At 42.0% G+C, this 70,578-nt stretch overlaps 4 protein-coding genes and 1 long non-coding RNA gene across 6 annotated transcripts; 4 read left to right on the top strand and 1 right to left on the bottom strand.

Moving 5' to 3' along the window:
- The first annotated feature begins 12,406 nt into the window (after positions 1–12,406).
- On the top strand, positions 12,407–13,411 carry LOC101170597 (C-C motif chemokine 19). Its single transcript, XM_004072803.4, has 3 exons — positions 12,407–12,552; positions 12,753–12,867; positions 12,949–13,411. The coding sequence occupies exons 1-3, from the start codon at positions 12,492–12,494 to the stop codon at positions 13,055–13,057; spliced, it is 285 nt and encodes a 94-aa protein (XP_004072851.1). The 5' UTR covers positions 12,407–12,491; the 3' UTR covers positions 13,058–13,411.
- Positions 13,412–21,042: 7,631 nt separating this feature from the next.
- Positions 21,043–24,241, top strand: LOC101160820 (C-C motif chemokine 3). The gene is made up of 4 exons (XM_011479655.3): positions 21,043–21,153; positions 22,350–22,467; positions 22,545–22,659; positions 23,176–24,241. The coding sequence occupies exons 1-4, from the start codon at positions 21,099–21,101 to the stop codon at positions 23,206–23,208; spliced, it is 321 nt and encodes a 106-aa protein (XP_011477957.1). The 5' UTR covers positions 21,043–21,098; the 3' UTR covers positions 23,209–24,241.
- Positions 24,242–26,476: 2,235 nt separating this feature from the next.
- Positions 26,477–31,800, top strand: LOC111947932 (serine/threonine-protein kinase pim-2-like). 2 transcript variants are annotated; one of them, XM_023958784.1, is made up of 10 exons: positions 26,477–26,567; positions 27,069–27,320; positions 27,426–27,520; positions 27,705–27,752; positions 27,860–28,078; positions 28,321–28,501; positions 28,574–28,744; positions 28,830–29,410; positions 30,156–30,819; positions 30,895–31,800. In XM_023958784.1, exons 1-8 carry the CDS (start codon positions 26,510–26,512, stop codon positions 28,919–28,921), a joined length of 1,116 nt encoding a protein of 371 aa, XP_023814552.1. In that variant the 5' UTR covers positions 26,477–26,509; the 3' UTR covers positions 28,922–29,410; positions 30,156–30,819; positions 30,895–31,800. The 2 variants fall into 2 exon arrangements, with proteins under 2 accessions (XP_023814552.1, XP_023814551.1); XM_023958783.1 differs by having other exon boundaries at positions 26,520–27,320.
- On the bottom strand, positions 27,941–36,078 carry LOC111947933. The gene is made up of 3 exons (XR_002873897.1): positions 35,774–36,078; positions 32,765–32,906; positions 27,941–28,036 (listed from the first exon to the last, which is right to left on the bottom strand). It is a non-coding gene; the product is annotated as an uncharacterized LOC111947933 (long non-coding RNA).
- A 171-nt stretch (positions 36,079–36,249) lies between these two features.
- On the top strand, positions 36,250–68,009 carry megf9 (multiple EGF like domains 9). The gene is made up of 6 exons (XM_023958782.1): positions 36,250–36,884; positions 37,861–38,065; positions 53,426–53,565; positions 59,395–59,544; positions 64,248–64,517; positions 66,002–68,009. Exons 1-6 carry the CDS (start codon positions 36,401–36,403, stop codon positions 66,487–66,489), a joined length of 1,737 nt encoding a protein of 578 aa, XP_023814550.1. The 5' UTR covers positions 36,250–36,400; the 3' UTR covers positions 66,490–68,009.
- Positions 68,010–70,578: the final 2,569 nt, after the last annotated feature.

Here is a 70,578-nt window from a genome sequence, read left to right as displayed (position 1 = left end):
CAGAGAATATTCCAAAAAACACAACAGGTTAGAAAAGTAGGAGAAAATATGTTCCATATGAAATAACATCATTTTATCATCTGTAAAAACCTAAACAGTTGTACTTACTAAAAGCAATTCCTCCTAATGGACTGTTTCCCATTTGAAAAGTTTTTACCATTAAAATGAATATGAGATTTTATTAGATTCTCTGGTTTTATTACGATCAGAATAAAATCTGTATTGAAATGAAGGGATTACGGTTAATCTGTTGATCAGAAAACCTTTTTAGCTTGCAAGCAAAGTAGTATTTCATTTATTAACTGTAAATTAATAAATGTTTAATTAATAATTAAATAATTAATACGGCAAAAAAAGAAGCAGTCTGTGACAGCTCTGTTTTTCCTTCAGTTCACTTTTCTCCATTATATTAATATCACATAAGAGATCATCAGTCCTGCCCTTCAATAAAGATTACATGAACTTTCAGAATACAATTGATTTATTTGGACAACTAAAGCTTACTAAAAATATGTTATTTTTGGTTAAAATCACATCACCTTCTCTGTGTTTCAATGCCAGCATTGCTGTTTCGCCCCAGGGGGCAGCTGGAATTTAGAGAAAGCGTTTGCATTTTGTGTGGGCAGGACAAACCGCAGCATCTTCAGGCAGAGATTTGTGTCAAACCTCAGATTCACGCCTCAAGCCATCCAACAAAAGGTGGTTCTTCAAATCCTGAATTTCTACAACAAGTACATATTAAGAGGAAACTGAGAAGGGTTATTAACTTACTGATGTTTCTGTTTCTTGGTAAATGAAACATAAATTCTTTTTAAGTGCTTCTAAATGAGAACTGTCAGGTTTTCAGCAGAACTGTCTTTTGGTCCGTTACACCTTTGGAAACTATCTACGCATTTAAGCCCACAAGCTAAATCTTTTCTGTAGGCGTTAGGCTTGGCTGAGGGAAACACTTTGTTTGAGATAACAATAAAAACTGTTGCTCAACAGTTAAGTGAAGACGGTTTGTGACACACCTGGAAATCTCCCTTGTATTTCCAGTGTGGTTTGGTCCAGGTCCCCTGTTTTTGTCTGAAAGGTTTCTCAATGCTCAAAAAATGTTACACTAGCATTTTCTCAGGGAGCCTTAGATCTTCAAGTACTGAAGAGACAAACGGAGACATTTTTGGAGGAAATGTCAAAAAAACTAAAGAGTTTAAAGCTGAGCTACTTTCTCTTGATAATGGAGGCTGGGTAGCTCAGTTGGTAAGGTGAGAGGCTATCACGCAGGAATCCAGGGTTTGATTCCCAGAGGGGAATACACAATGGTACTGGGTCAATTACCATACCAATGGCGAACAATGAACACCACCCAGTGAGGGCCCTTAGGCAAGATCTTTAACACTACTGCCTAACAACTAAAGGCCCGTACACACCGGGACGAATTTCGCACGCGATTTTCGCCGACGTTTTACGCCTCGTGACTAAACAAAGGGCACCAATGAGAGTGTGCACACCGACGCGAAAAAACGCCACGCGTCAAAGCGTCAAAAAAAAAAAAACGCCTCGGGTTCGTTTTTTTTTTTCGACGCGTCGCGTCGAAATCTACTCGACCAATGAGAATGCCGCTTTTGCCCACGTGTCTGGAGCTTCTGAAGTTACAGTAAAACACAACTTGGGGGCGCTCAAACACAAAACTGTCTTGCTGAGCACACATACCAGCGAAGAAGATAGACGCCAAGTAGCGTCTACACTGCCGCGAAGAAATAATGACCGACATTCTAAAATATCCCCGAACCAAGCACCAGTTGGAGCTACTGGTGCTTGAAATATTCATGTTTTCTTTGTTTGATTCTGACAAGCGTGTAAATACTTGCTCTCTTTTTCTGAGTGAAAAGCGACTTTAAGAAGCGTAAAGTTGCGCAGCGCCACCTCGTGTACAGGAGTATTTCTGTTTACATTAAGCGCCATCTAACGTCAGGGAATGAAATTGCATGTTCGCTCGGCTCATCGTCAGCGAAAATCGCCTGGGTGTGAACACAAAAAACGTGGCGAAAAACGCTGGCGAATAACGCCTGGCGAATATTCGTCCCGGTGTGTACGGGCCTTTAGGCTGCAGCTTACCGCTCCCTCAGAGGATGGGTCAAATGCGGAGAAGAATTTCCCCAATGTGGGATCAATAAAGTATCAATTATAACTGCAGTGGTTAAAGTCCCACTCTGATCATCTCTTGATCTATTTTCAAAGTGTTCTTTAAATTATAATGATGCTGTTTTTAGCCAAAATCATAAAACCTGTGTCAATTTCCCTGGAGTGGGTCTTTAAAGAAAGAAGACTTTTGCATTTGTCACCTTTGTCTGCCCTGATGTTTTTAATCCATAATTGTCTTACGTTAGCGTGGTGGTGACATGGGGCTTTTCCCTTGCAACATGGGGGCTCCTCTGAGTTCTCTGTCCCCATCCTCATGTGCATCCTTCCTAATGATGGAGAGGATTTAAATCCGCTTCATGTCCACATCAACATTTTTCCATCCTTTGGTTTTACCTGGAATGGAATCCTTTCATTCTAATAAATGGAAGTGTTTTAGTTTTCCAAAGCTCAGACTTGCTTTCAGCTCTTTCATATACTGATTGAGTCGAGCCGACCTGCTGTGTCCTTATTGATCTTTGATGCTATCCAGCTGATCCGCCACAACTTTACATCAGCGATAAACTTCTTACATTGTTCTCTTGGAGTTGCCTCAGGGCCCAAAACCAGGTGAGCTTTGCTGCTTCACTGATGATGAATTTGAAAGAAGAAAAAAACGGATGGAGGAAATATTTTCTTTAGCTTCTTTATATTTTGTTAGGGCTGCACCAGGGCTTGGAGATTAGTGCTCCTGCCTCACAACAAGAGGGGTTTGGTTCAAATCCCAGTTGAGTCTTTTCTTTGTGGAGTTTTGTCTGATCTCTGTGCATGCATAGGTTTTCTCTGGGCACTTCCTCACACAGTCGATGACATTCTTTAAAGGTTAATTGAGGTGCATGTGTGTAGGGGTGTACCTCACCCTCCCTCAACAGTAGCTGGGACAGGCTCCATCAACACCACGGCCTGGAAAGGGGTTCACTGGGTTCAGAAAATGAGTGGCTGAACAGATTTCATTAGGAACAAAAAAAGTGAAACTGCTTTGATAGTTTGTTAAATCTCTTGTGTGGAAAACTGGTTGATGTTTTAACTAACATTGGTTGCTAAGTTACTGAATTGAGGAGAATTTTTATTTGCAAAAGGCTCCCAATGATTATGATCAGTATATTTCACTAAACGTTAACTTGACAATGACAAACGTGTCCTCCACACCTGTGCCTTATTGTGGCGAAATACAAACGTATCACAGTTGGCGGTTGGCATATTACACAAATCTCATTTCCAACTTGAATTTAAGTTAAAATCTCTATCTCTATCAAGCATGATCTTTTTCCCGGCTCAAAGGGGGGGGGAAAAACAGGCCAGACTTCACACAGTTGTTTTGGCTCTCTGGTCCATGAAGTGAAGATAAACAAAAGCAGACATTTCTGTCTAATCTCTGCAGTGGATGACCTCAAAACACGTCTGAACACGAAGCTTACAAGAAGTGTCCTGCACAAAAAAACAATGGAGCGGAAATTCCATACATAGTCCATGCAAACACAAACTTTAAAAGTAATTTGTTCCTAAAAATGTCTCTCCTTTTTACCGTTTACAGTTTGTTACATACGATTGTCTTTTATTATCATGTGAAAATACTTCATTTCTATCAACAGTTCATCGTCAGACTACAAAAGCATTTATTTGTGCGATGAGATTAGTTGTGCGGAAGACCTCCTGTGTGGTTTTGGTTCCTAAGACAACAAGTGACACTCTACTACTACAGACTAGCAGACTGAACCTCAGTCTGACAAAGACCACAGCCTTTCTGCTGTGTTTTTTTATCTCTCCAGCGGGTTCTATGAACCCCATCTGGCCGGCATCTCTAAGGGACAAGCTGGAAGATGCTGGAGTGAATGAACTCCTAGCTGCCTGGACAGCTGGCTAAAATCCCCAACAGGCCAGAAGATGTGACACCATGGAATTGTGCATCTGTGATGGGAGTTTCCAGCTCTGAAGCTCCTTGGGAATTTCTTCTCCCTTCCTCTTCTCACTCTACACATCAAACTTCACCTACAACACCAGCAGCTATCACCTCCAGAAGGTCTGGCTCAGCAATTGCTGGCTGAGAGGAATAAGGGTTGCTCAGTGCCAACTGTCCCGCCCACATCTCAGAATTAAATTTCCAATGAACTAAAAAAAAGCTTGGGTTACTCGTTCAATCCAATTCTTGGGTTTTCATTTTGGGATCATTTTTTGGTTGCTTTTTGGAGCAATGCTCATTTTTTCGGGTTATAGTGGTTTTATCTTAACTCAATTTGTGTGTTTTTTTCCTGAAGGACCTCTGGTGGCGCCCGCGGTGCAGCGCCCAAGGCAGCCAGTTCCTACCAAGAAGCGCATCGCCAACCGATTGTTGGTCACGTATCTCATCAAATTAAAAAGAAAAATGTTTACCTTGCAGTTTTGCTATATATGTCCATTAGAATACACCTCAAGAAACACATCCTCCAAGTGCAAAAAGTTTTTTTTTTCTATACAAGTGAGTTATTTAGAAATTGTTGTGTTTCCATTCGATTAATTTAGTATCATAAATCCAATTTGCGCAATCTCATAGTCAATGAAAACGCAGTAATCTTTTGTCAGTCTCGCTTAAAAGTCCCACGGCTTCTTACTATTACTTCCTCTGTTTTGTTCTTGTGCTCTCGTTCCTGTAAATGGGCTCCGGTAAGGACTGTCGTTGTTTAGAGATTATGTTTACTGGACGAATGTCGGTTTCTGTCAGCAGTTAGAGGTGAGTTTGCTCATGGATTAAGCCTTTCTTAAAGAAGACTAGAATGACTTTGAATGTTTTCAAATGCCTGTTTGTTTTGCTTCATGTCCTAAATCCTTACTCATTTTTCAACTAAAGAGCCAAGTCACATTGTTGCAGGTATAGATAGGACATGTGGGATTATCATAACATTACAGCTGTATTTACTCTCTTTTCTGTTGCAGCTTCACAGGTGCAGCAGCGCCAATCCAAATGAAAGAAATCTTTTCAAACATCAGCTTCATCTGTCCACCTAACAACAAAGTTCCTGTTGGATAAAATTTAACAAAACCCTATCAAAATGACTAAGTAAATACTGCTTCCTCACAGACTGAGACTTTAAAGGTTAGACTAAATCAAGATTGTGGTCAAGATCCCTGACGTTTTTCAGAGGATCTTTACTATCATGCTCTGAACCGGACACAGCAGCCATGCTAATGAGAAGCAAAGTGAGGACCAAGCTTTTTAGCAAGCGTCACATCTAAGCAAAGAAACTAAGAACTGCTGGTGAAAAGTTTCAACTTCAGTCAGTCTAGAAAGGACTTTTACAACCATTGATAAGGTTAGAATAAGAGGTTAGAAGGGGCTAGAGCAGGGGTCCCCAAACTGCGGCCCAGGGGCCGGACCCAGCCCGCCCATCCATTTGACCCGGCCCTCTGAACCTTACCAGAGAGAGGCCCCCCCCTTTGTTTTGCATTATCACATAGCGTGGCCACTCAATTGAGACTCATGGAATCATGGAAAACTGAGGCGAAGTGGCCCTTCCCAATGGAATCCATGGAATTGTTTCCTCACATCAATAAAGCTTGTTTCAATTGAAATGTGAGCCAAGTTAAAAATGTTGCTACTTCAACCTCACTTTGCCCCTGTCATAGAACTTGAACGTGAACCATGGACCCCCCCCCCCATCAGAACGGAAAAATGACAAAAAGGTTAGGTAAGGGAAACATTGATTCAGAATGCAGGTATTTAATCTAGGGAGTTGATCAGAGAGAACAAACAGTGGTCTCACTAGGCTAGCCTCCTGAAAGCCTCCAAAACTGGATTATCAGGAAAGAACACAAAAACCTTAATAGACTGCTCATATGAGTCATTTAAGAGATTCTGCTCTAATAACTGAAGTTGAACATGTATCTAATATTGTGCATGGACAACAGAAGCTTTATTTCTGTGAACAACCCACAGAGATTGATTTGGTCATTTATTTTATAAAGAAAAATACTGTTATTTTATATTTAACCAGAAAGGGGGATTTGTTTTTAATTGGTTTCATAAATAGTGTTATTATATACTGTATTTGATTGTTGTTCTTTCTTTTGGTAAAGAACCCAGAGAGGACTATTTGATATCATATTGGGTTATTAATATTTGGTTATGTGTGGCTTTCTGGGAAACAATGCATTTCTACATTTAGGCACCCCTGTGATCGTCACACTTTTTCTGTTTCAAACTGACCCAGGCCCCCAATCAGAAAATGGAAATGTCAAGTGGCCCTCACTGGAAAATGTTTGGGGACCCCTGGGCTAGAACTATAATCATTTGATGCTTTCAATTCCAACTGAAGAGAAAGACTGAAACATTTTTAACTGGAGGTTGACTTTTCCAGCTTAAAAAGAGTATTTGGGCTGTAGTTGGAGAGATTAACTTTTTTTACGTTAATCTAACTTAATTATTTAGTTTGGTGAAAATAAATCATTTTTTTGAGTTCATTCAACTTAAAAATAACACGTAGTTGTCTGACATAGTTATTTTACTTTCAATCAATTTGATTCAATTAAGTTGGTGTAACTTTGGTGTGAAGCTGTCAATGCGTCATGACGTTATAACGTAAGGCAGCGCAAGGAATTATGGGATACATTTTCTTTGCCCATCTGGGGAGATTAGGGTTTAAGTGTGCCTCCTTTTCTACCCATCCGTCCATCCATTTATCTACCTTCTGACGTACATCACATCATACGCATGTGCAGTGACGTATGCATCAGATGATGTTCAATTGGCCGTTCTGCATGTCAATCAAGTCAAGTATTTCTCGTGAGGATTTTGATTCGCTGATAGATTTTTTTCAGAAATGTATTTTTATTTTTTGGTTATTTATCTTATCCGGCCTGCGATCTACCCTCATGTACTTGCAGATCGACTACTCGATCTGGATTGACATAATGAGCACCTCTGGTCTGTCTGCTAGTCAGTCTTTTTTGACATGACTCTCTTCATATAATGTTCATATCATGCCACATGTCTGCCTGTATCCGGACCAGGGACAGGGATTGGGAACACCGGAGCATCCGGTAAAAAACCCACATTTGTGGACACGGACACACACTAAAAACAAATAATTCACTTTTTACTTTGACAGCAGTTTTTAAGCTAAATTTTTCCCAACTCATATACCCCTGGTATCTTTTTAAACCTATACTATTTTTTTACAAATTTTACAGTTGTTTTGTTTCCTTCTATCTAACTCTTGTTATCCATTAACATATAAGATACAAGAACATATAAGAAACATATAAGAAAGGCCAAACCTTGGAGATACTTTTTTTGTGGTTTTAAGCTTTTTTTAAATTCCTACAAGCTAACCCCTGTTATCGATACCCCCCCCCCTCCGCTTTTTCAGCAGTTTTAAGCTAATGTTTTTCCTACTATATTTTTCTAACTAACTAAATGGTAAATGGTGCATGCTTGTAAAGCGTTTTACAGACACAAACCGGTTTTCCATTCACACACACACTAGTGTTGAACCGCTGGCGCCAACCTTCCACCAGAGGCAAGGTGGGGTTCACTGTCTTGCCTAAGGACATCTCAACACATGGGAAGGACAGGGCGTGAATCGAACCTGCAATCTTCAGATCTACCGCTGCCCCACGGCCACCACTAACTAAAAAACCCTCCTTTTTTTTTGTTTAACTTTTTTTTTAAAATCCTACCGGTTAAACAACTACAGAACTACTCCTTCCTCCGACGGAAGAAGTTTCAGAACCTTCTAAAAACACCGCGCTTCTGTGATTTTATCAGGTGCTTTTGGAAGCTGGAGGCAATGTCATTGACCACGTCAGAGTTGAAGACAATGAAAAATGATGATGGACTTCAGCACATTGTTCTCAACATACAGCTTTGCTCTTTTGGCTCTTTCTTTGATGTGCTTTACACATGCATGGCGGCTTTTACAGATCGCGTCCTCATTCTGTTTGCAATTGCTTTAACATATGGAGGACTTCGTTTTTGTATTCTGGTTCGTAAATTGAGTAATGCAGAACCAGACTTTTCTTTCTTGGCTTCTGGGTCTTGGTCCACAGCACATGTGTCAAACTCAAGGCCCGGGGGCCAAATGTGACCCTCCATGTCATTTTATGTGGCGAGCATAAACGTTTTTAATTTCTTAAAATAAAAAATAAAAATTGGTGTTTATTTATTCATTACCAAGGGGAAATTAACTTAAACCATCGGATTGGACAACTATACATTAGGACTTAAACACTGTCCATATAACCTAACCTGACAGATTCAAATGTAAAATGATTTATGCTAGAGTAACAAGCAAACATGTTTTCTATGCAACTTTAATTAACACTTTAAAAAGTTATAATAAATAAATATTCAGTTATTCAACATTAAGGAGTAGTTACATTCATTTCTCATTACATTTAGTTATATGTATAAGTTGTATCTGCCCCTTTGAGGACAGCCACTATGCTGATTTGGCCCTCAGTGAAAATGAGTTCGACACCCCTGGTCCACAGCATAGGACTTTAATTTATCAGTCCATTTTTTCAGCTTTTAAGTGCACACCGCCAGTTTTGCAGCAGCAGCTCTTGAATTTGCAGCTTCAAGGAAAGCTACTGCATCCTGAAGGAGAGCTGTTGCTGTTCTCAATTGCTGCTGTTTTTTAGGCTCTGGACGTAGACTCTGATGTTGTCGGCGTACGTCTCTAACCTTTGAGACAATAATTTGATGCTTTGAGTGGTTGCCTTTAACGGATCTTTCAGGGCCACATTCAGTTGTGTTTCTGTGGTGCTTGTCTTTTTGTCCCGTGTCCTCAGTCATTTGATGCCAATTTCAATTCTCTGGACTTAGCTCATCTCTGAGCTCGTGCAGTTTCTCTTCCTTTCATTCTAGAAGGCTTCCCTGTCGCCAAATACCGGAGTATTTTGGTGTTTCCATTTGTAGCTGGTTGCATAGGGCGCCGCCATCTTTGTTTACATCCTGGTTCACGGCACTTCCAAGGGTCTTTTTCGCGCCGGCGCCATCATGGACTGAACGCATGCCGAGGCTAGCGTCTGAGGCCTTCTTGCTGTGTGTTGCTTCATGGTATATTTCATTATTTGCATGCCAAATGTCACAATCAGTATTTTTCCTCACGTTAACACAAACATTCCCACCAGAGTCCCTGATTCTTCTGCATATTGTTGGTGTCAAAAGAGCCAGTTTTTTGTGATACTCCTATTTCTGGTTTTGCCTACTTAACTTGAAACATGAAGCTGTAAAACTTAAGTCTGATTTTTGAATTTCAACATAAATATATTAGACTAATTTAGTGTGTAAAGGCATTTTCAGGAGTTATTCAGGCCTTTTTAGGTCACCTTTCCCATATTATTTTGTTTTGTCATGCCGATTTATCTTGTGGCATTAAACTTAAAAGTGTTATTCTTTTCTTGGACGGTGTGCTTTCAGCTGCAGCAGAATTTACTTTACTTAAAGACACTCTGCTTCTTCTGGATGCACCTCATTTAAAGTGAATCTACAGCCTTTCCCTTTGATGTGGTGCGCTATCAGATTGTGGGCGGCACGGCCGACCACAAGCCTGCAGCGACGTCTGAGTACGCGCTAACACAACATGAACTTTCATCAGCACAAAGAAAGCCATCAACAGATACAATTCCATTTTCCTGATCTGTGCCTGGAGCGATCCAAGTGAGGAAAAATGGCTGTGCCCATTTTCAGTTTTATGACTTTAAATATTTATCCTGTTATTTTATTGCAGTCAGAATCCAAACTGAAAGCAGCCAAACTGTAGGGACAAAACAGCAATGACTGCAGTCGGTGTTGTCGTGATGGTTCTGGTGTTCCAGTGGCATCGTGGAACCTCTGGGACTCGTTCCGGTCTTTCCTTCCTTCTGAGGGAAAACACATCAGCTAAAGCAGATCAAATAGTGAAACAAACCGTCTAAACTCAGAGAAATGACTGTTTATAATATTGTTGTACTTTTTTTGTCTTGAAGGAGAAATGTGTTTTTCTTCTAGGGCAGGGTCCCCAAATCCAGGCTTGGAGGGCCGGTGTCCTGCATGTTTTCCAACCAGCCTGCCACTGAAGCTCCTTATTGGCTAAACACACCTGATCCAGGTAATCTGCAGCAGATAAGGTAGGGTTGGATTTGGGGAGCCCTGCTCTAGGGTAAGCTCTTGCAAACTAAAAAGGAGCTTGGTCATTAATAAAGCCTTAATCGCATGCACCTGTAAGGGGGGCTGACCCATACAGGGTTTTTTTTGGGTTGTCCAGGCCGCAGAGAGGAACAGTTGTGTCTAAAGGGGAGCACAGGTGTGTGTTGCAGTTCTCTCATACGGCCACTTCAATGCATGTCACAAAAATGGATTGTACCATTGTCATTTAGGCGATAAGCACATCGCTCTTATGATATACTGACTCCATGCAAAGGCTGCAGGCATGAAGTGTGCATGTGATACTTAATGGGCCCCCTCATAGCAGCTCCATTTAAAGGGGACACCATCCATACATCACTGCCAAATCCTAGGCCCTGATTGGTCAACCTGGTTCAACTTTCATCGCGTGTTGAATGGCCACATGTTTTGTACGTAGATGGTTGTAAAAACTTGCGTGAATATGAGAGTTATGAATGCATAATCCTGAAACACGCTTTCATGCGTGTTTACATAGACTTTTCATTGAAAGTGGTCTCTTGAACACGCGTGGAAACGTAACTTTAGGAACGGGTCACCTCCACAGGTGGGCCAGCGTTAGAATCTAAGCATTCTGTTTACAAGAGAAGTTAGAATGATGCGAGCGATCGGCCAAAGAATCAGTGCAGCTTTTGGAGTTGTTTGAATTGAAATGTCAAACTGTGATCTGCACAGAAACAACCTAACCTAACTTCTGTCTCTCACAATTGTGTTATCCTTGGCAGAGCTTGAGGTTTTCTGGGTAAAGGTATGTCTGTAGTGTGTCCAAGGATGGCTCCCACGCCCCAGGATGATTATCTGATTCTGGGACACATGCTCGTGCACGCACAATCATCCAAATGGCAGCTTGTCACACTTCACTTACTCCAGTCATTCAGAAAAAAATCCCCTAATGTTCTGTCCCCACTTCAAAGTTCATCTGATTACAAAAAATGGGAGGAGCTTCATGAAACCAGAGTCAATGCAGATCAAGATTAGATTTTTCTGATTTCCCCGAATTTCTAAATTTAACATTTCTAATATGTCCCAAAATTTAAAATAGTGCTTCCATGTAGCTCATCAAATCTCATACTTTATTATAATTTTTTTTATGATTTCATTCAGATATTTGGCTCATTCCCAAAACACGATTTTGGGTCAAATAACAGAAACAAACAAACAAAAGAAAGATTTCGGCAACAGAGGTGTAAAAAAGCAGCAGACGGACTTAGAGGCAAAAAATTCACATTTTAAGAAAAAAACGTAACCTCTTTTTTCATAGTCACAGGGCCCCAGGTAATCGGAATTAACTACAGTGAAAATACCCACAAAAAGAAAAAAAATGCAGTAGATGAGAAATGAAAATTAGGATTACAGAGCAAATGTAAGCAAATCACACATAATGAAAATGGGGGAAAGTTCAGAGTATCCCCAGTTATTTGGATGATATTTTTAAAATAAATTCCAGATTGTTATAGCTTTCAAATTCGTTGAATTTTTGAGAGGTTCGCTTTTTCTAATTTCACAAATGAAATGAGCTAAAGAAGGTTTGATCAGGGCATTTTTACATTTATATATATGTAATTTGGCTAAAAGAAAAATTAACTTAGACCTCAGTTTAAAACAAAAAGACATCCTATCACAAAAATATTGTCTGATTCCTGGTGTTTGCATTCAAATTCCCTCATTAGGTTTCCATTTTGCAGAACACGAAACTCTGTTGTTACTTGTAATTATTAGATTGTGTAACTCAACCTGCAGCTTCTCAACAGCCCAAGGCAACACCTGCTGTTGCTCCTAATAAAGATGTGTCCATAATTATCTACAAGAGCGTGGTGTCAATCTCAGAGAACCAGATTGGAATCACATTATGGGTTTCCCCCAGCAGCATTCCCAGAATGGGAGCCTTCACATGCCCTTATTTGGTTTACCAACAGGAAACACTTTTCCTTCTCAGACCAACCTTGACAAAAAAAAAATCACATTTTTTTTGTCAGGAGAAATCGTGAGGGAGGAGCTGAGCTGGGGAAAAAAAAAATTGGCTCGTGCTCTTCTGTCAGCGCCCTCCCTCTTCCAGTCAGTGAAAACCCACTTTCACTTTCTGTGGAGCACCTGCATAAAAGCACCTGCAGCTCGGGTCCGAGTCACAGCAGCACCTTCGCTCCCCCTGAAGAGACTCGCTGAACACCTGATCATCACGGACGCAGACATGGCCTCTCGAGTTGCAGCTTTGATCTTGCTGGGTCTCCTCTGCGCTGGACTTGCAGCAGGTAACATTCACTTTCAGACTGCTCTTCCTGCAGAATTCTGCAGGATTGCACAGACTGTCCAGGCTGAGTCAGCTCCACCTGCAGCGTTCTTACATAAAATGTGGGGTTGCACCTGCAGATAGGTTATGTTTGAGTCTGAAACCGTGCTTTCTGTCTTGTGGTTTTTTTTTTTTCATCTGCTGTTTTCTGTTTTCCTGCAGCCCAAGTTCCAAAGGACTGCTGCTTATCAATCCGCCAGGAAAAGTTGAACCCTAAAAACATTGTGAGCTACTCCATCCAGGAGGAAGGGGACGGCTGCCAAATCAGTGCCTCCGTGTAAGTCAAAGCCCAAACTGGCTCATCATAAAATAACCCTCCAGGTTCTGTTATCTGATTGGTCTCAATCGAATTTTTCAGGTTTGTAAACAAACACGGCAAAAAGCTGTGTGTTGCTCACCCCAAAGATTTTCCTTGGGCGCAGAAGATCATGAACCTTGTGGACAAGAGGAAACCAGCATCCCAGTGAAAAGGTTAAGGCGGAGTCCACTTCTCACAGCTCGGCTGAGCGTCAAAGCGAGGATGCTCGACGGTTTCTCTGCTTCCCCACAGCTAGAGGAGCCAGGGGGAACCTTTTAAACATTTAAGCTAATCTCTGCATGTGTGTGTTTCGTTTCTGTGTTCTCTGTCCCGCAAATGGCTGAAAACCTGTTCCTTCGTGTTCATGGCGGCCGCGGAGCTGCTCACTGTGAAGACTGATGCAGAGAGCACGTCCTTGTTGTCATTCCTTGTTGTAACTGTTGTAAATGTTATAAAATGGTGCTGCTTTTTTACGAAATATGTTAGACTGGAAATGTCAAATAAACTTTATATGGATTTTGTACATTTTTGTCTTTTCTTTTCTTTTTAACCGAAAAAGGAAATCTGTCATTGGATTCCGGTAATGAAAAATGATGCTTTGAGTGTTCAGGTTCATTATAAAAAAAACTGTTCAAAACATAGTTTACTAAAAGAAAAGCAACAACAAAAAAGGCAAGACTGCTTATTAAAGTTCAAGAATGTTAATGAAACTAATAAAATGAAAACTTGAATAAAAATGTGGTCTTGTGAAGGGCTCACAGAAATATGACAATGGAAAATCAAACAACTACATTTATTATCCTAAAGAGAAAAACAAAAACAGAAAATGAATAAATGAAAATGGGATTCAAACCTTAAAATCAAATCAAAAGAAGCAGAGCTCGCAGGAGGACGTGACGTCTGGCCACGAAAAAACAGCTTTAAGTATCAATCCATTCACAGTTCTGTGCAGTAAGCTTTGTTTTCTTTGGCAAAGAGAGATAGAAGTCAATCAAACAAGCTTTACAACAGAAAGTAGGAGAAGGTTCACTTCACCCTGTTGACAGATAAAACGTGAAATGCAGTTTAAATGAAAATACTCTTAAACCTTGCCTTTAAATAAAAGTCATTGCACCACAACAATGAATATGTCTCGATCTGTTCAGCTCTGGACCTGGTGGATTCCACACAGGAGCAGAGTGATGCAACAACCAGGATCTTAGATTTTTATGGCAGGACTTTGACACCAACAACAGAAGCTTTAGATTAATACCAAACATAAAATATAATAAGTCATATTTAAAAAGCTGAAAATGAGCAACAGTTCTTTTTTAATCAAAGGTCGCAGCTGCAAATCTGACAGGACAATGTTCTCCTGGGCTCCTTCCAGTGAAGAGCCTATCCTGACCAGCTACAGCTTCTTTAAGGCCGTGTCACACAGACACTGCTTACATATGGTGCATATTGCACAAATAAAGGTTGGTCATACATGACTATACGTGGAAAAAGTGAGGAAAGTTGTGGAAGTCACGCAAAGAACACATAAATCAACGTAGAACATAAAGCGTGTTTGATTATCTTTAGTGATTTGTGCATCAATTACGTCATTTCAACGTGATATGTGCACCAAGTACGTGGTATAAAGGCTATAAATTGTTGGTTTGAAAAGTGCATTAGACATATGTGGAACGGTCGTGGAAAGCCACAAATTTGCATCTGCATCTTGCAAAAATCACGCACAACCGCAAAAGATTTATGTAAGAATGCGTGTAAACTACGTAGAATTGCGTAATTCTCAAACGAGGCAAAACTTCGGCCGAAACCCTCGACGTACATCTGCGCACAGCGATGAACGCAAGAAACACTCGTGAATTTTGTGTCATGAAGGACTGAAATTTAATAAGTAGACAATGTGCAGAAAGTATGTTGTGGCTGTGTGACACGGCCTTAAGAGATTTAGTGTTAGAACAGCTATAAAGCAAGTTATGTTCCTTTAGACAAAACGATTCTTTAAGGTCATTTCTGATAATCAACATCCTTTTGTGAGTCCAAGTTGAGCGAGCCCATGTGTGTGATGGTTTGGTAGAAATTTTTCATTTTAGCCTGTTTTTTAATAAACTCCTCATCCCTGCATTTGCTTTGAACACTTGCTTGTGATTTATAAAAAAAGACTATAAAAATTGTTGTGGTGCAATGACTAATTTAGTCTCTCTGTCTTTTAGCGCAGTGTTTTTCAACCAGTGTGCCGCGGCACACTAGTGTGCCGTGGGAGATGGTCAAGTGTGCCGTGGGAAATTGCCCTCATTCACTGATCTAAAAACATTTCTCCAGGAAATCAGCTCTTTGTTCATCCAAACAGGCCCTGATAAAAACAGAGTAGTTAGGAATATAAAAGATCTTAAAATACTTTTTTCTTTGTGTTTATTTAATTCTATTAAAGACATTTTGATAAGAATGACGGTACCGCGATTTAGCTGCAGCTATAACCGTGTAAGGAAAAGTCCCGCCTCTTTAACTGTCTCCGCCAATCATTCTTGAAGGCTTAATCACATGTTATCAGTCTGACCAATCAGAAGTGCTTAAAGTCTTCACTTCCTTGTTCTTAATTCTGCTGATAAAGTCGCTCAGTTCTAACAAAAATACCAGCTAAAGCTCGTCTTTAGCGGTGTAGCTTTCCACAGAGTCCGGTGTCAGACCGGAACAAAGTGAACAAAACAATGAAGCTCAGAGACGCTAGTCTTTCTGCCCTTTTTCGGCAGTTTTCACACTACATCTCCCATGATGCATTGGCTTAAAGGGACACCGCACAATGAGTCGTCCTTGTGAAACATTTGAAACCACAACAAACAAACAAACAGTTTCTAAATTTTTCTAATTTAACTTTTATTTCATCTCTTAGAAAAAAAACAGCCGCAACTTCTTGCTTTTTCTGCCACAATTATCACAAATCCACGTGAGATTGCGAGGGTAGGGGGGCTGTCGGTCAATGCAGACCATGAATTTCTGCTTCTTTTTTTTTGGATGCTGGTGTGCCGCGGGATTTTTGTGAAGGTTAAAGAGTGCCGTGGCTCAAAAAAAAAACTGTTTTAGCGGACATTCTGGGGTTCGCTGGTCTTTTCCTTTTTAGTCTTGCTGTCACACAGCGAGGACCTTGAACTGAGCCCGGAAGAACACCACGAGCCACCTGATTCTGTCTTATTTGTTTTTGTTTAATGCAACACTGAGGGATGATTTACAGCTGCAGTGTGAATCCCCGTTCGTGCAGTAACATGACATCATGGCAGGTTGCTGCACCTACCAGAGGAAACTAATAAAACATGTACGACTTAATGTTTCAAAGGTCTCACACATTTCTATTTCTCACTTTCTCTGAGTCCAAAAAAAACAAAAGAAACTTTCCCTGAACGTTTACAGAGAATTCCAAAGTCTATCCTGATTAGTTTCACACAGACAGAGGTGAGAGGTTGTGGGAGTAACCTGAACAGGAATCGGATTCTCCCGGTGTGTTCATGTCTCCAATGCAGCATCCAGGCAGGAACTTTGTTAACGATACACATTTAAATCTCATCATTTTGCAGTTGCTTCTATTCAAAGTGTGGTTCATGACAGAAGAAAGCTAAGCCAGACTCTCATTCTAGGTTGAGACGAAATCTAAGGGAAAAAGCGAGGAGGCAGCTGCACGTGCAGAGCTGGGTTGTTCGTCCCATTCCTGTGAATCAAAAAACTGAGAGTTTTGATCTGTGATCTACTGCTGTGTCCTGATTCAAAAGGAAGGATATGTGCAGAATCGTTTTGGATTATCTCCAAAAGCTTGAGTCTGCAGGCAGGTTAGCAGATCACTGGAGTGAGAGGTCGAGCAGAGAGATGACTGAACAGGGATGGAGCGGTTGAGTTTTGAATCATGTAGGCCTGCAGAAAGATGAAAACAGAGGGGTGTGATGCAGCTATAAAGCTGTAGCAGTAAGTGAAGCTCATTAAACCCGAGGAATAGTTTTACACAGAAGCTACTAACTTCACTTTATCTTCCGAGTCTAGCGTTTGGCATGAAGATCATAAACACAACTGTCTCGTCTTGGAGAAAGCCTTTGCTCTTTTGGAAAACCCCGGCTGTATGCAAGTTGTTGTCTGCAGTTATTTTTGACATTTTCAAGATAAGATAAACTCAGGAATCCTGAAAGGACGTTTTATGGAAAGAGTCTGAACTTACTGGAAAGACTTTGTGAGGAAACCGGGGCCTCATTGAGACCATCTGAACATTACTTTTGATTTCAGAATCAGCACTCACAGTTATTTTTGTACTGACTTTCAGATTTTAGTTTAAACCCATGGTCAAAGGTCCCGAATCACTTCCTTCTTCTTCTGTGAGTTATGGGGAGCAGCTGCAAACATCCTCACTTGTCCAGGATCTCAGCAACGGAGAACAGGAAGCTCCTTCAACTCGATTTGACCCTGACGGGTTCAAACCGGCCTCAGACTAAAGTTTTCTGTCTCCTGCGGCCTTCTGGGTGGTTTCCCACAGAGCAAATAGGGCTGTTGGGAATGGAGCTGAGCTCTGAGAAACTTTTTTACTATTGTTTGTGTAGAAATTTATCTGCAGCAAGAGATTTCCTTCACTTTTGTGGGATGTTTTGCACAAAAAAAAAAAAAATATATATATATATACATGTTTTTTTTAACAAAATGTTTGCCACTCAAAACAATGGAAAGTCCTGCAAACTGCGTCCTAATTTGTCTTTCATTTTGACTGTAAATAAGCTGCAGCCCTTTATTAAATATAGTTTCTTTGTCAGGATATAATTTCTGCAGAGCGGCAGGAATTCACCTCTGAGATGTGGACAGGACTGTTGGTACACAGTGAGCCTGCCCCTTTTCCCCATCATCTATCTGTTTACACTCTCCTGCTAGCTTTTTTGTAACTTTTTTAAAATGGCTATGCTCTTTTTCATACTGTATTTTTTCATCTGCTTCTGGGCCAAATTCAATAAAAAAATACTCAGAAATTAAATTTAGAGTTTCATTGTCTTTATATTTATCCTCCGACAAAGAGGACCATCTCAGGAAACAAAGCGACGCAGATCAAACCGTAACCGCACCTGCCAGTGGGATTAATCGGACACAGAAGAGTCAGAGTTGTGTGAACTCCACACGTGTTTGTTGTTGACAAAAGTTTGTGGGCTGCACATCATCATTATAGTTCATGAAATTATTTGATTCTATTCATCTTTAATCCCTGTTTGCATTTCATCAGAGTTTATAAGTCTGTCATCGGTAAAGATATTCCTGTTCTTCCAGTCATGCAGGCATCATGAAAAACACTTCCAGCAATTTCTGTTTCCACGGTCCTTTATTTGGGAGGCTGGCGTGACGCCAAACCCTCATCCTCAGGCGCCAAAATGCCATAAATCTTCACGCTTCAATGTTATTGTTGGATCAGGGAAAGTCCCAGAGAGAAAAAAGAAAGGCTAGAGAAGGCCCTTGGAATTAGAAGAAAATGAAACCATTAGAGCAGCGGAGATGTGAGACTTAACTGCTGTTAACGGGGTTTGAATGAAGGATTCTTACCTTTAAAGATCACAGATTCCAGGTCCTTCCTCATCACAGAAACAGAAGAGGAAGAAGCATTTGAAGAAATGTTGCTTTCTTTGAATGCCTGAGCTGTCTCATCTCCACTTTCAGAAAGAGGAAGTGCACCCAGAGGATGAGAGGCCCTCGCTGAGGAAACAGTCAAACTAAGAGTTTCATGTGGGGTTTTTTTCTCCTTCACAGAACATGTACAGAACAGAAAGTACCATTTGGCCAAACTTTATCTATCACTCTTCAGGTGATCTCATGGCTTTCTTTGAGGTTTTGCACCTTTTAAGGCCTTGGTCACAACTGCCCCCACGGCTGTCAGCAGGGAAACATTGGGCACACCTGTAGGGGGCAGCAGGTAGCCCATATCAAATATCAAGATCGTAGACCACTCCTGAAGCCTGTAAAGGTAAAAATGTTCATGCACATTTTTTTACGGGCATGGGTCGTAGCAAACATTTATATTACATGCAACAAGGAGCTGTCCACATGATAGACGCACACACATTAGACAATCAGAGTGCAGTTTGTGTGGGCATCCCACAGGCACCTGGACACCCTATGCCTGGCATTTGTGCACGGTCAGTAAGAAGCCAGTGCACGCACCTCACTAATGACAAGAGTGTGGCGTATGTGCACCATAGGACAGCATCACCCATACAGTACAGACCAAAGGTTTGGACACACCTTCTCATTCAAGTGAATGGAAAACTTTTGGGCGTACTGTACGTCAACTTCCATTAGCCTTATTAATGTTTCACGATACACTTACTAAAACACACAACAATGGTACATTCTATTTTCATGACGCCCCTTAACCCTTGTGCTATCTTAGATGACCCCCCCTTACATTGGCGCGTTCTCCCTTCCATGACAAAGGTGGATAAAGGTGGAAAGATTTCATGTGATCCATGGACACCAGTGAAGATCACAAATCATTGAAGAAAAAAGGTTCAGCGCACTGTCTAGTGGGTCTAGATGACCCAACTCCCAATGTTAAAGTGCCTAGGATAGCACAAGGGTTATGGCGGCCACACCAGCCTTCAAGATGCGGCCGCTCTTCTCTACCTCGACCCTCTACGGAGCCCACAACACCCTGCAACAAGAGTTTTGGTCGGCTTGGTAAATGTGCATGCCTCGTTTCTTGTGTCTGAATTTGACTTTTCATGTTACAGCACTCCTCGGGTCGTGCAGGTGCATGTGAGTAAGACTTTATCTTCATGTGTTTAATACATACTGTTATTTCGCTTTATTGACTAAACTTGCACCCTTAAATGTCCCGATTCTTTCGTAAGAATTTAATATTTGGCAAAATGGCAACATCTGGTAGAAATCCCCTTTAAATGCTGATATGTCAAGTACTTTTTTCCCCGCTGTGTACAGTGCGCGTGCACAAACAGATCTTTTGTGTACTGTGTACGTAGACAAACCTTACACATTTCATGCCGGGAACCCCTCTCTCCTGCCACCAGTTTCTATCCTCATCATCCTCAGCCTCCTTTGAGTGTTTCCTTCTAGTAACTACCTTGTGTTGGTGTTTTCTTGCAGATTTTCCTGCCGCTGCAGACTTTTATGACCCGAGTGTTTATGACCTTTACTGCACTTTCACGCAGCAGTTTGTACCGCAATGACTCAACAACTGATAAGAGTCTGCGATTGAAGAGAAATGACAGATTAATAATTAAATCTGAGCTGCAATTTATGCTGAAACAACGGGGAATTCTGAAGCTGGACGGGAACATTTATAGCCCCAGTGATGATGGGTGAACGAGAAAATTCACTTTCCCTATTCTCTAGTGTCTTCCACATTGTTATAATCCTGTGTAAATGATTGCTATTATTCATTTTTAAGTCCCTGACACGAAGCTCTAAGATGCAACCTATGTGTGCGTTTGATGCTTTAGAGGGCTAAAATTCTGGTTTGGATTTATCTTTTTTTTAACCTTTTACTTTTTGTTGTCTTGTGACCTCATGACCTCTGCAGGCAAAAAGATTCCCAGAAATCCAGCTAACTGTGGAAAAGCTAACTGAGATGTCCAGAAACAGAGTCTACCAGCTGCTGATTCTTTAACATGTGTGGGTTTGTTGTTTTAAAGAATAAATTGTTTTTTTTTCCTCCTTGTTTTGTTTCTGGGGTTAGTTTAAGTTCCTTGGTTGTACTCATCTTTAGGAGGGGAACGCTCCTCATCTTCAGTCGTGATCTCATTAAGCTTCTCCCAGACAGAAGCTCCTTTCAAAATAAAATAGAAGGTAAATTTTATGTCATCAGCTTCTTTCTATGAGGTTTCTCTTCAAAGAAACGGATTCCTGTCGCCACAGTTAGAGGGAAGGACATGTTTGAATGGCACACAGGTCTTCTTTGAACGATTGATCATCTCATCCTTTAAAAGGGACTTTGGGGTGATGGTTGAAGGTTCACTTGGTTCAGATTTGAGTAATTCTTTGTCTTCACTTCTTGGATTTTTATGAATGTTTATACATTTCTTGTTTTTGAGAAAGAGGAGGGGAAAGGCCAGAAAGGAAAGTGAAAGTGTGCTGCCCTCCTGCATCCATGCTATATAAAGAGTGACTCCCTCGGATAAAGCCACTTCCCTGCCTCTGCCCCAGACGGCTCCTCTTCAGGCAGACATCTGAGAACGCATCCTCCTCCTCCTCCTGACATGGCTGATGCCAAGATGCTCCTCTGCTGCCTCACCATCATCTGCTGCTGCTCAGGTGAGATTCTGCCGCTTCCGGAAACCTAATGTCATTTCTAAAACACTTTTCACCTTTGATATTTCCAAAAGAATTTCATACTTTTATAGAAAAACTCCTGGACATTTAGTCCCATCAGTTTATAGATTTGGTCTGCTTGTCAAAAGATAAACACAGCAGGGAGGTGGAGTCGCTTCTCCTCCTTCCCATGACAACACTGCAGTCCCATTTTCATCAGCAGTTCTCCTACTTTAGGATCAGTCTGGATCAGAAGGGACAAATCCTCCTCCTTTCAGGAATTAGCATTAAAACCCAGAGGTTTAGATATTGGGCGACATGAAAAAACATCATGGAGGTTTAGGGATGTTTAATCATGGGCGGTGTTTCCCAAAGTTAAATATGTGAACTTACCGGTCGGCATGTGTGTGGACTGATGCATCAGTGCCAATGAAACGGAAGGAAAACATCATCTAGGAGGAGCGTTTGGTCTTTCTCCTGCAGGCGGCAGCGCTCTCAGACGGGTGGAGCTATCAGACCAATGATCATCAGGAGAAATCAAGAGTTAAAGAAAAGATGACAGACGTCCAGATTCATGTTGTTCAGCTGGTTTTTACATGACAGGAGACTGGAAAGTACCTGAGTGTCACACCTAAAACACCTCAGCAGGATCTGAGAGGGAAACTCCAGCTCTTTGCTGCACCTTCCTGAGGACTGCCCACTCCTTACCTGCTTAAGGCTCACTAAAGGAGTCAGTTTACTTTATTAAGTTACTATAATCTGATTACCTGAATTGATCTCATGGAAGTTGTCTGTAACCGCGTAAAAAGTCCCTCTCTAGGAGGCTGACATGGTTTTGCTCCAGCAAGAAGACATCGGGGTGAAACGATTCATTCTAACAACAATTCAATCCATATCATAGTTTGTGGTTGCTGATGCGATTCCTGATCTAAAATTGATCCAGGACACGTTTAGCCTCCAATTCAATCAGCGTGACTCAGAAATAAATACCTATTATGTTCTAATAAATAAACCTACCGTGTCTCAGTATAAATTATATTTTCCAATAATCGATTTATTTCATTTTGAAATTATGTTATGATGCTATAGGTCGACTGGATGAACAACTTGCCTCAGACAGATCGATCTGGTTGGATCGTAGGAATCTGTGAGGTCAATGAATTGTTCCTCTCTGACCTACTTTTGTATGTCTTTTTCAGTGGCGATGGCGCAGATGCCCGTGGACTGCTGCCTGTCCGTCAAGAACCAAACCATAGATAAGATTGTTGTTGCAGATTATTATCCACAGGCCAAAGGCTGCGCTCTGGACGCCACCATGTGAGTTTGTCAGACAGCCGTGAGGGCCTTGCTGTTTCTTTCTGGGTCACAGCTGAACTGATCTGCTGTTCTTGCAGCTTGGTGACCAGAAGGAAAAAAACACTCTGCGTGCCTCATGATGAGCAGTGGGTCCAAGACGTGAAGAAACACGTGGATCGTTTGAAGAGACGCTGCAAGGAAAACGGCTATAAGGTACCCATCTGCAGCCTGCAGCAGCTCGCACTCAAACACACTCATCTGAAGCACAAACAGGTGGAGTCTTTTTTTAGTGGACGGTTCTTTTTTATATGATGACCCACAGTCTGGGTGTTCCTGTCAAGCTTTTCCACTTTTGGAAACTCCAACAGTGGAATTCGGATTAATGTAATAGCCATTCTAATCTGCTAAATGCAAATTGTAACCATTTAATCCATGTAATTCAGGTAAAATGAAACTAAACAAAACCTTCTGCAGGAAGTTAGGGGGGAAAAACACTGCAGAAACCCTGCTCCTACACTTCGGATCGAATAAACACTCATTCGTGTAAACAGCATTTAATTAATGAACCCATTTTTAGGCAATTTATGTTGAAAAATCATTTTAGCCTGCATTGACTGTTACCAAGTTCCCACACGTATTCTGGAGAACCAGATTTCAAGTCAGATTTCTTCAACTTCATCATCAAAGAGCTGGGAAGTTTTGACCGTGCCCGCGTTTGTGTGTCTGCAGGCCCGGCGCTGCTTTGGCCTGAAGCGGCAGTGAAGAACAGAGAGGGATTCAAACCTTCACCAAGCTGCTCCGACTCGTCCTGTTACTGAAGATGCTCTCTTGACTGGTCTTTGAATGTTTAAGCTTCATCTGAAACTGGAAGGATTTTTATTTTTGAGGCAGTGAAGAAAAGAAAAAAACTGTGAATCGATCATTTAGGTGAGGAGAACTGAAATGTGACTGCAGGGTTCAAGCTTTTCTAAATTTCTGTGACTTTTTGTGAACTATCTTTGATGTTTTGTTGGTTATTTAGCAGCAGAGACTCATCACAGTTCAAGACGCCGCAACAATAAGTCAGAAAGGAGTCAAAAATTCTTTACATTTGAAAATGTACCCTTTTTTTTGGAAAAAGAAAACAAATTCTCTTTAAATATGCAAATATAATCTGTCATACAATTGTCAGATTGTCTTATTTTAAGAAAAGAAATGCAGTCACTAAAACATGTTTTCTTAAAACTAAGCGTATTTTTCTACTGAAAAACTTTCTCAATGAAATACTTTTTCTTTCAAGACCGAAAAAATACTATTTTTGTTTTAAACAAGTCTTTTTACTCTCTGAAGATTCCGTTTTTGCAGTGGAGTCCCTTGGTCTTTTGATTCATGTTCAGTAGTTGGATGCTGTTGTCAGATTTAATTCTTCAGTTTTGAGATTCTACCATCCCAACCCCAAATCACATCCAGTTCTGGTCGCTGTTCCAGTCCATCCATGTAAACCCTTCTTCTTTGCTTACATTTTTCTCTGCTGCCATGTTTTCCATTTGTAATTTTAAGCTAATTTTTTTTAAATTGTGTAAAGTTATGTAACTGTTATGCTAATCTATTTTTTTGCTCCATCATATCAAATGTGATTCATAAAAGTTTATTCCTGATTGCTTTTGGACTCAAGTGTCTCGCATTTGTAACAGGATTCCATCACTTATAATGAAAATGTTTTGCATCTGTCAGGTTTCCTTAATAACATGTTTTCTCTAAAATGTGTCTGTATTGTCATTATTGGAGACTTATTAAAAATTACCACCACTATTAATGTATATCCTGTTATAATTATTTTCAGTCCAAAGCACGCAGGTTACAGTAAATATTTGTGACCCTCAAAGAAATTAACCCCTAAATCAACAGGTTTTGAGTTAGAAGGTAAACTTTCGACATGATGGACAGTTTTAGTTTAATTAGCTGCTGCTTTTAGTTTTTAGGGTTTTATGACTGCAGCTTGATGAATGTGAAACATAACCAGCAAAAGGCCCCAGCTTGGTCATTCCTTCTCACCTGATAAAACTGGCATTAACTTTCAGCACATAATGTTACTCACTGACACGCTCAGAGTTGTTCTCCTGGTGCCTGTCGTTGTGGTGGTGCTGGGGAGACGCGTGGAGAGCATGAAGCTCATGAGCTGTTAAACAGGACAGGAAGTGGACTTTGCAGCAGCGAGCTGAGCCTGTAGCATGTTTGAAGTGAAAATTAGGCAGACGGCGCCACCTGGGATGGAACTGAGACTAAAAAAAACCTGCATCCAAAAGCAGAATAAACCAGGCAAATCCAACCCTTGAGGACTGCACTCCTGCATGTGTTTTTCCAACACACTCTGCTCTGGCATGTTCTAATTGGCTGGACACACCTGATCCAGGTTAACAGTCATGAGAAGGGCTGGACCTCCAGCCTGAAGGCTCGGACTTACTCTGAGCTGACATTGTGCTCCACCACAGCACTAAATACAAAACTCTCCATATGATGGTTGATGATCCCTTTAAGAAACCACACAAAGAGAGGGAAGTCCTTTCCAACCAGTAGAAAATCATTAGTCAGAGATTTGAGATTTTTATCATCTTTATAATAAAAAAACTTAGAAGTGAAATGATTTAAAATGAATTCAGAATTGAAATCAAAATATTAATTTCACATCATCTATCCATCCATCCATCCATCCATCCATCCATCCATCCATCCTTTTTCAGAACCTGCTAAATCCCTTTTGGGGTCACAAGGTTGCTGGAGCCAATCCCAGATACTTTTGGATGAGGAGCTACATAAATTCACCAACCAGCTTGGACCACCTGGTGCTAAATCAGGAAGCAGAAATGCTTGAATGCAGTAGAGCTCAGCAGGATAACATCACTGATGATTATGAGCTACTCAAGAAAGGTAAACCTTTACCATCAACCAGTCACCTGCTCTGTCTTTCACCTGAATTTGACAAAGCACATCAAGTCATCGGAGTGGCGATTGGGGCGAGTGGATGGCCTCGTACCTGCAACTGTACATCCAATTGTACTCAATCCAAGTCATACTTTCACAAAACCGCTCATCCAAGAGTATGATGCTAAACTTTGTCACCTTGGACCTGAACGTGTGTTCTCTGAACTGAGACGTAGGGTTTGGATCCTTCCAGGACGAGAAACAGTAAAGCGTCATCAACATGGATGCCCTGACTGTTGCAGATGGAGATCAAAGCCAGCAGTGCAAAAAAATGTCTGACCTCCCACAACCTAACAGATTCAAATAAATCTGCACTAACCTGGGGAAACTGCATTCAGGCTTCAAATACATTTGCTAGAATTCTGTGTCTGGGTTTTGATAACAAGCCAGGCTTATGATTTATCCATCCATCCATCCATCCATCCATCCATCCATCCATCCATCCATCCATCCATCCATCTATCCATCCATCCAGTCTGTCGCAAGGCCGATTGATAAATGAATGAATAAAAAGCATCAACTTTTTAAAAATATAGATTTGAGCTGTTTATCATAATATAATAAAAGTGTGAACAATAACCATAATGTTCATTATTATATCATAATACCATTCATCACATTTATTCACATTTTCCAATCCTTTATCTCTGCTGTCACGAGGTCGATCAATAAGTTTGTCGATGAAAACAAATTGTAAAAGCATCAATATATTAATGCACTTTTTTTGCTGCTGGCATGTCCGTGTAAATCCACGCACTGACCTTCTGGTTTTTTTTTCTTTAGTTTTTTTTTTTCCTGTAATGTTTGCCTAAAAATGACAAAAAGTTTAGAGAAAGTTCACTCAGCATCAATGTGAAGAATTTGACACATTTTGAAAATCAACAGTTTTTATCCAAAACATTCTAAGATGCGTTGATTTGAATGTCAACACAGAGAGGAGACATGTAGTGATGTCACATAGGTTGCTTGGCAACGAAAACAGTTCATATAAAAAAACTGCAGTTGGAGATTCAGAATCACTTGCAACTTTGTGCGATTGAGTCTGGTTGTACGATTTAGAAGTTGTAAAGAAAGTTTTTATCATTGAACTACTAAGGAGAAGATGGAGAAAGAAATAAATATAAAGCATGACCCTGAGGCGGATATGAAACATCATCCGGGTTAGCAACAGTTTTGTAGAATGTTTTGCTGCAATATGTGGCGGTACTCTGAGAACGAAATCATTTTTATTTGTTTTCAGAGATGATTTCTTTAATCTGCAATTGTTCTGTTAAATTATCGATTCCAAAGATGTCTGACAGGGTTATTACTAAAACATTTACCAGTTATTACATTTTCTATACCAAGTTTTAATTTTCTTAAATTTGATCTATTAAAAATATTCCTATATTTTATATTAAAACAAGGTTAAGTTAATTTTCTTTCTAAGATATTCCTTGAGAAAATGTGATTTCCGTTGTATTTAAATGTACTTTGCTAACGTGAACAAAGTTCTGCAGAAACATGAGAGTTTGATGGGTCAAAAGTTGAAAATTAAGGTTTTTATCATCGAACTACTGAAGATGACGAAGATTCATGATCTAAAATGTTAGAAATATATTGTGAATTTCAAATGATATTTCCCTCTAACTGTGATTTTTGTTTGTTTTTGTTACTTGAAGATGAGGAAAAAAGAGTCCCGTCTAAAGAGGATGGCAGGACCAAAGCGCTGAAGAGAAAGGCCTGCTCTGATGATGATGATGGAGAAACCAAGAAGAGGAAGGTTGAACCATCTGAGCCTGCAGAGCCCATGAAGCCCACCAGATTAAAGACGATGAAGAATAAGAAAGACTTTCTGAAGAAACTGAGGAAGTTCATCGAAAAGAGAACTTCTCTCAGTCGAACCAACACCTCCTCGGTCAAGACCAGCGAAGGTCGGTTCTTTATTTTGATCAAATAGTAGTTTATTAGTAAAATCTGATTTTAGTTTTTAGAAAAAGTTCCTTCCATCACACCTGAACTAACATTTCTGTCTTCAGATGACTTTGAAGCTAAATACGAGCAGATGGAGCAGTTGGGTGAAGGAGGCTTTGGATGTGTTTTTGGCGGCTTCCGCAGATCAGACAACCTGCAGGTCAGTGTTTGTCATGCAGCTGCAGTGAACGAGCTTCAGGCTTTCATTGGAAAACACATTGAAAACATGGATGGTTTTGCTTCATCTGGTCCGTGTTAGTTGTTGAAGGTTTAATCTGAAATGTCTGAAATTGTCGTCTGTTTGACCTTCAGATTTTCTGACCACGTGTGTTTGTGTCTTGCAGGTGGCCATCAAACGCATCGGAAAAGGCTTCGGTCTAAATACAGAGGTGGTGAGTGGGAGTCATGCAGCGCTGCAGAAGTCATGATGAAGATCTCTGCTCTGAATGTGTTCCTTTGCAGTTCTCCTCTTCATCCTCTCTTTGTGGTGATTCCTCAGGATGAACACGGACAGTTAATCTGCACGGAGGTGGCCGTCATGCAGAAGCTGAAAGACCCACAGCTACAGTCTCCAGATAAAGCCTCCCCCGTGGTTCTGCTGGACTGGTACGATCTGAAGGAGGAGATCGTCCTTGTAATGGAGAGACCGATCCCAGCCACAGACATGAAAGTGTACCTGAAGAACAGAGGAGGCATAGCAGAGGAAGATGAAGTTAAGGTAGGCTTGTGTTCACATTCTCTATTTGTTCCAGATGTTCTCCTTCTACTCCTGAAGAAACTTCCTGAAGTTCTGATCTTTGACTGAAATCTGGCTGAACATGTTAGTTCACTGTTTGATGCAAACAGGCTGAGAAGTTTGCAAAGATTAGAACTAAGAGAAAAACAGACCCTGTCCTCCTGAGAAGCAGCTCTAGAAGTTGTCCCTCCTTTTCCTCATTGGGTTTTTGTAATGTGTTCCAGATCATCATGAAACAGCTGATCCAGACAGCTGTGGATCTTGAGGAGAGGCACATCTTCCATCGGGACATCAAAATTCAAAATGTCCTGATTGAGACGAGCTCCAGTGTCCCGCGTGCTCGCCTCATCGACTTTGGACTGAGCTGTTTCACCACGGAGACCTCCGTGTTCACAGACTTTGCAGGTAACAGATCAGCATCTGCCATAAAGGAAACCACTGAGGAGCATCACCTGACCTGAAGCTGCTGTTTTTCAGGCACATTGAGTATTGCTGCCCCAGAGTCTATGTTTGGCTCTGGCTACAGAGCAGAACCAACCACAGTGTGGCAGCTTGGAGTGGTTGGGTATGAGGCTTTACATGGAGTGGGCTTCAACACCAGGATGTTCGGGATGAATATGCTGAGGATCAGCAAAGACCTGTCCCCGGGTAAGAAAACTCTGTCCAGAAGTTCTTCCAGCTCTTGGATTACTGTAGCTCTCACCTTCATCAGTATTCATCCTCTTTTTTTCAGACTGCCAGTGTTTTCTGAAATCGTGTCTGAGGTCTTACCCTTCATTCCGGCCCAAGCTGAAGGAGCTGCTGCAGCATCCATGGCTGATATAATCTCACACACACACACACACACACACACACACACACACACACACACACACACACACACACACACACACACACACACACATGCATCCACAACATAACAGTAACATCTTAACAGAGCTTGACGATGTGAACAAAATATCAACTCTCTGTGTTTTTGTCATTTATTCCAGCAGCTCTGCCAGCAAACCTAAAGAAACATCTTCATCAGGAAACCAAACAAGAGAACTTCAAAAGAAGGCGGGGTCACATTTAGATGAGCTAAGAAATCCTCAGCACTACAAACCATCAGTTCCTTAACTCTCTGCTGTCTTTGATAATAATATTCTGGATCAATGAACTGTGTTGTTGTCATCTGTAGATTCCACTAGTGCTGCCACAAAACCACAAGAAGAAGAAAACGAATTAAAAAACAAAAACAAACCGCAAGACACATCTTCAGCTGGGGACCAAACCAAAGAGCATCATGAGAGGGCGGGGTCACATTTGGATGAGGTAAGAAATCTACGACACAACAAAACACAAAATGGTCCAAAGACCTAAACGGTTGGAGCATTTGGACAAAATTCCCTCCTTATTTATTAGTAAAATCTGATTTTATTTTTTAGATCAAGTAACAGAATATTTCTGTGTTTCTATGTCCAGATGAGTCTGAGGTACTTAAATGTAGTTACTTAAGTTACTTCTCTTCTTTAAGTTTTTATAATCATTTATTTTATTTGTGTTTGTTTATGTGTATTTAATTATTTAATTATTTTATTACATGTGTGGGGATTGGTGTTTTGTGTTCATGTTTGTTTTAATGTACAGCACCTTGAGCTGTTCTTTTTACATGGAAGGTGCTATAGAAATGAAATTAATTTGAATTTATGCAAAGACACAGAGACAAATCACTCCTTCTTACATTTTACTCCAAAAAACTTGATCCTGTAGCCTGATCTCTACCAGCATGCATACAGGCATTTTGTGCTGCATTGATGGCCTCCTCAGTGGATGTAGATTTATTTAATCCATTACAACTTTCAGTCCATCATGCAGATGATGTCTTATTCCTACAAAGCAAAATGAATGCACAACTCATAGATGTCAGCATTTTAAATGACATGCAAAGCCTAAAGTAGCCACTAACTTACAAAAACCTGATGAAGGAAAAACATTAGCAGACTTTATCATAAGGATAATAAACCAGAAGGAGGTGTCCAGTGCAAATTGATTGCAATCTGACTCTTTATCTCCACAGGAAAGCACATTAGTGAAACCAGGCGACTGGGTGTTCATCAAAGTCCTAAAGAGGAAGAACTGGACCAGCCCATCGTGGGAGGGACCATACCAAGTCCTTCTAACCACACCCACAGCTATCTGAACCCCCCAGCGGGATACATCTCAGTCACTGGACGTTGCAGCGTGCACCAAAGGCCTAAAGGAGGTTGTTGTGGTGAAGTCTGACTGCAAAGGGGTTCTGCCTTTTAGTGGCGGTTCGTCTCAATAGTCAGTGAAGAAACCAACAGAACCCAGCATCCATTAGAACTTGGGTCCTTGAAGTGACTCTGCAACCTAGCAGCATGGAAGGCCCACTGCTGGGAGACAGCAGCAGGTGGGTGCGGTGACTGTTGCATGTCTCCACGTCCCCCTAACTGTCCCAGCGATGGAAAACCAGGAGAAGGCGGTACCAACCTAGCCCACCAGTCATTGGACCTTCATGTAAAGACAAAATCACCTCAAGGATACCGCCCAAGATCACTCCTACAGTACCAAGCTCTGATGGCAACAGAAATGCACACAAGGTGTTGCTTCAAGCCAGGAAGATGCAGAGGATCGCTCCTGATGAATACGGACATGTCGCCATGGTGACCCCTAAAGGAATCAGCCTCAAGACAAAGAAGAGTTTATGTCATCAATACAGAGTAAGCAAAAGAAGCCCCATCCCAGATTTCAAGAACTTCTTGGAGTCGTTGAACAACATGTTTTCTGTCTTCCAGGTCCCCAGATGCTGGGGGGATTCCTTCTGCAGCTCCTTCAACCCCTCAGCTATCGGTGGAAGGGCCATCTCTCTTTGAATTGCCTTTCCCGAGGGTTCTTCCTAAACTGGCCTCACAGGGAGTTTTACCTCGTCTTCATTGAGAGCTTGGGTTGGGGGGCGGAGCGTGCACCAACCACACTGGGTTCTAATTACAATCGGGCAGCAGAAGTAAAGAGTACCCATCACATGTATTAATAGATCAATTTGGACTCCTTAAATTAGAAAATTAACTTTTATTTTATTTAACATATTTTACTAAATTAACAGATTATAAACAGTGGGTAATTCTAGTATTCTAATGCTAATTTCTGCACATATTTTGTTAATTTGTGGGCAAAAATTGTTCATTTGTACATACACAATTCCAATTTGTGCACACAAAATGCTAAATAATCGGCGCAAAATCCTACCTTTGTGCAGAAAGTACTAATTTGAGTACACAAAATTTTAATTTCTCTGAACAAAATACTAAATTGTATTTAAAAATGCTAATTTATAGGGAGAAAATCTAATTTATGAGCATAAAATACTAATTTGGGTGCACAAAATCTTATTTATGTGTCCACACTACTAATTTGTGTACACAAATTTTAATTTGTCCAAATAAAATACTAAATTGTGTTTACAAAATGCTCATTTATAGGGACAAAATCTAATTTATGAGCATTAAATACCAATGTTTTACCAATGTATTAAAAACACTAACTTGATGCCGCAAACTATTAATTTAAGGAAACCTAAAGTGTCTCTGAAAACTAAATGACGAGAACCAAACTAAATTGACGTAAAATCGTACATCTATGCTTCTGTTTTTTAACCATCAGGAATTTCTGTAGTAAATAAAAATGGGACTTTTTACTTCTTACTTGTGAGTCTGTCTCTTTCTGTCAGGTTTAATATTGTCATCTTGATCAAGAATAAAATACTTCCGCTCAGTAACAAATGATGGAACTGGCTGTGTATCTGTGATAGAAAAACATGAGTTTCAGCATTTTGAAAAGATGTCAAAGGTTTTGGTTCCATCAGCACAGATGGTTGGATTTTAGCTTTTATAGCTCCAACAAGCTGCATTTGTTACATTTAAAGCTAATTTTAGATAGAAAGACAGATATTGTTGTTGTTTTTATTTGTTAATAAATGGACAAATCCATTCTAGATTCAGAGGGAGCTGATGTAAAATATGATCAATGTGTCCTAGATCAGGTAAATGAACATTTCTATGCTGCTGCTTTTCATGGAGCTGCAGTCAAACATACACTAGTTTAGAACCATCACACCTCTGGAACAAGTGGGACTGACTTCACTTTAGTTGAATTCAGATAAAGTTGAGCATTTTTGGTTTGAATCTTCAACAAAAATGCTGTAAACTCAACACTTGAAATAATGTCAAACAAATAAAGAGAACCTAAAGAAAGGAGAGAGCAAAAAGACCTCCGACGAAGAAAAGTGGAACCCTAACTCCTAAAAGTTGTCCATCTACTCATCTGGGGAGTGGAACCAGCGACTACATGTAAACCACAGGTTATCGGATAAAAGAAATTATAAATATAAATTATACGTAATACATAGAAAAATATATTATTTATTATCGTTATTATTATTATTATTATTATTATTATTATTATATACAAATATACATGATCAAATAAATATCTTTGTCAAAAAGCTAAAAGAGAGAATTCAATAGATAGTAAAAAAATAAAAGTTGCTCATATGATGAAGAAAAAGTCAGATTTATTGGCAAAAAGTTGAGAAAAAGAAAATATTTCACTCTAAAATGAAGTAAGAAATCTACAGACTGAAAAATAACAAAAAAGAGGAAAGGAAACCCTGACAGGTCCTCAGCTCACTGCAGCACAGACTTGACAGCTGATGGCGCCCAATGAAAGCCCAGCAGGATGGATCAGAGATGGACTGCAGGCAGTGGTGAGGACTCCAACATCAGCTGATCCAGGGTGCAGCAGCTGGAACCTGGAGAGGAACAACTAAAGAGCCATGAGGGCATTCATCGAGTCACAAAACATCAATAAAACAAAGTGTGCATGCGTGTTCAGGCCTGTTTAGGCCGAGAACCGCCATTGCCGCAAAAAGAAGAGCAACTTCTAACAAGTAAACAATGAAATGCAAATTAAAAAAAAAGAAATGCAAATAAAAAAATAAACGCTGAAAATAATAACTGCCATCACAGCAAAAAAGAAAAGAAAGCGATGCGGAAAAAAAAGAAATGCAAACATAAAAAAAAGCGATGCATGTAGGAAAATGGCTGCACATGAAAGGAAAGCCACAATGGATGTGACGCCACAACAGATCAGGGGTCAGTTTCCTGAAAGTACACCAGACGTAGATTGGCTTTTGCTACACACACCACTGCGAAAAGAAGAAGGGATACAGGAGGATGAATTGGAACCTGAACGAGAAAGTGAAGTAAGTGAAAATTTTGGTGTAAAATGTTACTATGTACTCTGTGATCTGCTTAGATCACAGTTATGTTATCCCACAATAATTCCTCCTTTTATCTTGAAAGGGCTTGGGTGAACTCATTCCCTTTCTCCCTGCACTATACAGGTGATGAGGAGACTGACCTTCATCACCAGTCATCAAGGTTTAAAGCTGATGTCATCAGGCTAATGTCACAAAATAAAATCCCAGAGAACACTTGACCAAGAAAAAAATCATTCATTTATCCCAGAGAGCTTTTTCCTAAACATTTCAAAATAAAATACCTGATGTGTGCATGTAATCTGCTTTCAGTTTTTTCAAATCTCTTCTTTAATGCCATTAAAGAGTAATTTCATTACTTTTGATCATTTCAGCCTGAAAGTCATTTTAAAAGAACAGATTTGTTTATTCTAAAAGTAAAATGTTGAAACTAACGACTTGCTGATAAAAGGGTGACTTCTTTAAATCAATCATTTTTGGGCCTCATCATTATTATTAATGATATTTATAAAAACAGCTGGCTTTAACCTGTGAGTTTGTCAGGATGCAAACACACACACACACACACACACACACACACACACACACACACACACACACAGGAAAGATCTTGATTTAAAACTGAATTTTGAGTTTGTTTAAAAATCTTTTTTCATTTTTAAAGTGTTTTATGATCTGAAACGTTCGTGTGTGAGAGAATTGAAATAAATATAAGAGCAGACCTGAAAACAACTCTTTCCAGACATCAACGGTAATTTCTCGTGTGTCTTCATAAATAAACACCCATTTGGGGTTAAAATGTGGTCCTTCCAAAGGAGAAGAATTGACTGTGGATCCGAACGTAACACATGGCAGACTCCACCAGGGGGCGCCAAATCCCCGCCAGCTGAACCGGAGCTCAGAATCGCTTTTCATGGCATCATTTAGAGAGAGCTGCCAGACCCAGACCCAGAACCAGAACCAGAACCAGTCATGTATGACTTACATGTCACAGTAAAATGGAAGGGTGAGAAAGAATAAGCTGGACTGGAAGTAGCTTGCACAACATTTAACTTCTAGTGTGTTTCTGGACATCCCAGCCCTTACACTCACCTGGTTCATGGAGCCGTCTGGGTGCAGGAGTACCTTAACCACGCTCACCAAAATAAATGTATTAATTGCTACAAAGCATTTTTCTGTGGTGCAGCTCAATAAAAATAAATTCTGGCTCTGAAAATATATATATTTTTAGTCATGCTTTAAAAATTAATATGATCTCAAGAGTCTTAAACATAAAACCTTTATTGGTCCCACAAACTAATGTTTTCACACACCTAATTTTTCCTGTATTTTTAATATTTTTTTCTTTTAAGATGCTCATGTAAAAGATAATAAAACATCTTTGAACACAGATTTTCTTCAAAAACATTTAGGTTTTAAACTTTCCTTGGAAATTGAAGTTACTTTTTACAAAGTAACTAGTCAAACTGTCAAATGGGAATGACTAAATGTAATATCTGGCTTAGAAAATGCAAGAATGGAAACTAAATTGGAATAATGTGGTTTTGCTTTACATTAAAAAGAAAATCTAAATCTAAAAAAAACGGTCAATTTCAGTCTAACAGTGAAAAAGATGAAAATTCCCACTCCAGTCATCTTTTGATCTATTGTAAAAGTGTTCACAGAGGTCTTTTGATTATGATTATGCTGTTTATAGCCAGTTTTTTCTCAAAACTGTTGTTTTCTAGAACATAGTTTCTGCAGAGCGGCAGGAGTTCCTGAGAAATTCACCTCTGTTATGTCGACCGTTGACGTTGACCAACTCTGCCATTCTTTCCCTTCCTGTTGCTGAGTAAGGGGCTGTAAGCTGAGCTCCCACTAGCTTACAGCCCCTCTCACCCCCAACCGTCATTAGCGCAACAAAAAATATCAGAGCCATCCAGCCGTACAGTTCTGATCCAGATTCCAGGTCAGATGAGGTAAACAAAGACGTACATGGATCCATCTGTCTGCATGTATCAGAATGGAGCTTGTGACCCGACCAGCACATTTTCTGGGTAAGAAGAACGATCTTTATCAAACTGCCTTTTTTTGTCTGCTCCTGATTCACAATGATTTGAATAAAAAAAAACCTCAGAAATGCCGTTTTTATTTTTATTGTCTTTTTATTTGTCCATCATCAGAAAATGCGACCTAAAGATGTTAAAAACACAATTTTCATAAGTCTTAAATGGTGTAAACAATCAGACAAACTTTGCTCCATTTAATGCCTTAAGACAACAATTATTTATCACAACTCAGCATAAGTGTGAATAGATTCAGCAGCTAAATTGCTCCTATTCTAGATTTTATTTACAATTTGTAAACTGAATATAGACCAAAACAAACTAGTGTCACATTAAGCCAAAGACATATTTTACCTGAGGCCACTCCAGAACAAGAAAGAGTCTCCTGCTGCCACAGGTGAGGTTCTGCTGAGTCACGGTAAAGAGAGCACCTGTGGGTTTTTCAAAACCACTGAAGTCAAACATCAATGAGGAAAGAGGAAGCGGCTCAGGAACTGGAATCTGCACTGTTGGGCTTTACAAAGAATGTAAACAAAGCGTGAAAACAAGCCAGCACCTGCGTGACTAAACCTGCAGACACCTGAGCGCAGGTGAGCTCCTGCTAGCACCGGAAGAGCCCCCCAACGCGGGGAGCGCGCGGGCAGCGCGAAAAGCAGGAAATACAGGAGCAGAATTAAACCATCTGAAAACAGAATGAAGGTTAATTGTGGATGAACGCCAACACCCCATCATCTGAGATCTGCTACAGCCTCGGAGAAGGCCGTCTCATCGGCGGGCGCTCGTGCGCCGAGTGACGCGTAACGGCGGCTTCCATTGGCTGCCGCGCGTGTCAGTCACGGCGGATCGGGGGGGTGGCGGTGGAGGTGAAGTGTTGACAGCGGTTCAGAGGGCAACAACAGCAGCGGCTGCCGCGGATGTCCGCCTCCGTGCAGGGAGAGGCCGTGAGTCGGGCGTTCATGGAGAACTGAACCCGTCCTAACGATGCTCGTTTCTCCGGTACCGCGGTACCTCCTCTGCGTGGGCCTCTGTGTCGGATTGTGTGGAGCTGCACCCCGCATCATCAGTCCCGACGATGCGCCGCCGATCTCCACGGCGCCCCGATCAGACTCCGGAGCCCAGGAGAGCCTGCGCACCGACCAGCCCGGTTCCGATCCTGGGAGCAGGCTCTCGCCGGGATCTTTAAGCGGACTCACAGGGACGGCTTCGAGTCCGGACCCGAAATCAGCCATAACCAGCATCGTCGACCCCGAGGCCGGAATAATAATCCCAGCCTCGAAGGAGCGGAGGAGGGACGGACGGACCGGAGCGCGCCGGAGATCCGTGGAGGCTCAGGCGGCTCTGTTCAGCCCCTACAAGGCGCTGCAGACCGGAACCGGGCTGTCCATGGTCTCCGAGCGCACCGCGAACGACGCCTGGGCTGCGGACAACGGCGGGGCCCCCGTCACCGCGGCGCAGAGCAGCCAAGGTGAGTGCGCACCTGCGGGTCCGGAGGCCCCGCTGGTCCGGATCCCGATTCTGATGGATTTACAACCCGAGAATAAAAGATAGGCCGAACACGCACGCGCACCTGACGCTGGAGGCTCAGGCTTGACGCAGAGACCGAGGACGTGGGTTGGCAACAATGGACCCCCCCCTCACTCCAGGCTGCGCTTTTCTCAATAACATGAAGCCTAAAGCAGGAAGACCCTGCGTGCGTGAACGCGTGCGTTTACTGAGCGGGTTTGGACCGTAGGGGTGGGGTGGGGGGCAGATCATTTCATGAATGAACCACCCCACATGTGGATGCTGAGCTCAGACTGAGCCTCCTCATTGTCGGTCTCTGTCTGCAGCGACTCCTCACTTGTTCAGAAAACCAATGCGGGTCAAAAATGGGGGCGGGGCTTATGTCCCCTTTGATTCCTGATCACTCGCCTGTCCGACACAGGATCCAGCTTTTGTGTGTCCATTACGGTTTCTCTGTGTGGGACAGATGTGCGGCTGATGATCGGGGAGCTCCTCTGTGACCTCTGACCTTAGCCGCTTGCTCTCATCAGCACCTGAATCTGCTCCACAGGGGGCACGTGAACTGCTGCTCCACCACGAAGAGACCCCCCCCCCCCCCCCCCATCCATGTCGAGGTTGAGGAGGGGCAGAAAGAGGGGTTTGCCCCACAGAGGGCCTTCAGCTCCCCCTGCCTTGAGATCCGACTACAATCAGGAGGACGGTTCTAGGATCTACAGCAGGGGTGTCAAACTCAATTTGGTTTGGGGGCCACATTAAACCCGTCTGATCTCAAATGGGCCGGACCAGTAACACAAAAACAAACTAACCTGTGGTCCGCTTCTTATCCGTAGCTTTGTCATTTGCTTTGTTCACTTCTGCAAAAGACGTTGACAAAATATTTTTTCGGAGGGTCTTTCTCCTCATGTTCTGTCGTCTGTCCCATTGTTGTTCATTCACAGAGCGCACGTGTAACTGCAGCAACGGCAGCGAGGGCATCTCTGACCCGGAGGACTGCGACCCCAGCACGGGTCAATGTTCCTGCCTGAGCGTCGACACTGGCCTGCAGTGCGAGGACTGCGAAGAGGGCTTCTTCACCAACGGCACCAGCGGCTGCCTGGCCTGCAACTGCGACTCCATCGGTGCAGTGACTCACCTCTGTGACAGGTCAGACTCCCCCCCGCCCCATAGAGACGATTGCTTTGTCAATGCTGCAGAAGGCGGGTGAATGTCAGCTCTGGTCAGCCGGGTACATAGCAGACAGACCTCAGCAGTCATCGATCAGCTGATATGTAAGACGGCCTCATCGTCATGACTGCGGAGGTTTCTGGTTATCAGGGTGGGGGCTTTAAAGCAACATCATGTCTGCACAGCATCATTTCCAATCATCACTGACCTGTGTGACCTTTCACACGTGCGCACACTCTCATTACCCCTCACATCTTGTTTTTGAACCTCTCCATGTTCTCTTTCACTTACAGTCTCCGTCCATTCTCCTCAGGATTTGCTCTTGGAGGAATATTTGGACAATAACAGGACACCACACATTATTTTCCACAACATAAGGCGCACTTGAAAGCCTTATTTTGTTCAAAAATCAACAGTGGGCTTTATAATCTAGAGCGCCTTGGGTATGGATTTATTCTGGTTGTGCGATTTTGTTTTGTTGGTTGTTGATTATACGCTAACATGGCTAACATGTAGGTTTTTTTTTTAAGTGTTACTAACACGGTTGGGAGTTAGCATAGTCAAAGTAACGTGTATTTTAGTGTTATCAGTCTGGTTTTTTACATGTTGCAAAAAAGGATGGGAGTTACAGGTATTGTGAACACACTAATTCGGCTACCGTGTAGCGTGTTACAGACAAGGTCTAGAGTTTCTGTGAACGCAAAGATAAAGTCTGACTGATGGACTTTTCTCTGACTGTTTTGTCTCAATGAGCATCATAGTTTTTATGACATGAGCTCCAAAAGAGATCATTCGCCTTATAACCAGGTGTGCAAAAAACCCGGTATAGTTGACGGGCCGACGTCGTCTGCTGTCGCCTTTCAAGTATTTTAAAAAAACGTTGACAAAGTTGATGATGAAGGCACCTGATCACGCAGAATGTCCTGATTGTCAGCTGGCTTCTGTTCTTAGGGAATGCTTCCATCGGAAACAGCTCCAAATCATGATACTACCTCCACAGGCATCCCTCCACAGTGTTCAATGATTCTTGCTAAACTCAAACAGGCTTTTGTCAGTCAGCCTGGTCAATGAAAGGTTTTCTGGACCTTTTGGTTGAGTCTACTCAACATACAGTAGATGGAGGTTCTACTGCAAAGGTTTGGTTGTATGTGATTTAAGCTAACCTGACAACCATATATGAAAACCAATCCTGGAGGTCCATGAGGGTATCTTTCTGAACCAGAAACACATCAGTATATCTGAGAGGGAATGACAGTTTAGACTTCTGCAGCAAATGAAGCTCTTGTAGACACGACCTGTCGCTGAGTGACCTTTCGTGGCCTGTTACCGTGTCGTGGCATCCCCAGTGACGCTGGTGTTTGGGTTAGGGCGAGGTTTGTGTGTTATCACTGGATCTGCCCATCTGAGTTTAACTATAAGTGGCGCAAAACTGATTTGGTTTGCATCCTCTGCCACAAGTGGACTTATTTTGCTCAGGAAGGCGAGTGAGCGCGCCATGGAACCAGCTCTGGCTTCAGAGCCTCAGCGGCGTCTGCAGAGGCCGTGATCTAAACTACTCTGAACGCTTTTCACCGGGATTCTGTGAGAGTTGGTGAGTTTTTTCTCTCACGCTGACCTAGTTTCATTCTCTATATGCTAACCCTCCTTGGTTGTCATGGCAACTGCAGCGTGTGGATGAAAAGTGAAAAGTTTTGGCCTGAGCAGAGCAGCTCTGAGTTTTCTGCTCAGACTCAGAGTGATCTTGTTTGTTCTGATAGTAATCAGAGTGTTGCTGACAGTGTTTCTTAACCAAGATGCAAAAAAGATTCCAGCTTTCTTTCTGGAAGACAGACAAGCTGGCATGCGGCCCCTCCTCGAGTCGCGGCATGTGCGACCGACCACAGCGGCGTTGCGTGCACGTGTGTGCAGACGTTCAACAGGGTTGTTATTTCTGCCTGTTGTTAGCAGGTTGAGTCAGCGTTCAGATTGCTGCTCTCACTAACACACCAGCTTACATCAGACCTGGGAGCTTACATGACTCCTGGCAGAATCAGAGCTCTCATGGAAGCTGAGCGTGCCGATCAGATCAGGAGGCCTGCTCTGAACTTCAGCTGCTGTGAAGTTCAGCTGGATTTTGCAGAAGATGGAGACAGGAAGACTATCTCAGGTCTGTACTTTCCAACAGAAGTTTAAAAAGTCAGTCTCGTAATGTCTGAGGCTCTCCCGATTACTCTGCCAGCCAGCCCCCCCCCCCCTACTCAGGAGCTTATCATAGTAAGTTATAGAGATAATCAGCTTTTTGACCCCCCCCCCCCCCCCCCCGTCTGCTTCTTTAGATATCACTGCCATTAAGTAATGAGCTGTGAGGAAAATAGTCTGCTCTTTAAATCTCTGCTGCCAGAACAAAGCAGCAACAATGAGAATATGTGACTTCCTTTTTGTAGGAGTTACACATCCAGCAAACCCACTCAACAGAGGGTGGTGTCTGTGCACAGCAGGAACTTTCTATGCATGAGCACCGTGCACATTAACATTTAATCTGTTGTTTTTGATAAAAGGATTTTTTGTGATACATGAGAAAATATCCCACCCCAGCAAAGTCAAACTGAAAGAGCTATCCCCTCCTGCAAATTCCCAGTTAAAGAAGATGCTTGTTCCATTAAAAGAAGATTAAAAATTGGCCTTAAATTGTTAAATATGCCTATGCCTAGGCTGTGTTTCTACAGAAGAAGAGTCAACAGCTGCAGCTTTGTGTGATTGTGGAAAAATACCTGACTGAAATGAGCTGCTTACAATGTTTGGAGCTTGATTCTTAGTTCGTGAAAGCATTTGCAAAGATGTTTGTTGACAAAGTGCGTTGCACTTCTTTTTAAACACCAACAGCAACCTGCAGGGGATTGGTTAGCCTGTCAACAGTAGCAAATAAAACATGAGAATTAGATGGCAGTGTTTCCATGGGCTGGTCCCAAGTAGAAGCAGAAGGTTGGATGAGGAAGAACATCTGCTGTAAAAACTGAAGCCAAATCACATGTGTGAATTGCAGGGTGAATTGTGGCGGCGGCCCCTGAGGGAAGCAGCCATGCAGCAACAAACCGCTCATATTAATAGCAGAAAAAGTCTTGTTTTTACCCTTTTTTTTCAGAGTTGTAACAGCGGTTTCAAGGTCTTGCTACCATTAAACAATCATTGAGAAGATCGCTTTAGGATGCTTTTGCTCCAGTTTTCTACAGTCTCTCTCTCTTTTTTGCTCTCTGAGCTTTTTTCCCACCAAAAATGGATGCAGCCTTCTACTGTGCAAATATTTCTAAAATAATAATGTAAGGGTTGCTGCCATTGAAATTCAGCTGAATCAAACAGGCTGTGTTTACCAGCCGACTGGAAAGGTATTCTTTCTACACTCAGTAGTTGTCATTTTGATCTGTTCTAAATATGGTTTCACTTCTTACTCACCAATAGCTGTTTGTCTAGACTCAAAAAGATACAGCTTTCTGTCTGTTACTCACTGTTATGCAAAAATTGACTATCGGCTTTAAAGAAGCAAAAACATTTTCAAAAAGTTAACCGACTGTTGCAAACAGGTTTTCTCATCAAATAAAAGCAAAAAAATATTCATATACTAAAAATAGACTTAAATAAAAAAATAAATATAAATATTTATTTACAAAATGTGAACATGAATCATGTTATGTGGACTGACAGGTCATTGACAGGTCTGCCTAACAGCTGAGTTAAGTTAAAAATGAAGCAAACATTCAAACCTTCTTCTGGGCCTATTATTAAAATCTGCCTGTGACTGTCAGAGAGTAAAACCTCTAAAGAAGGAATATTTTTAGGACGGACAGGCTTAGGAGTGGCACGCATCTCTTACGTAACTCTGCTAGCTCAGGACTTGATGCATTCCAGTTACCTTTATCAGCAAGTCCAGGACAGGCGCAGGTGGACATAAGCTGGACGCCAGCAGCTCTCCAGACTTTGTACTTTTATATGTCATGGGTTCAGCACATGTTTGCGCAAACACATTTACAGCCTTTTATGATGGTGAGTGAAGTGCTGTCACCCCCCCGAGGAGAGTGTCCGTCCACAAAACAATGACAGTTTGTCAGAGGAAGCGTCCTGTAACAGCAGTATCTCAACAGCGCCCCCTCTGGTAGAGTCAGCTTTCAGAAAAGATAATGCATTTTTGTAGACTGTCTAAGTGGTGACCTGTGTTTTACTGGTGTGCTGTGTGAATGCACTAATGTCAGTGTGTGGTCAACTGGAAAATCAAACCCCCCTCAGGACTGAGCTGATGGAAATGGTAAACATACGGAAAAACGGGGGCTCTGCAGCTTCAGAGGAAACTATTCCAGCTTTGTAAATATCCTAAAGTATAATGAACAAACAGACCCAGCCTTTTGATACACACAGAACTATGGTTACTATTTGTATTCTAAACACAGACTTGCAGACTCACGGCTTTATTTCAGAAACTCCGGGCCAGCTAAAACACTCCCCACTTTAGGAAACAGCTTTGTGTCTAATGCCTTAGTCACATGGACCCATGTGGGGGTTGGCCCGTTCCGCTGATGCAGGTTTTTGGGTTATCCGGGCCGGTGGAGGGTTGTAGAGAGGACCGGCTGAATCTTAAGGGACCGTAGGAGTGTCCTGAGGTTCCCATATCCTTCAGGTAATTACTCTAACTCACATAATCTTAGTTAGTTTGTTTGAGTTTTTAGGATATAGCGATTGGATTTTCCTTTCTGGAAGTCTGTTGCATGGATTTGATCCACACTACACCTTCATACAGTCTTCAGTGTTGTTAACAGTGACATGAATGCTAATCGAAAACTCATGGATTCGCGCTCTTAAAGCCACGTTTACGGTGTTCACAATGGACAAGGAGGGATGGGCTTCTTCTTCTTTTTCTTTCTCTACTGTTTACTAGCGCATGTCTGCCACCTACAGTTGGAATAGTCTTGGTGCGAAATGTCAAAGTGCTGCCGATCTGGTGAATTTTGCTCCAGGGTTTTTCTTTCACAGCTCTATTACAATATAAGAAAGACTTGGTGTCTATCATTTCGGTCAATTATTCATTTCTCCTTCATGATCAAAGTGTAAATGGTTTAAATAAAAAAGGGACACCATCCATACATCCCTATCAAATCCCGGATTGGTCAAAGTTTGACCTGCTTTAACTTTCAACATGCATTCAATGGCTGCACATTTTGTATGTAGAGCCTAAAATGGTTGTAGTAACTTGGGTGAACGTGGAAGCATGAAATGCACACACATGGCCGCTTGAATGCGTGTTTTGCCGAGGATGGTATGAAGGTGGCTTTACTCCTGAAACCTTCAAAGAAGGTTTATGACACGTCTCTGGAATGTGTCTGCCTATCATAAATGTTTTTGCAGCTTATTGATGCCGGAGTTCCTTTACAGCCTCCACAGCTTGTCTGCTACAGCACCGCTTAGAGAGGCGGTTGTTTTTCTGAAGCTTACATTTGGGAGGAGTGACTCGCCTCAGCAGATGTAGAAAAATAATGAAGGAGCACCTGAACTAGGGCTGCACATTATGAGGAAAACTCGCGATACTAGAGATTAATATTGCGATAACGATATAATTTGCGGTATATAAATAAATAGCAAAATAAGCAAAAACATAATTACCATTTCATTGCAACAGTTTAAAAATTATACTCGAAATGACCCTCATCGACATAGGTGACAAACATCTAATATACTAGGTCTCCATCCGATTGGTCAACGACTTGAAGGAAGGCGTCCATCCGATTGGTCAAATGCATTAAGGCATTTATTTGATTTATTGTCTTAGCACATTTAAGGTTGACTATTTATTGCGATTTTCGCCGTCTTTTGCGATATGCAAATTGCAGAGCTGGAAATTGCGATAACGATAAACTTGCGGTGTATTGTGCAGGCATAGCCTGAACCATCTGGTTCTGCTGATTGATGACATTTTCAAAGCATCATTGGTATTTTTTGTGTTAATATGCTGATTTTTTTCACCAAATCAAACCAGAAAAAACTGTCGCGGCTGCTTTAGAGTAGTTTAGTATAGAAAACTTTAGAAAACAAAAGTGATCACAGCATAGTTAGGCCTTTTCACTCCAGTAGATGGGTTTGATTACTTTAATAAAATTATTAGTCTGCCATAAACAAAGATATAATGCTTTCAGGATAAGAGGCTTCTGTCTGCATGTGAGCTTCTGACCAGGGTCTCTGAAGACGGTGTCTGAATTATTCATGCAGAAGCGAAGCCTTGATCTGATGCCAAGTCAGTGGCGCCTTTCCACCGATGAGGCTGTCAGGAGGCGTCCTTACCCTTCCAGCATGCGGGGCACAGGACTGGAGTCTGGGGATTCTGGGTCCTGGCCTCTGCCTGGACTGGGATCGTGCTCTCCATACTCCTGAGTCAAAACCGTTATTAGGTTGACTAGTTGTAGGGGGGGTATACTACGAGCCCAGTGCATGGGGGTCAACACCGACCCTCATGTATTCAGCAACATCGTGATACATTTTAGTAAACACACACTAACCTGAACGCCGCCGTCTGCTCTCCTCTACACAAACACGGATGTTTGTCTGTGGGCAGACATGCCTGATGTATAAAATATGTATGTGTTTGTGCGTATGTTGGTACACACATATGTGTGTGTTAACTTAAATGTGTTGCATGTAGACTTGTCTGTGTGAATCTGTGTAATTACTGGAAGTGTGTAGGTTTGTGCAGACAAAGGCTATATGTGTGCTTATTTGTGTGCGTGTGGATAATTGAGTGTGTAGAGGCGTGGGGTTGTGCACTAAAATGCAGCCCTTCTGCTATCAATTATTTAGGACATTGAGAATGTTAAGAGGGTGTAGTGGTTAGCGCTCTTGCTTCACAGCGAGAAGGCCCCGGTTCAAATCCCAGCTGGGTTCTTTCAGTGTGGAATTTATGCATGTGTGGGTTATCTCTGTGTGCTCGGGCTTCCTCCCACCCTTTAAAGCATGCTTCATAGGGTAATAGGTGAGTCTAAATTGTCCCTAGGTGTGCATGTGAGTGGTTGTGTGGCCCTGCAATATACTGGCGTACTCTGCTTTTGCTTGACAGTAGCTGGGATAGGCTCCAGTGATCAACGACCCCGTGACCCCGAAAAGGATTAAGCGGGTTTAGAAGATGGATGGATGGATAATGTTAAGCCTCCTGCAACTTTTGTTGTTGTTTTGATGTTTTCTCTCTTTATGTTCAGTTTTTGCGTTAGCCTCCACCCCTTCCATTCCACTTCTCCTCTGTACCCTCTTTCATTTTTGAGAGACAACCTGTTTTAGCTCTCTCCATTCCATTCACTTCAGAACTCCCAAGAATGACTAACAATGACACTTTGTATTTTTAAGTGTAGTATAAGCTTGAGAAAACCCATACATGCACGAGGAGAACATGCACTCCACACAGAAAGGACCTTCTCGCTGAGAGGTGAGAGTGCTAACCACTACACCACTATGCCGAGGAGGTTTGTACAAATATAAACCTGGTTTGCCGAAGAACTTTATTGTAAAAAATAATCTATGCAACTAAAGAGGTCTTCAGACTTAATATGTTTGTTTAACTGCTGGACAGGAGAAAGAGTTGAAAAAAGGTGTTTTTACCTTGCTGTAGGTTAGTGACAGGCGTGTAGATTCCTTCTCCTGCACACCTTTTCTGAACTGCTGAACATCCATGTGGAGTTTTCCTGTCTACATCCATCTGTCCATCCATCCATCCATCCATCCATCCATCCATCCATCCATCCATTCATCCATCCGTCCATATGTAGTTGTAGAATTAGATAAACCAATTCTCTCTAAGAGTTCTGGTACATTGCCTGGTTCATCGCCTGTCCGTCCTGGGGGAGGATCCCTCCTTCATGTGGACACCCCTGAGGTTACTTCTTTTTTTTTTCCGGAATCCTTTTTTTGGGAGTTTTTCCTTACTGAGAAGGAGGGTCTAAGGGCAGGGGTGCCCAGTTTAGTTTAGTCTGTTTAGTTTAGTTTAGCAATCTGCTATTGAATTCTATGACTTTATGTTCTTTATGATTCATGTTTATTACGCAATAACCAGCATGAAGCCCACTGAGATGACTATTGTTCTATATATTGGGCTATGTTAATAAAATTGAATTGAATGCATCCATCCATCCATCCATCCATCCATTTTCCAAACCTTCTGAAACTCTTCTGTGGTTACGGGGTTGCTGGAGCCTATCCCAGCTACTTTTGGGCAAAAATAGCTGGGACTGGGAAAGTTCTTTGGGCAAAAGGAACATGCAAACACCACAGAGGAAGACTATCTCGCTGTGAGGCGATAGTGCTGACCACTGCACCAACATGCAGCTCTGCTGTATTTTCCCTTTATGCAAACATGCGGCTGCCTGCTTGTCTTCAGTTTCACCTGCTGTGTTTGACAGCATTTAAGTCAACTCTTGTAGATTATGTCATAGGTTATTCTTTTAAATTTCAGGATAAACAATGACTATGATCAAAAAATAAAGTGACTTTGGGTGTTTCCACCTCCTCCTTACAGTTGAACAGTGTTTGCATTTGACCCTCATATTATTTGAACAGGATAGATGCTTGTGGTGGATCACGTTCATTTGGACTTCAGTGGCCTCTTAAAACCCTCCAGGATTGTTTGGATTGTCCTAAAAGTTACAGGTCCAGCTTCATTGGAAGCCTTCGGTTTTCACGCCAGTGATCCCTCAAAGACCTCAGAAGTCATATTTAAAGCAGAAGGTTGAGGTTGAGTGTGAGTCGTCTATGTAACGAGCATCTTGCGGCGTGCAGACAGCAGCAGGATCCCAGCTGACGTATGAGTCCGTATGAAGCCTGGCGGTGCAGAACAGCGGTCTGAGTCAATGAACAGTGTGCTGATGTCACTGTCTGGTTTGTCTCGGGTCAATTTAATGACTAGTTTTCTGGTTTTTTGTCGTTCTGATGTAACATCACTGACACCGCCACTGAAGGCAGACCTTTCCAAAAATGGGCAAACAGGCTGGTCAAATGCAGAGGTCAGCTGTTGGATCCAGGCCAGCACACAGAGAGGTTATGTGGCGCCATTAAGTGCTGATAACACCGAGCAGCACCAATGAAACACTGGATGACCTTAATAAGTGAGATTAACAACTTTATTGACATTTTTAGTAAACGGTTGCTTGTGTTAAATATAATTTGTAATTGAAATCCGTTTTACCCACAGCAGGGTTCATGATTACGCAGATTAACAGTAACTATTACCTTTATTCTAGAGAGGAAGTTTTAGATCTTGCTCAGCAGTCTGGACCAAAACACACATTACTATTGTTGAATTGATTAGTGCATAAAAGAATAAGTTCCTGTTTTCCTTTGGAACAGCTGGTTTAAATGAAAGCATCCCTGCAGAGGTGCAGCTGAACTCCGGGTCCTTTCGTTCTGAAAAAGATGAACGCTTCCATGCTTGTGTCTGCAGAGTCCAACTGCACCCCTCAGCCACGCCTCCTGCGTGTTCAGCTGCTGTGATTGGACGCCTGTGTGCTGGGATGTCACACTGACAGCAGCCAATGGAAAGCAGAGCAGCAGAAAGGGGTTAAGCTCCAACCCCTGTAACACTGACCTACTTAACATGCTGCTCTTATGCAAAGCCGCTGCGCAACACGGTGGAGACAAACCGTTGACCCCCCCACACACACCAAAAACCAAATACACGGGCTTACAAAGCTGATGACCTCTGTGTGCACCGTTGACTCTCTGGAAAACAGGAAAACAGCAACATGGGGCAGGAGAAGTATGAAAACAGTGAGGGGAGGGTTCCTTCATGTTCTTATCTGAGATCATCCATTGACCCTCTTTAGTGCAACATCCACAGCTCAGATCCAGTTATTTTGTCATTTTAGCTGTTTTTGTATTTGGGTTTAACGAAGAGCCCCCCCACCCCAAAAACCCAGTCTAACACAGGTTTCTGATTTTTTAATCATCTTTTCGTCTGTGCAAATATTTTCCCTTTGAAACAGATGAGCTCTTTCTGAGAGTCACAGTGAAGCAGGCAGTGATGCTGCAGTAGGAGAGCGTGTACGCATGTGCTTCTCAGCTTTTAATATTTTCACGTGTGTTAATGTTTTTTTGTTTTGTTTGTGTATGTATGTACCTGTATTTGTTTTGTTAATTCGTTTGTGTTTTTTGTTTGCACTTTAACAGGTTTGTTGTGTTTTACATAATTGAATCTGTGTGTGTTTATGTGTGTGTCTTGTGTTTGTTCATGTGTTTTTACCATATTTTCAAGGGTTTTTTGGTTTTGTGTGTGTGCATGAACACATTTGTTTGTGTGTTTACTATTTTATTGTGTTTGTTACGTATTTTAAAAAGTTTTTTGTTTTGTTTTTGTGTTTTTATTTGTTGTGTTGTCATGTGTGTGTGTTATTTTCATGTGTTTGTGTTTATTTGTGTATTTATACATTTCTTTTTGTTCATGTGTTTGTGTTTTTACATATTTCCAAGTTTGTTTGTGCGTATTAACACATTTGTTGATTTTACGTGTGTGTGTCTTTGTCTGTGTGTTTTATTTTCATTCATGAGTTTCTGTGTGTATTTGTTTGTGTCTTTATACATTTGTTTTTGTTCATGTGTTTGTCTTTTTACATATTTCCATGTTCGTTTTTGTTCATGCGTGCATGTACACAGATTTGTTGTGTTCTCCGTATGTATTTGTGTGTTCATGTGTGTAATTGTTCATGTGTTTATGTGTTTTAACATATTTCTATGTTCTGGGGGGGGGGGGGGGTGTTGTGTGTATATGCATGCATGAAATGATTTCCATTTTTATTACTTTATTGTGTTTGTAACATATTTCCCAGGGGGGAATTCCAGGAAGCATGTTTAAACTATCCTGACTTTGGCTGAAATCTGCCTGAACTTGCTTACTCGGGGTATGTCGGTTACAAAAGACCGGATATGAGTTAGCGTAGGGGTGCTATATAAACTCATCATCCTCTCCCTTCCTCTCACTCATGGTGCAGAGACTTAAGCATAGTAGGACAACTAACTCGGCAAAACACAGTAAAACAGCTAAACAACTAAACACATTTGTTCAAAAACCCACACTTAAACCCAAATCAGTCCAGACAGGGAAAGGGAATGGTATCCCACAATTCCTTGCGGTGCCGATCTAAGAGCGGCACCAAAGTTACACCTACTTAATTGGATTAATTTGAATGACAGCAAAATAACTGTCTGAAAACTACGTTTTATTTTTAAGCTGACTTAACAAAAAAAATTTTTATCTTAACTAAAGCAAATAATTTAGTTATATCAAAGTAAAAAAGTTGAATTTTCCAACATCCATATGTGGTCTTATCACCCTCTCATGGTGGAAAATGTATTATCTGAGCTTCTTCATCCACTAAATCATCTTCAAATGGACACGCCATGCTGCTTCACCTCTCTGAAAACAAACTAACCTTCAACTAAACCTGCTCCAGACCAGGTTATGTTCAGAGCATGAGTTGCTATGGCAACTTGACATACCCTGAAACATACCTCTGTTTTTGGAACCAAAAGCTGAGGTTATCAACTTCCTTAGCCTCAAACTTACCGTGGTAACTAGCATAACCTGCTTTCTGGGAAAAAAACCAGGTTTTTTGTTTTGCTGTGTGTGTTCACACATTTGTTTTGTTTACATGTGTGGGTTATTTTCATGTGTGTGTTTATGGACAGACCTCTGCCCCCTCTAATGTCCTCCATGCAGCCTTTGCCCCCCCCCAGCTAATGTCCTTACTGACTGTCTGCAGAACTGTGACACCCGCCCTGCTACCAAACACTCTCTCCTGCACTCAGACACACAAACACACACATGCCCCAGAACCAGTTCTCTGCCTCACACAGCAGGCACATGTTTGCATATGTGTGTGTGTGTTCCAAAAGAAAGTGACCGTTGTGGGTCCTCAGCAGCGTGTGCGCCTCACTGAGCTTCATGGCGGGCGAGTCTCTTCATTTGCATGGTCCTGCTGCTTGAACAAAGCCCTGTCTGTGCGTGGAACCCCGGGAACACGCTCACGGAAATTCTTTTCTGTCACTCGGGATTCCGTCCAGTTGTATTGAAGTCGACGCTTCCCGTTTGTGTTTCTGACTTTATTGTCTGCTTGTTTACAAACTTGAAGTTGTGTTTCTTCAATGAAATGACCTTGGAGGTTATGGTGCTCTAGTGAGAAGGCCAGTTTAAACAAATGGGCTTTTAAGTAAGATAGGGGGAGAAGTGAGTTCCAAAGTTGAGCAGCTGAAGGTTCTGCCCCACTTCCATGCTGCTGAGGAAGAGTAAGATGATGGGAGGAGGATCTGAGTGAGTAGGAAAGAACAGCTATCTGGACAGATGTGGGGGGGACAAGGTTGTGGATGGCTTTGAATGTGAACGGTGGGCAAATCTGAATTTGACAGGAAGCCGGTGGAGCTGCTGTTGAACAGGTGTCATACCTTGAAATGGGGAGGTTTAGTAATTATCTGAGCAGTTGGAGCTCATGTAGGATTTGTGGGGAGGCCATAAGAGAAGAGAATTGCAGTATTCGATGCTGCAGGTAAGCGAATCTGTGAAACAGGATGGAGCCGGTAGGCAGGGTGAGGAAGGGGCGGAGTCGATTGGGGTTTCAGAGATGGAAATAACCACAAGTTATGTTGTTTATTGGATTAATAAATGAAAGTGGACGGTCCAGAATGATAACCAGGCTCTTTTGCATGGATGGGGTGAGTGTCAGCACAGAGGGAAAGTTGTTTACTTGGGAGAAGACAACAAGAAGTTATTTTTTGTCACTGTTGAGTTGAAGAGAGATGGGTAAACCAGACAACTCATGGGGTGTGAGTGTGTGTGTGCGTGTAAAGAGTTAGGTTTGATTGACAGTGGCAGTGGAGGTGTGTATTGAATTTGTGGAGCATATTTATATTTATGGGAAGTACATAGGTATACAAAAAAGGAGGTCCCCCAGGACAGAACCCTGAGGCACACCTGAGGTGACTAGTGAAGAGTAGGATTGGAAAGCATTCGTTTGAATGAACTGACATTAACCTAAAAGTTAAACCAAGTCCAAAGGGCCGTTGGCGATACTGATGGTGGAGATTCTTCACAGGAGTATTATGTGTTGAGGCCCAAGCTTAGATCAAGGAGGATGAGGATGGAGAGCGAAGCAGAGTCTGCATCCATTAGGACATCGTTAATGATTTGAATGAGGACAGTTTCAGTATTGTGACAGAGACAAAAACTGGACTGTAATTGTTTATAGGGAGAGTTCTGGGTTAAATGGGAGTGGGTAGTTAGTAAAGTCATTCTAATCAAATCAGATATCAGGGAGTCCACAGCTGTTTTAAAAACGGATACAACAATTCCAGAAAAAGGTGATAAGAGAATGATGTGACAGGTGAGGGGGAGCAGAGATGAGAGGTATGATATAACAAGAACTGAGAGGAGGGGGTGGAGCTGACACCTGGACAGCTTCGATTTATGGATGAGGTCTAAAATTACAAAAACCTAAGAACAGCAAATAGTAGGGAAGGTGGTCGGAGGAAGAACAAGAGGGACCCACAGAACAGAGGAGATGAGGAATTTTTTCCACTTCATGGAGTCATTGCTGATGCCTGTTGAGTTGAGCACAGAAACCCCAGCATTTCCAAACTGCCCCTCTTTTTTTCTGTTACCATAATGGACGCCGCTTTCTCCGTCTGACCTGGATGTTTGTCTGCAAACATGAAGCGCCTCGGGGCTTCGCCGCTCCAAACGCTGCTGCCCTGATCTGATCTGACTTTCAACAGCAGCATAAATTCTAGCTCTAGACTGAGATATCCTCATGTTCTTATGTCCTCATGTTCTCTGGCACTTCATTTGTTTTTAACCTTGTGGGTTTCATCAAATTAGAGACAGAAAAAACATCAAAGCAGAACAAATGGAATAAATTAGTGAGTTTAGGCCTTCAGAGTCTATTTATCCATCCTTATGCCCTTAGCCTGATTAATTTATTATTCATTTCATTCAAATAGGTAGACGTTAATATTTCAACCAATATTTCTAGATAAAAAACAGTGGGGGGGGGGGGGATTCACCCCCCCCCCCCCCCCCCACACACACACACACACACACACACTGTTTTTAAAATAAGTTAAGGGTTTTAAGTTTACAAAGAATACACTAAAAAAAATGTGATTTCCGTTTGAGATGAACTTCACTTTTAGGGATAAAACAATTAATGGCAACATGTTTACAATTGTCCTCTCAGTCACATGCACTAACACACACATGTGCTTAGTGACAGATGTGAACACTAACACAGATACAGGGAAAATGTGGACTTCTTTCTTAGAGGTTCTCGGGTGTTTACTGTGGGGTGGCAGTGGAGAGAGAAATGTTTTATTTCTGTCTTTTAAAAAATTGTAGATTGTGCTTTGATAGCATCGCTGACTCAGAGCTTCCGTCTGTGCATGACGAAATTTGGTACCTACACTGCAAAAATAGATAGCCTACAAATAGGGAAAAAACATTCATTTTAATAGGAAGAAAATCACTGGAAAATACTAAAATGTTTTTTACATGTAGCAAGTAATTTTTTCTCAACGAGAAATCTTATCAGGTCAAAATCTGGTGTCTTGAGTTCCACACAAGCATTCAAAAAGGGAAAATTAAGCTAAAAAAAATGCTGTTAGAAAGAATGACTTCAAAAATGTGTGATCAATAATAAAGCATTCTGAGTGATCTCTCATGTCGAAGGTTGATGTCTGACATGACTTATGGCGCAATAGCACAGTGTGGGCAAGCGGGCAACTGAGCGTAGAATAAACCAATGATTCACAGTAATTATGTCTTTCTTTTTAAAAGAAAGCGAAAAGTTGTTGAGTCTAGTACTCGCAGTACTCTAAAGAGCTGTTTTTAGAAATGTTGGCAGTGAGTTTACAGCCCACTTAAAGCACAGCGTGGAGGAAAGAGAAGTTAAAAAAACGTCAAATTTGGTCAAATATCTTGATAGTCACACAAAAAATCTGTGCCAGTATTAAATAGTGTGCAGTGTGTTGCAGTGAGGACGAAGGTGAGTTAGGTTCCTCATCTTCTGCTTCCAGTTTTCATTTCAGGGTTAAACTTCTGTCTTCAATGAAAGTTTTATCAGACATGTGCATTATTAGCTGCATGTCTTTATGATTGGCAGGTGGGTGGACCTACTCCACAAAACTCTCCCTTTCCTTTGGCCCGTCTAATCATCCATATCTGCAGGCTACTGAGGTGGGCGGAGTGACCTTCAGCGGGCCCATCCCACTTCATCAGGGCTCATTTTCATCCAGAATGGTGTGAGTGGCGCCTCGAGGATTTGCTCTGATGTTCACATCTCCCTCCGTTGTGTGTTCCAGCTCTGGGATGTGCGAGTGTAAAACGGGGGTGTACGGTCCAAAGTGCGATGATTGCCACCCGGGGTTCTTCCGTTTCAGCAGCACAGGCTGTCAGCCCTGTCAGTGCAACAACCACACCAACAACTGCCACCCACAGTCAGGTGAGTTTGCCCAAAAAAAGAAGGGGTAAAGTTTTGAGTGTCATTCAGAATAAAAGTAAAACTATGTTCTTCGTCTTCTTAGTTTAGTCCTGAGAAGACTGACTGAGCCTTTTAACTCATGGGTCTGAAGTATTGATTACATATAAGAACTGGACTGAGTGACCCCTCCTCAAACAGGAAGTACCCGGTGGCTCCTAGAAGCTAAAATTCCATTGACTTATATAGAGAAAAAAACTGCTATTACTCAATCATTCTATTGGTCAGAATTCTTGCTCTGATGCCTTTGTGTTCTTGATAAACCTTATTTTTCATTATATCTATATTGATTGCAAGTTATTCGAGTTAGAAACTGACCAATCGGATGCCTTAATAAAGTAGGTGGTTCAAAACATTTGATTGACAGATTTTCCTGAGCCCACTTTTAAGTGGTGAGTTGGACTAATTACTATTTACTGACGATTTCTGGTTTCAACATCGAATTGACTTCATTTGGTTTAAACAGAAAGTAAGTCATTTTCTATGGATGACATCACACTCGCTAAGTCCAGTTCTCATCTACAGTCAATGGCCTAAAGTCGGACTCTTAAATTTAAAGACAAACTCCAATGAAAAGGGTGTTTTTAACATGTTCTTGTAGCATTTTTCTTACAATTGAGGACGTGTATGAAATAATGTAAGATTAAAACTACATTTTTAAGTATTTCTTTATTCAAATTGCCTTGGATCAGGAGAAAATGAAAACTGGATGTTTGGAAAAAAGCTTGGACTTATGATGCAGCTTCTGACATTGGCGGGACATATGTCACTTTCTCTGCTCCAGCTATAAATCTTTAACTTGCAGACAAATGGATCCATTTACGTTTTCATTTTCCCTGTCTGAGCTGTCTTCTGGCTCTAAATTGTACGGCTGGATAGAACTCACATTGCTCGCCATTTCTTTGCTACGCTAATGTTAGCTCTGGCTTGTGAGCTGCTTGTCGCTTGTGAAAGAAAGTGCTAACAAAGCCATACTGGGAAATTAGCTTGGCTAACTTCAGTGCCAACAGTCCCGCCCACAAACCAAAAGTACATTTCTTATAAGCTCCTGCTGCTCTGCAGAAAATATGTGTTAAAAATCGACACAGGCTTTTCGGCTTTAGCTAGAACTGGCTGCTGGGAACGACTTTACAATCTAAAAAATTGTTGATTTTAAAGAGTTACCATCTTTTTCAGAATCAAAGTAGAGCCTTTTACCCTCCCAGATGGAGGCATAAACAGATGTGGATGAGGACCGCTGCCCTGTTTCCAGTCTCTCCTTTTGTGCATCAAAAAGGAGATTCCCCCTGGAATTGCTCCTTTCATGCTGCAGCCATGCATGCTGTCAACTAAAGAGGCGTAACCGGACTCTCCTTATGTCATCACCCTGAGTGATGCAGGTCACTGACTGTAAACATGTGACCTCAGCATTGACGGAAGAGCTCTTTTCTTGACTCTGCAAACACAGATGGAAGTTTGGAAGATCTACAGCAGGTCGGATCAGAGCACATCGCTCATCTGACGCTAGAAGCCCAAATCCAAACACACACATGTGTGTCTGCTTATCCAATAGACTTTGGTGGGAGGCGGATCTTAAAATTCATAAACAATTTTCGAGCAGAAAAAAAATCTCTTCAGGGACATCAGGGGAAGGTTTATCATAATTCTTCTTCTTCTGAGCTACACTGCAAAACGGCCCCTTAGAAATAAGTTCAACAATTTTTACCCCATTTTCTTTAAATAAGAACGAAAACCTCCCAGTAAGATTAAAAATAAAACACCAAGAATTCCTATTTTACGAGAAAAATTGTAGTTACTAAAACATGTTTAAGATTATTTTTGCTATTCTTGATTTAAAAAAAAAATTTGCAATAAAGAAAATAAGACATTTTTTCTTAAAAAAAGGGTATTTTTACTTTCTGAACCCATAAGACCTCCGACCCATTTTTTCCTTAAAAATAAAATAATGTGTAATTAAACCACAGACCAAGTGGACCATAGAAGGCATTTCAGAAAATTTTCTGTTACACTGATGCGTTCTTATGGGTTAAGATTCAGTTTTTGCAGTGCAGGAATGAAAAGATTCTTGACAGGGTTTCTTCTTTCGTGTATTTGTGACCTCCTACGAGGAGACGGCGAACGTAAGCACTTCAAACAGCATGTCTGGAGAAATATGAATCACAGAACATCAGTGAGAATTCAGTGATCAGACTGAAGCTCAGGTGTTACAGTGACCGGATGAAAGACCAGCTTTGCTTATTTTAAGGGAACTGAGGCTGGAAGGGGCAGGGTGAGGGTTTTTAGGGGAGGGGGGAGGGTTAAAAGCCATATGTCTTCTGATAATAATGCAGTGCAGGGGGGGGGGGGGGGGGGGGGGGGGGGGCTGTTGGCCAGGCTCAGTGCTGTGGATTAACAGCTCAAGTTTGACAGCTCCTTTTAAGCGCCTCCCCAGGAGCACATTGTGCAAATGCAAATGGTACAGTGCAGAGAAGAAGCAGGTGCTCGTCACCTCCAGTGAGACAAAGGGGGGGTGTCTTCAGCAACCTCTGATTTTCAGACCAAACCATTGAAGATCAGCCTCTTACCTCACATTTGAAATCTGACCTCGCTCTTTTCTGGAAATGAGAATTCATGTCAGCTGCTCTCAGCTCCATGAGGATGGAGAGCAGGTTTTCAAAGACCCACTCTCCTGGCAGCCTCATAGCATGTTATTAATTCACAACATTTGAGGTTAGAAATGAGCCCCTGACTTCAGGGCCCGATTTAAGTTTGTTGTTCAGAGTGATTTCTGTGACTGAAGGCTCAAGAGGCTGTGTGACAATTTGCAGTCCTTCCTCCACATCTGGTGCTGCTAACACGTCCTGAAAACATCATCTTCTGCCGCTTCAGATAAAGAAAGAGAACCACAGAAGTGATGCATTCTGGGATATAAAAAGGAAGTAGAGTTGTATTATCCAACCACACCAGACAATCTGTGCTGATTTCATCCTTGTATACAGTATTTCCATCATGAGAGATATAAGGAATACGAGTAAAGATTTGCAGTGGAGGAAAAAATGTTTCATTTTGCTGATTTTGTAGGTTTTCCCACTTAAAAAGAAATTATCAGTCTGTCATCCTAATGGTGGATTCATTTGAATAGTGAGAGATAGAAAATCACAAAGATAAACCAGGAACTGACTTTAAAAAATGTATATAAATGTATTTGTATTTCATTGAGAGAGAAAAAATTCCCTGAGTTAGATGCTCCTAATCAACCTGTCACCTGATTTGAAGACACCTGTATGAACTAATCACCTGTAGAAAAGACACCTGTCCACAGAATCAGTCCATAAAACTCTCCAACATGGAAAGAGTAAAGAGCTTTCAGTGGATTTAAAGGAGAAGATTGTGGACCTGGACAAGACATGAATGGACTACAAAGCCATCAGCAAGAAGCTGGGGGTTAAGGTGACAACCAAAATTCTAGGACTTGACCATCAATCCACCTGTAGGTCTGGGGCACCAAACCAGATCTGACCAGGTGGAGTTTTCAAGAACATGAGAACAGTGAGAAATCAGCCGAAAACAACACAGCAGGAGTTGGTTGATGATCTCAAAGCAGCTGGAACCACAGTCACCAAGAAAACCGTTGGTGATACTTTACACAACAAAGTAGCCCTCCTAAAGAAGTCACATGTTCAGGCCCTTCTGAAGTTTGGCATTCATGATTTAGAGAGAGATTGGGAGAAGGAGTTGTGGTCAGATCAGACCAAAAATCTGTGGCATCTAGTCAATCCGTCGTGTTTGGAGGAAGAGAAATGCTGCTGATGACCCCAAGAACACCACCCCCACTGTCATGCATGGAGGAGGAAACATTATGATTTGGGTTGTTTTTTTTTCTGCACTGGGCTACTTTACTGTGCGGTTGGGAAGATGACCGGAGCCAAGTACCGTCAAAACATGAGTGAGAACCTCCTTCCCCTCACCAGAAGTCTTTAAAATGGGTGCTGGATGGTTCTTCCAACAGGATAAAAACCCAAAACATTCAACCAAGACAACAAAGGAATATCTGAAGAAGAAGCAGATCAATGTCATGGAGTGGTCCAGCCAGTCCCTGGACCTCAATCCTATAGAAAACCTATGGAGAGAGTTACTAAGCAACAGACACCAAATCAGAATGATTTAGAGTGGTTTGTAAAAAGGAGTGGACCAAAATTGCTCCTGATATGTGCAGAAACCTGCCCATCAACTACAAGGAACATCTGATGTCTGTGCTTGACAATAAGGGTTTTGATACAAAGTACTCAATCTTTCCAGCAAGAGGGTTACAGTACTTATTTCCCTCAAGCAAATACAAATACACATATATAAATTCTTTAAAGTCTTTCTATAACTGTTTAAATGAACCCACCGTCATAGATGACAGACTGACAATTTCTTTGTGGAAAGTGGAAATACATACAAAATCAGCAAAGGATCAAATACCTATTTCCCCACTGTTCTTGTGATGAAGAAAAATGTGTCTGAAATAAATCCATCATTTTTGCGGTCACGCTTTGGGCCGACGATGTCTTGTATGCATACGTGGGATAAGATCAGACCATAGATGAATAATCGCCGGAGTCTAGACGCTGATGAGCCAGACCAGCCAAAGGATTGTTCTATCTAGAGGAAGAATGGGGTGAAGGAGGACTGGCAAAACAGCCTGAAATGTAGAGAAATAAACGTAAATGAATTAAAGGTGAAAGAATATGGCTGTGAGTGGCTGAAAAGAAAAGACGGGCAAACAAACTATTTGCTCTGAACCATTAAACTATTGGTTCAGAGCAAAGGCCAGGTTGATGGTGGACTGTATGGGTGATATAATAACCCAGGTTACCTGGAAGAGAGGTAGATCTTCCTTATCAAAATTGTTCCAAAGATCCACAAAGATTGTAGCAATATTCAGTGAAGTCTGTGCACCAGAAAGTTTCCATACCCCCCACCCCATGCTCCTTTGAAAGTTCTTTGTCCTGCAGGAATCTGCAGACATGTTGAGTCTCGTTGACTGTCAGAACCTGCGGTTGAACAACAAACCTTCAGTGCTGTTTACAGATAGAAAGTTAATCTAAACACGTGAGGTACATTTTAAAGTCCCGTCACTAAACCACAACAAAGTCTGAAACCTTCTGGTCAAAAGTCTGAAGAAAAACACAATTTATTTATTGAATTCACTTAATGAACCAAAACATTTAACTTATCACAATTCTGACAGATATAACGGCTGAGCTGGTGTTTCTTTCTTTCATCAACAAAAATCCTAAACTCTTCAGAAAGTCCTTCCTCTCGTCTACAGATGTTTCTGTAAATGTGAAGCCCACAGATTTCTACGCTTCTGTGTTCTCACCAGCTGATCCAAAACTGGTTTCAGTCTGAGGCTTGATGCCTGACCAACACTGCAGAGGAACTGCAGATGCTGTGAGAAGGTTCAGGGTCAGTCCGCAACCTGGAACCAACAGGACCGGAAACTGAAGTTTATGTCTTTTATTCATTTATTCTCAGTTGAAGCTGTTTTTATTTAAAAACAGAAACCCTTCCAGGTGCCCCTTATTTAACCGTGTATTTAAATGTATATGATTGGTTTAAAACGTGTGGAGCACATTATCTGAGCTGAGCTTCTGTTTAAACCCCAGAAAGCTGTGCGTCTGCGTCTGCCCCTTCTGACACCCAGGCTCCACAAAGACGCTGGCAGAGTTTCCTTAAGAATAATCTGGCTGATGTCAGAAAAGGTCGTGAAATCTTTGTGTTGATGCTTTGACCGTGCTGATCATTTGACCCACTGTGTGCCTGCAGGTTGGTGTCTGCTCTGTGAGGGAAACACCCAAGGGCCTAACTGTGAGGACTGCAGGCCCGGTTTCTACCGCCGGCCCGGTGCCGCCCTGAGTGAAGCCTGCTCTCCCTGCCCCTGCTCCAACTCCACCTCCAACGGCACCTGTCACAGCGGTTAGTGACGCACCCTGACATTCACAGGCCGCCCTCCCGGGGCAGATTAGGAGGGGACGTTTCTATGGAAACGTTTCGTTCCGCCAGAAGTGCTCAAACGTTTCCACGGTAGCATGTCATACTGTGGAAGTTACACAAAGGTACTTCAAGCTAGTTTTTTAGAGTCAAAAAGGAGAATTAATAACACTCATTGGTTTGAATGAACACTTTCTGTAGATCTGATGTCAAAGTTGACCATAAGGGGGAAGCCGTTGTGCTCAGCATCTGCATGAGCCTCATACTCTGGATCAGGTCTTTCCTGCTGTTTTCAGAGAAGAAAAGTATTTGAAATTAATCAAATGTATTGACAAGTCTCTGGTGTACCCGTTACCTGCATTGACAGTAAATGAGAACTGGATTGAGCAAGCCCTCCATACAAAATAGGAAGTACCTGTTGGTCCCTTCCATTGAGAAACAAACAGCTATTACTCAATCACTATGTTTTGTCAGAATAACCATTCTTGCTCTGATACCTTTTTATAAACATGTTCTTGCTAATCCTAATATTTTTTCATGATAATTTTTCTGTAGCGCAAGTTATTAAAGTTATAAATTATCAATCAGATGCCTCAATCAAAGTAGGTGGCCTCACTTCGAACATTCAAAGTGTTTGATTGACAGATTCTCCCAAGCCCACTTTCAGTAGAAGGGGTGTGGCCTTCTAACATGCCCACTTCTGATTGGAGATAATGGTTGCCACAGAAATGTAGACAAAGTAATTGTGACTTACTGAGGACGTCTGGTTCCAACATGCTAATGGACATATCGTGGAAAAATGGCGACTGAATTAGCTTTATTAGGGTGGAACGGAAAGCAAGGCATTTTCTATGGGTGACATCACACGCGATCCGTCCAGTTATATTATAGAGTCAATGATTACTACCAAACAACCCAACATGAAGCTGACGCCTGGAGACTCTCATTGTCATGTCACAACCATTGACTGTATATAAGAACTGGACTGAGTGAGTGTGACATCACCCATTGAAAATGGATTACTTCCAGCTCCAACTTAATGAAATCCAACAGGTTGCCATTTTTTCACTGACGAAAAAATGTTATCACTTCTATGGCAACCACTTTCGCCAATCATGAGTTGGCTTTTTTATAGTCCACAGCTTTACCACTCGGGAGAATCTGTCAATCATATATTTTTGAACTTCTGACATAAGACCACATGCTTTTATTGAGACGTCTGGTCAGTTTGTAACTTGAACAATTTCCGAAAAGAAAAAAGTATCAAGTAAAAAGTGAATATCAAGATTTTGTTAAAAAAGGTATCAGAGAAAGAACAGTTATTTTGACAAACAGAATGGCCTGAGTGATAGCTGTTCCTTTCTCTATGGGATTTTGGCTTCTTGGAGCCAACAGGTAAGTCCTGTTTGGAACACCAGAGGGGAGGGGTCACTTTCTCCAGTTTTCATATACAGTCAATGGTTACAACAGCCAATTTCAAGCCGTTGTGGACAAACTGAAGAAGCAATCCTCTGTCTAAACAGACACGACTGCAGTGTTTCTAAACCAGTTCAGAGGGCTGAGGTCAGTTTTAGAAAGTCAAACATGACTTTATCTTAAAGAAAACTGAGAGCAAACCAAACAAACATGTTCAATATTCAGCAGTTTGGTCACTAACAAGGTGGTAGTTTGATAGAAGATTTGTGGGCGAACCGTGAAAGCATAAAAGAGGCGTGGTCCTCAGTTCCTACCATCTATGGTGTTTAGGATGAAGGACCAGAGTTGGTGATTTGGAAAATAGCGGCTGATTCTGTTCTTTAGGATGCACAGACATCTTTAAAACCAGCCCAGCCAAAAAGGACAGAGGTTAGAGGCCGTCTGGCCTGTCTCTAGGTGGGGCGGACATTCACGTGTGTAGATGATGGCTGCTGTAAGGTTTCAGATGGGTTTGATCTGCAGATGCTTTTGTCAGGACTTCACCTCTCTGTCACCCCTCCTAACGGACCAATCAGAGCCTCCTCCCACAGCACATTCCCTCGACGGTGGTTTCCTGCATGGCAACACTCACGCATGATCCGCTGATGCAGTCAGCTGTGCACCGTCCCTCCCGGCGTATCAACAGAGGCGGTGGGCATGAAGCAGGTTGAGCGAAGAGCCAGGCAAGCGGCAGCAGACAGGGGGAGGAGCCACCCCATGGTCTGCGCAAACAGCACCTGCAAAAAAAAAAAGGAAACTGTGGCAGTGGGGTAGACACCTGGCAGATTTTTTCTCAGCAACATCTGCAGAAGATGAAGAATTATAGGGGGGGGGTTCAGTGAACGTTTCAATCAGTGCTGCTCACACCCAGCAGTCAGCATTAGATGGCTCTCAGCGCAGTGACCAACAGAAAGCACATAACCCGGGAGGGTGGGGTTAGTCTCAGGAACTGTCACCCTTCAGGACCATCAGTCAGGGCGACTATGTGGAAAACTTTAAATTGTCATAGGACTGTATTTGTTGTGGCAACAGAAAACTGAAAACAACCCCCCCGCCAGGATGAATGAGTGTATGCGGCATTCACACCTGCAGCAACACAGTTTTTATTTTATGTCATAAAATGTTTGGACAAAAACTTCAAATCTTCCTGCCACTGAGAGGAAACTGTTTCTTGTAAAGGCTGGATTCCAAACATGGAAGACTACCGCCTTTGTTCACAAAACACAACTCTAACCTGAGGCATCCACTCATCCTAGCATTTGCTGTGAATCAACCAAATACAGATCAAGGATGTTTGAGTTCCTGCAGAGAGGTGTCTGAATGGCCGACGGCTGGAAAGGAAATGTAGAAAGCTGAAGTCATTTAGATTATCCTCAAGTTTCCAAATTAACTACAAAAGTTGCCAATTTAAATAATAGAGGCTAAAATAGCAAAAATAAATTACCGGACTGTAATTAAATAGCAAAAGAAAATTCATATCTATTGTTTAAAAAATCAATAACAGTAAAACTACTGTGCTAATAATACAAATTCATGTTGGGATTTTTAGGGTTACTTTTTGGAGCAATGGAGTTGTGTTTTCTTTTGACACAAATTATGTTTTGGGCCTTAGTTTCTTTCTTTATATATGTTTAAAAACTGACTTGGAATATGCCAATAAAATGCTAATTCTAATCCTGCAGGTAACAGGATTTGAAAGAGTTTCCTTTTGATCTCAGAAAGAGTCGATGTTTTGGTAACACTTTATAATAACTGTCCATTATAACAAGTTAACAAATATTAATTAACTGTTAGTTAATGAGTTATAAACGACTTGTTGAATGAAAGTTTGTTAAGGATTTATAAATGTGCATTATAGATAACCAATAGATAAAGAATAAGCTGTTAGTGAGTTATAAATGACCTTTTAACAACATGTTAAGGATTTAAAACTGTACCTTTTTAATTAGTAAAAGATCATAAACAAGCTTTTAGTAAATTGCTCTCTGATGACTTGATTTTTGTCCAGAGTGGTTAATGGTGCAGAATTGCTCATAAAAAACACAAAGATTAGTTACATGTTTACAAATAGTTTGAAAAATGGGAATTTATTGTCACATTGCAATGTTGAATGCCTGAATCAGAATAATGTATTAAAAGGTTTAAATTACAAACCACGATTAGTTTGCTGAAGCTCTCATCCTGTTTTTGGTGGATTTCATCTCATTCTATTCCCATGTATTGTCAAGATGCATTTTCATATTAGAAAACCATAACAGGGAAAAAAACTAAAGTCCTCCTGAAGAAGGGAAAGTTTTTTTCACCAAGACAGTTGAAAAATTGAAAGAATGAAGGATTTTGCTAAGTCTGAACGATGTAGAGAGTGAATGTCTGTCAGTTCACACAGCTGATATAATAAAAACTCTGCAGTAATTACATCTAAAATGTCTATTTCTGACACATTTTTTTCCTGAAATCATTCAGCTGATAATCATAGCTGATCAGTTTTGCATTGCATGGCTTACAGATGCTTAACAGTTATTTCAGTTTCATGTTCTGGATGTCGACATGACGCCACGTCGTCAGTTGTTTCCTGAAACGCTCACCTCCAGAGGCTGCTTGGCAGTGGTGGCCCTGATCTTCCCACAGCTCCTGCAGACCTTTGAGACACTTGTTGATGGAAAAGGAGATGCTGTGTGTTTCGTGTTTCTGTAAAGATGCGGTTGCCTTTGGTGTCGTGTTGCTGTGGGCCGGAGGCTGCGAGAGAAAGCTGATACCTGGAAATGTGATGATTCTGATTCCACCTGCACTTCAAGAGCAGACCTTAGTCATGATGAGGGGGGGCATTCATTCTGTTACTGCGCAACAGAGTGCTGCTGCAGCAGCTGTGACAGTGACGAATCATTTCTGGGGGGGCTCCTTACCCTTGCTACATCCTTCCCAGCATGCCTGCTTAGAATTTTCTAAGAACTCAGGATTTAAATTCTATCGCCTGGCGCCACCTGGTGGAGGGAGATTCACCACTGTGTGAGTCCATCTAAAAGCCCCGCCCATTTCAAGCTGCATCTGAGAATATTTAAGGAAACTTTCTGGACTTGAAGAAGCAGTTTTTGCTCATCTGTTATGGTCTAGCCTGGTGTCCTGGGATTTTGTGGTTTGACCAAATTAATGAAATCAGAGTATCATATCGTACCAGTTTTTTTTTTTTTTTTTTGCTAAATTATCAGCTGACGCTCTTCTCCTCTCCTGCTCAGACTCCAGCGGCTCCGCAGTGTGTGATGCCTGCCTCCCCCCTTACAGTGGCCCTCACTGCGACAGGTGCAGCGCTGGCTTCTACAATAATTCTAGGACGTGTGTCCCGTGTAACTGCAGCGGCAACGCTGACCCCCGGGGGCCAGCCCAGGTCTGCGACCCCGACACCGGTCGCTGTCTTCGCTGCAGCAACGGCACCACCGGATCCCACTGCCAATTCTGTGCGCCTGGATGGGAGGGGGACGCCCTGACGCACAGCTGCACCCATTCAGGTAAAACAAAAAGGTCTTTGATGTGTTGTATATGGCAAGCCATTTTAAACTTTAAAAGCTAGACTGGATGTTGGTTGCAGATATCTTTATTTGAGTTTTGCCTAGTCAAAAAGAACATTTCAGATATCCGCAACTACATGGCCTGCCATAGTTGCACACACTCTTGCACAGTGACGGAAATCAGTGGACTAGAGAAAAGTCCACAAAAATGTTTTATCTGAAACTATATTTCTACTTCAGTGAATTTGATTTGTTTTACAATTGTTTTCCTTCCCATTTAATGTACTTGATTAATCTGCCATTATCCAGCTGTAACTATTTGGCATGAATTCATATTTGAAATGCACATCTGTCACAAGCTGCCCATGCATCAAGAGTTCTCATTTCATGTCATGCACTCCTGGATCAATGCTATTGTACAGAGGAAATGTCTTAGTCGCTGGAACAGGCTCAAGTTTCAAGTGCTGTTAGGTTAAAAAGGCAAAAAAAAAGTTCACTGAATGCCTTCTGGGAAAAAGGGACCTGCTTAGTGCTGAAACATCATCTCACCTGGGTGTCACAAACGGTCAGACGGCTGGTTCACCATGCAGCAGGTTTATTAGCAGAGACAGGATGACAGGTGTCAAACACAGCTAAAGAGCTAAAGCAGGGTCGTGCGGGCAGAGATCAGACACGGGCATCACAATATCACGGAGCAGGTTTAGAATAGTCGTATTTCAGGCGTGGGTCTGGGGAGCAGGATCAGGAACACGAGGAGACAGGCCAGGTTTGCTCTGAGCGAGACTCTGCACTGCTAAAGATGTGGGTGATTGACAATGAGAGTCACGTGAGCAGCAACCAGGAACTGGGCACTGGGCGGCTGGGAGATGTAGTGTGTTAATAATCCGGGGATGGCTCCCGGCCGTGACCAGAGGGGGAGACAGAGCTCTGACTCCTGACACTGAGAGCCTGAGAGGCAGATCCACGTCATCCTTAGACGACATCACCTGCATTAAGACACTCCGTCTTGTGTGACTACAGGTGTCAGTGCTCAATAATTTCTGTTCACTCATTGACTGAAAATGAGAAGTGGACCGAGTGACCCCTCCCACCTGGCATTCCAAACAGGAAGTACCTGCTTCTTGGCTTCTTGGACCTGTGTGGCATTTAGTCTTCTGTGGGATCCTGGTCTCCACACTGGTTCCATTTCTGGCTCTGCTCGGGTCACATAGATGGGACATAGATGAGGATCCACCTGACTCCCTGCAGCCGCTCTGTGGATAGTTCTGCTTTCATACTGTGAGCATAAACAGTCAGTGCACATGTCAAACACAGAGAAACTGATTTAGCCAGAATCTGTGCAGGTGACAGACCGGGAAGGGATGGACTCACTTTTTTCAAATTTTGCAGACAGGGACACGTGCACCGTGCATCATGTCAGCTTCTCTGTGCAGCTGAGTGTTTGATTTACAAAATCCAACATTTTTTCTTCTTTGTCTCCTCAGTTCTGCCCCTCCTCCCCACCCCATCAATCACAGCCGAAGTCCCTACTGCCGGCGCCACTTCTCCCTCCCCTACTATCATCCCCACCACAGACAGAGCCGTCCCAGACTCCAGGTCAGGCGGCGACACCAGCACCACCCCCCAGGCCCTCCTGACCAGCCTGAGGAGCCCCGCTGACAACACCACCGCCGCGCTGACAGAGGTGTCCTGGACACAGTTCAACATCATCATCCTGGCCGTCATCATCCTGGTGGTCCTGCTGCTGCTTGGCTTTGTGGGGGGGGTGTACACCTATCGGGAGTACCAGAACCGCAAGCTCAACGCCCCCTTCTGGACCATTGAGCTGAAGGAGGACAACATCAGCTTCAGCAGCTACCATGACAGCATCCCCAACGCCGACGTGTCCGGTCTCCTGGAGGACGAGGCCGCTGAGGTGGCCCCCAATGGCCAGCTTGCTCTCACCACACAGGGAAACTGCTACAAGGCCTAGCCCCCACTGAGCCCAGATCAGACCCAGGTGGATTCCCCCAGGACCCAGATCTGCTGGATCAGAGCTGCTTGGCGGTCCGGCTGACATTTGTCCTCCTCGTGTGATTTCTGTCAAACTGTGACGAAAGATCCAAAGAAGTGGGGCTGCTGAGCCTGCAGAGGGCGCTGCTGCTCAGATCATGGAGGCTCAGACTGGCTGGGACATCTGACCTGTTCAGACTTTGGACACTCACTTTGATCAGCTGATCCTGAACTGAGACAATGATTGTTATTTAAATGAATTTGTATTCTGTTATTTATTAGGTTTCTGCAGAGATGCTGCACATGGAGCGTGTTTTCTCCCACGTCTGATGAATGAGCCAGTTTGCTTTCCAGTCCAGTTTGTTTGCTGGGGGGAGGGGGGGGGTCTTAGTGGACGCCTGCTGGCACAAGGGGTCGTGACATCTCTGCTGCTTCCGGTCACTTGCTGTGTTTGCCGCAGCAGGTGGACCTCAGGAAGTCCCATCCCCGTTATAAAGGTGGTTAAGTCTAATCTGCTCTCTGCTGCCTACCTCAGCACAACAAAGCGCTCTCATCAAAGCTCATACGGGTGTGGGGGGGTTAAGTGACTCTCATGACGAGGCTCTGTTATGTGCCGACGTTGTCATGGAGCCTGATGAGGCTTGGCAGAAGGGGCAGAAGTACAGAATCCGGGGGCGGTTTTGGCTTTCTGTGTATCAATTGTGCCGCTACTTCCTGGGCGTGCTTCTTCCTATTGTAGTGAATGATTGAAATGGGTTGTCATGATTCCTCAGGTACTGTACCTCCCCCTGATGTGACCACTGTAAATATTGTTCTGGTTGATGTACAGGTGAATGTGAATAGCACCGTCATTGTACTGTCATTGGTTTGACTGTGTGTGTGCACCATCACTCAGCAGACTGCAGGTCCTCCACCCTCTAGAGCAGGGGTGTCAAACTCATTTTCACAGAGGGCCACATCAGCATAGCGGCTGTCCTCTAAGGGCCAGATATAACTTATAGATGTAACTAAATGTAATAAAAAAATAAACGTTAATGTTAAATTACTCATTTATTTATTCATTATAACTTTTTAAAGTGACAATTACAGTTGCATAGAAGACACATGTTGGCTTGTTTCTCTAGCATAAATCCTTTTACATTTGATTCTTTCAGGTTAGGTTATATGGACAGTGTTTAAGTCCTAATGTTTAGTTGCCCAATCCGATATTTCAAGTCCAAACCCCCCTAGATATGAATAAATAACACCAATTTTCATTTTTTATTTTAAGAGATTAAAAACTTCTAACGCTCTCGCAGGCCACATAAAATGACACGGAGGGCCACATTTGGCCCGCGGGCCTTGAGTTTGACACGTGCTCTAGAGGGTGGTGCTGCCCCCCCAGCGTTTTGCTTTTTTTTTTTCCTTTCTCATTCTGTCAGATCTGCAGCGCGAGAAATTCACGTTTATAACGACCACAACTCTGAGCTGCACTCCCCAATAAAACCGGGTTGGACTCTTGTCAGTGTGACTTTGTGTCGGGCTTCCGTGGAACGACCAGCATCGGCTGAAGGAAGACGGTCGGAGCTGCTCCTGAGACACATGCAGCATTAGAGTGAAGGCGTGTACTGAGCAGATGGATGCAACATTCAAGAGCATGATGATCAAACATCTGTGACAAACGTTTGAACTAGAGGTGTAATGATTAATCAGTGAATCGATCTGTCTGAGGCAAGTTGCTAATTAAATCAGACTATACCATTCTGAAGTCATTTCTAAATGAAAGCCATTATATCTTTCTTGGAAAATACCATTTATATTGAGGTATGGGAGGTTTATTTTTACTCCAACGTAAAAATAACCAAAAACATCACAGCGGACAAAACACAATGACCAGTCCATCATTACAGTCCAGTGTCTTTGACTTTAGCAAAGACATGTGACCACAGTGTGTGAAATGTTTTAATAATGTTCCCTTTGGATTATTTGGATGTGGAAATCCAACAGTGGGCTGAACTTTAGGAAACTAAAATGTGAATGGATTTACTATTCTTGTTTACTTGTTTGTTTTGGACACATTTCATTTCGCTTGAAGATATCCAAGGAATCTGAAAAACGTCCCCTGTACTGTTCAGTACCAGGTATTTCTCTCCGAGTCACACTGGTTGAAGTTTTGGATAAAGATGACCTGAATCCATTTCAGGTCAGTGAATCAGATCCTTCAAAACTAACCAAAATCGACTATGAATCGTATTGTCAACCACAAATTACAATATGAATCAAATGTTAAAATGAGTTGTTACACCCTTAGTTTGACCCATTCAGGCCTTTCAGTGCTGCAGGAGACATATGAGTTTGTCACATCTACTTTTTGTATTTGATTACTTTTTCATACAGGAAAAATTTCAGGTTATGGAGTCCTAAATGAATCCACAGGACGAGTTTTATTTTGTATTATTTACTACAGAACTAAACCTCAAGCTAGACAAACATGCCAAAATCCAAGTGTGAAGCTGACAGTTGAGAGCCTGCCATCAGTGTAGTGTCATCACTGTTGTGATGGTTACGTCACCTCATAGAGTCTCCAGGTTCAAAGGTTGAACATACCTAAAGATAAAAGTAAAAGCACCTGTCTCTAGAAAAATCTGAAGATTGTGATACTGACACTGCAACGTTTTGAAGCAAATCATAACATAATTGTTTGTTTTTTTTGTTCTCGGTTACCTTTTTGCTCTGCCACCACATCACACATTACACAATGACAACACCAGCAGTCCATCGTGACCGCAGTCCTTCCAGGAATCACACACACAGCTCTAACTTCAGGTCGTTAGTTCCTGTTGTTACTCGCTGAGACTCCAGCGTTTCCTCTCATCTCTGAACATCCTTGGTGTTCTCAGGTGAGCAGCGCTGAAGTCACCTGTTTGCAGGACAACCCGACCCACAGCAGAGCTGGTTCGATCAGCTTTCATTCTGCTTACTGCAGCAGTTTCAGTTTTTACTTTCCTTAGTGCTGCACTTTCTGATTTTGAAGAAACTGAGATCTGGGGAATTTTAATGCGCTACATGACATAAGCATGCAGGCCACATATCACATGATCAACTACAACCTCTTTGTGGTAAAACGGACTGACTGGTGTTTCAATAACTCCAAAATTCTGGTTCTGAAGCCCAACAAATGCTGATCTCAGTCAGATTGTCCCAGCATGATTACAGGACTTGGAAACAGACTCCTGGTGTTTTGAGTCGGTTTATGTGTAGCTTCCCTGATGAACACACTGCAGCTCCTGCGGCGCACGAACACCCTCAGATTAGGGTTCTTCCAACTTTACCAGTGTGGCATTTTGTTCATCAAAGTGGTCATGTGACGGTGCTGTTAAACTGCCAGTGCTAAAGGCAGTGTGGTTTGTGTGGCAATGGGTTCTGCTGGGAAAACCGTGAAGCCTTTCTGGATCACAGAGACGCTTTATAGAGGCTCTTGCTTTTCTTCAGACACTCTGCACACGGAGGTGAAACCTGTTCTAATCAAAGATCTGCCTTTATGGTTATTATCACAAATCATTAACACATCTAAGCTGATACAGAGCTGAGCGCTGCTGAAGGAAACAACCCTCAACCCCTTCCCTATAGTCCAGGGGTCTGCAACCGGAGGCTCCGGAGTCTTTATCCCACCATTGTGGCTCTTTGACTTTGAGCAAAAATGCAAACAATTATAATCAACAGCAGGTTTGTAGTTTTGGCTAATTTGTTTTAGTCAAGTTTTAGAGCTGCCACTGAGTGGAACTCCACACCTGTAACTATTACAAATCAAAACCACATATAATTCATTTAAGACACAGTTAAAGAAATGGCTCATTGACAATCAGAGCCGTCAACACTGACTAAACCTCCTATCACCGATCCCACCATCTTGTCCTGTATATGTTCATACAATTGTCTGATTTTGGATTGTTTTATCGCCAATTTACTTTTAGGTTAACCGCTAATTTTACGGAATGTGTTCTTTATTATATGTAGGTAATGTTATGTAAATATGTCATTTTATATTGATATTTTAGGGGGACTCCCTCTGAAAAGAAGTTTTTAATCT

Source organism: Oryzias latipes, chromosome 9 (genome assembly GCF_002234675.1).
Source record: "Oryzias latipes chromosome 9, ASM223467v1".
Lineage (NCBI taxonomy): Eukaryota > Metazoa > Chordata > Actinopteri > Beloniformes > Adrianichthyidae > Oryzias > Oryzias latipes.
This window is presented reverse-complemented; position numbering and strand designations above follow the sequence as displayed.

Bases quoted from the DNA above. Each gene is read 5' to 3' on its own strand.
- LOC111947932 (XM_023958783.1), top strand. From the start codon at position 26,993: ATGTTAGAAATATATTGTGAATTTCAAATGATATTTCCCTCTAACTGT. The intron at 28,502-28,573 runs GTAACAGATCAG...GCTGTTTTTCAG, and splicing joins CGTGTTCACAGACTTTGCAG to GCACATTGAGTATTGCTGCC. The intron at 28,745-28,829 runs GTAAGAAAACTC...TCTTTTTTTCAG, and splicing joins CAGCAAAGACCTGTCCCCGG to ACTGCCAGTGTTTTCTGAAA.
- megf9 (XM_023958782.1), top strand. From the start codon at position 36,401: ATGCTCGTTTCTCCGGTACCGCGGTACCTCCTCTGCGTGGGCCTCTGT. The intron at 59,545-64,247 runs GTTAGTGACGCA...TCTCCTGCTCAG, and splicing joins CAACGGCACCTGTCACAGCG to ACTCCAGCGGCTCCGCAGTG. The intron at 64,518-66,001 runs GTAAAACAAAAA...TTGTCTCCTCAG, and splicing joins GCACAGCTGCACCCATTCAG to TTCTGCCCCTCCTCCCCACC.
- LOC101170597 (XM_004072803.4), top strand. From the start codon at position 12,492: ATGGCCTCTCGAGTTGCAGCTTTGATCTTGCTGGGTCTCCTCTGCGCT. The intron at 12,553-12,752 runs GTAACATTCACT...GTTTTCCTGCAG, and splicing joins CTGCGCTGGACTTGCAGCAG to CCCAAGTTCCAAAGGACTGC. The intron at 12,868-12,948 runs GTAAGTCAAAGC...CGAATTTTTCAG, and splicing joins TGCCAAATCAGTGCCTCCGT to GTTTGTAAACAAACACGGCA.
- LOC101160820 (XM_011479655.3), top strand. From the start codon at position 21,099: ATGGCTGATGCCAAGATGCTCCTCTGCTGCCTCACCATCATCTGCTGC. The intron at 22,468-22,544 runs GTGAGTTTGTCA...CTGTTCTTGCAG, and splicing joins TGCGCTCTGGACGCCACCAT to CTTGGTGACCAGAAGGAAAA. The intron at 22,660-23,175 runs GTACCCATCTGC...GTGTGTCTGCAG, and splicing joins GCAAGGAAAACGGCTATAAG to GCCCGGCGCTGCTTTGGCCT.